The sequence below is a fragment of the Hippoglossus hippoglossus genome, chromosome 24 (assembly GCF_009819705.1).
Source record: "Hippoglossus hippoglossus isolate fHipHip1 chromosome 24, fHipHip1.pri, whole genome shotgun sequence".
Classification (NCBI taxonomy): Eukaryota; Metazoa; Chordata; class Actinopteri; order Pleuronectiformes; family Pleuronectidae; genus Hippoglossus; species Hippoglossus hippoglossus.
In genome coordinates this window covers 21,157,108-21,214,076 of record NC_047174.1, presented here as the reverse complement: position 1 = coordinate 21,214,076, position 56,969 = coordinate 21,157,108, and the positions used below count along the sequence as shown (strand labels likewise).

Genomic DNA, 56,969 nt, shown 5'->3' with positions numbered 1-56,969 from the left:
TAGTAAAGGCAATGAGTCTGTGGTACCTTATTTGAAAGAAATCTATGTATTTTTCTGTTATTTCAGATCATTAGATAAACATATAGTATGCTTGAGTTAATGAAACCCCAACTAATAAAGCTGATAAAAAATTATTTTCGTAAAGCATTGGTTCTGAAACTACATACAAGTAATCGTTCAAATTAAACAGAAGTACTTTCAAAGTTGTACATTGCTTATTTATTGGTTCCAAATACACTTTTTGTGCTCATTAAAACATTTGTAATTTGCATGCCCAAACATAAACTGGACAACAGTGGGCCAAAACATGCAGAGAAAATGGGGCAATCTATAGAACTGAACTACAGCCAAGAAACAAAACCCTAAATGGTCTGTGAGGACACCCCACCCTAAACAAAACCAAAGCCTGTGTCAGTGGAGTTGAGGCAGGCCAGAATGTCAGACACAAAAGCAAGATAGTTAGTTATCATAGTGTAAAGGAAGACGGAGTGTCTCAAAACACATTGAAGACTCGCTGCTGGCCACTATTTGTTGGCAGGGTTAAAAAATGTATGGCCCTCTGCATTAAAGGTTCACTTAAAGGGGACATAGCATGCAAATTCCACTTTGTTAGTGCTTCTACAGGTTAATGTGGGTATCTGGCATGTCTACCAACCCCAAAACTCTGGAAAAAAAACACTTGCGCGTTTTGTTATGGTTCCTCTAAGTCAGAAACGTCATGCTTGAGTGACTGGAATGAGCTTCCTATGTATTGTGTCGTCAGGTCAGGTCTGTGGAGGGCTGTTTTATACAGGGTAAAAAGGGTGCTGTTTTAAATGATCCTTGTGGTATTTTGACCAAAGTATGTTACAGACATTTCATTAAGTTAACTTGTGGTAAAATGGGCATACAATGTCCCCTTTAAAAAAAAAAAGAAGAGGATGTAGATAGAACATATTACCTATATACCTATCATGCAATCCCTATTTTTTTGTGAACTACACTAACTGTAAATATTCATTTGAAATGTTAGACAAAATGTGTGTCTAGTATTTCGGCCCAAAAAATAGTAATACTATGCATTATATATTTCAGAAAAAGACTTAACTATCATTACCATTTTCAATGAAGAGCCGCAGGTATTCTGCCACTATACATTTTTCCTCCAAGGAACATTCCTCCTCATCCTCATCCTCATCCTCTTCCTCCAAGAGTGGCCACACGATCCTTTGTATGACCGACTGCGAAACAAGTCATAAAATGTGTTTAAGAGAACACTCCTGCTGCGTAAAACAGAGGCAATACAGAGAGACGATCCATTTTTTCTATTTTTACGTCACAAGTGTTGATGTCATGTTTTCATGGGAATTGAGAGCTGCCTCAGAATTCCTTGGTAAAAACTTTGGAACAAGGTCTTCTCTCTCCTTCAGGAGGGGCCAAACTAGGGTCCCCTTGAGGCCTTTTCTTAGCTGCTTCACCTGCCGGCTTTTTCGTGAAATGACCTACAATCCCCAAAAAACAGGAAACAGCTAAAAACATTTTTGAGTTATTGTAGGAACAAAAGAAACCAGTTTATAAACAGAAAAAAGTTGTCATCTGAGCTATAGGGACCTTGAACAGCAATCAAACTTTATGAACACAGATGTATACAAAACAATTATTACTAAACATAGTATTAAATCTGCAGCTCCAATAAAGTAGTGTGCACTGTCACTCACAGCATGGAAGAAGAAATGCTCATGCTGCCACTTCCTGTTGGTCTGAGTAAAAGCAGGCAGGTCCCAAGACAAGGCAAGATCAAGAACAGCTGTTTCTTCTTCTCTTGTCAACTCTTTTTCGCCCTCCAGCTAGATGACATATGTGTGTGTGTAAATATGCTTGTCTGACATTTCAGTGAACAAAATGCTTTACTTAATTTTATATTTGGTCATGATCAAATTGATGCATGACATACAAATTACTGTAAAGAGCTTTGAGTGGTCAGCAAAACTAGAATAGCACTATATAAATACAAAACCATTTACCATAACTAAAAAGTGATTAAGGGCATGTATCCACTGAGCACTACTGTATATATGAGAAAACAATATATAAAATAAACACATAATGGCCTATTTTGTGTCTGCTAACAATTCAAGGTCAAAAAGGGGACTGAAGCCAACATATACTTAAGTAAGGAAAAACACTTAAGAGGTAAAAATTGTTGATTTTCACACAAGATCAAAGATGTGCAAATTTCTATGGTGGCTGAGAGCTCAACGCCATGCAACTTAAGAAGACACATGCAGATAAAACATGAGCAAATAAAGAAAACATCTGCATCAATTGGACAACAGGTGCGCTGCAAAAAAACAACAACTCACAACACCAGCAAATAATGAAATACGGGGCAAGCACCCCAAACGACAACGGAAATGTTTCCAGGGACCTTAAAGAATGACGGACCTGTTGGAGCACGCTTGTTGTTTAATGCTTTGTGACTTTTTAAGTTATTGAAGTCTGCTACTCGACAGTGCTGTTGGAAATGAGCTGAAATGTAAGTTGTTTTGTTTTATTTTAACATCCTGGTTGCATTATTCCTTATTTAGCCTTTTGCTTATTATTAGTGTGTCCCAGCCAAGTCCGTCACTGTTTAAGGTCCCTGGAAACATTTCCGTTGTCGTTTGGGGTGCTTGCCCCGTGTTTCATTATTTGCTGGTGTAGTGAGTATGGAGATAGGTGATCTGGCTCGCCCTCAAACACTTGTGTTATGTTTGTGTCCACTGTACAGAACGCAGCCGGGTTTCAAATTTAAAAACAAGTGGACTGCAACCTCTTTAAAATAGGTCACCATTGCTTAACACAAACCAAATACATGTTCAGTTGCAACATACCAAAATTGATGTGACATCCAAACTGGAGAAGGCTCATAGCTTTAGAGAGGAAGAACCTATTCACCCCTTCTCCAACACAGGCACACTGCCTCACAGAGAGACTTCATGAGAGAGACACAGACTCTGAGACTGCCACATATAAATGTACACTACTCTTTTTTCATAATCCGTTTTATCTGCAATAAAAAAAGCAAACTCTCCGTACTTGTCTTACTAATGCTACGATTAGTAAAAAAGTGTCCGTGATTGTTACACTGACCAATATCTGCATATTTTGGGTATATATAGAAATATAAATGACCGTTATATTGACATTAAACCACAAACTGTAGAGGACAGTCCAGACTGAGGAGGTGGTTGGCATCAACTGGGCTGTGAATGGTCAGGAGATGGCAGAGGGAATTGGTGTATCAGGAAGTGAGATGGGAATTGAAGTTGATGGAGGGAGAGGTGATGTTTGGTGCAGTGCCGAAGACCAAAGGTCCAAAAGTAGATGCAAACGTATGTTGTATGTAATGAAATCATCAGTCAAAGGGGAAGTGAATCGAATAATAGTGTAGTAGAAACATCAAGACTGCGAGATGAATATTAAGTGGTTATTAAACTTAATGTCTTAAAGTCTCAAGAGGGAGCATCATTTGGTGAATGGAACCAAATTCAACTAACAAAATCTCTAAATAAACTGCTGAATCAGATTAAAGGTGTCAAGATATTGAGTAATGTTGCATTGCTGATTTCATGTAGAGATAGTATACAACAAGGGAAAGCTATACGATTGACAAAGATAAAAGGCAAAAATGTGCACTGTTCACTGCCTGAAGAAAGAAAGTTTGAAAGAGGAATCATATCGGGGATACCAACAGTACTGCCAGTTGAACCAATTAAAGATAACTTGGAAGGAGCAAAAGTAGCTGATGTGAAACGTCTCAAAACAACTAGGTACTGAGAAAAATGTGATAGCCTGTCCGTTATGATCAAATTTGAGGAGACCAGACTGCCAAACAAAGAGTTTCTGGGTTATGAGGTCAAGACCTATATTCCTCCCCCACTGTGATGTTTTAAGTGCCAAAGATTTGGCCACATAGCAGTAAACTGCAAAGGCAAACCAAGATGTGATAGATGTGCAGGTGATCATGAGTACGGGAATTGTGAGAGAGTAGCAAAGATAAAATGTTGTTACAGCTCAGCCTATCGAAGGTGCAAAGTCAGCAAGAAAGCAGCAGAGGTACAAAGAGTTCAAATGTCGCGGGTGATCTCATATGCTGAGGCAATGAAGAAAGTGTCCAGACAGATACAGTAGATGTCTCTAAAACAGAGGTGACAAGAAACAGCAACGCCAGCTGTGGGGGATGTGAAATGCCTGCTCCAAAAAAAGATACGCTGATTGTGGGCAAAAAGATATTAAATGCAGCAAGAGGACCGGTCCAAGGCAGAGTAGTATGGTGTGGAGATTTGAATTCATACAGTACGTTATGGGGAAGATTTACATACAGGCGCAAATGGGTCAGTGATGGAAGAGTTTATGGATGAAAAGCACTTAGTGTGTATAAATGATGGAAAGGGAACACGATATGACTGTATAAAGAATACAGAAATTACAATAGACCTGACAGTTACATCTACAATAATTGCTGGTGTTAGTGCTTGGGAAGTATTGAACAAGTTGACAATAGGCAGTGATCACTACCCTATATTAACCAAGGAATAGAAACTCATCAAGATAAAGGGGTAAGAATGCAAAGATGGAAATTAGATAAGGCAGACTGGGATGCATTCCAGATAATAAGTAGGAATACAAGCTGGAGGCAATACTTTAATAAAATTGGGAGAGAAACACAACTATCGAACGTATGGGGAATCATTAGGAAAATGAATGAGATAAAGAAAAAATTTGACATATCTAACCAGCCATAACATAAATGCAAAAGATATTGCAGAAATGGCTGAACTTTTGGCAATAACATTGTTAGGATCAGAAAAGGCTAAACAATGCAGAGAAAATACTCTAGCATAAAACCCAGGAATCACACCAAAAAGGGCTGCAACAGGGGATGACTTGGATCTACCGTTCAGTAATTTTGAATTCAAGAGAGCCATTTTTAATGCACAACAAACTTGTCCAGGTAAAGATGAAGTATGTTACAGGATGTTAGATCATATGAATGATAGCACACTTGTTGGGATACAGGCATAATTTCAACAAGTTGGAAGCAATCAGTTATAGTTCCAATACTTAAACCAGGAAAAGATCCATCAAATCCATCAAGTTATAGACCGATAGGACTAACATCACAGGTAGGGAAAACCATGGAATGTATGGTTATGGAGAGGTTGACACATCATCTAGAGAGTTAAAGCTCAATCCCTGGATATCAAAGTGGATTTAGAAAAGGGCGTTGGACAATGGACTCTGTTTTATGTTTAGAATCAGAAATCAAAAAAGCCCAAACCAATAAAAAAATGGCTATTGCTGTGTTCTTTGATATTGAAAAATCATATGAAATGCTATGGAAAGAGGGACTCATTATTAAACTTCATGAATTAGGGATAAAGGGTAAATTGTTCAACTGGGTGTTAAAGATCTTATTTGGGCGAAAATAGGAGTTACAATGGGCACAGAGTATTTGAACAAATATTCAGTAAAAAATGGAACCCCACAGGGTAGTGTGTGTAGTCCAATACTCATATAATGATGAATGACATTTGTAATCAGAGTGAGCAAAGCATAGGAAAATTGCTTTATGCAGATGATGGAGCACTCTGGGTCAGGGGTCGTAAATTGGAGTACATAAAAAATGAAATGCAAACTGCAGTAAATAAAGTGGCGGAATGGTCAAACAAATGAGGCTTTAAAATGTGAATAGAAAAATCACAGGTCCTATGTTTCGCTAAACGCCACAAATCAGTCCAAATTAAATTATATGGACAGCTACTAGAACAGGTGATGTGGTCAGATTTCTTGGAGTTCACTTTGATGAAAAACTTGGAGTGCACATATAAATAAAGTCAAAAATAAATGCAAAAAGATAAATAATATATTACGATGTATGTCAGGAATTGATTGGGGAGCTAGCAGAACGGCACTGTTAAATATTTATCGGGCTCTTATGAGAGCAGCTCTAGATTATGGATGCATAGTTTACATGTCTGCTGCAGAAACCAACTTAAAAAAGCTTTATGTGGAACAAGCTCAGGCTCTCCGGATCTGTAGTGTAGCATTTAAAACATCACCAATTGCAGCAATGCTAATTGAATGGGGGAGTTGCCTATAAGGATCAGAAGAGTCAAGAGTATGTTGACATATTGGGTGAATCTCCAAGGACACAATAATTCACATCTTACAAAAGCTGTCTTACAGGAGTATTGGGAGCATAATAAAACCAGATTTATTTAGTTTTGGGTGGATAGGGGATGCTAAAGCACAAGAGGTGGGATTAGACAACATTAACATCAGTCCCACTGTTCCAATGTCAGTGATACCACCATGGAAATTTGTGATACCTTCCATAGACACCAGTCTGCAGCAAAAACTAAAAGATAAAGACAAGAAGGTACCGAAGTGTGCAATAGTGCAAAACCATATAGAGCAGTATTGGCATACGTTATTTATATTCACAGATGCTTCAAAAGAGCCCGAAAATGGGCGTACAGGTGCTGCATTCTTCATTCCAAAGTTTGACATAGCAGTTAAAAGATGTGTCTCAGGTCAGCTGAAATACTGTGTATTTTGTTTGCATTGCGGTGGGCGGAGGAAAGTGGCCAGGCCAATGAGGTCATTTGTCATTGTATTCAACATTGCAAACAAATGGAAAATGTCATGATGTATTGATAGAGTGTAACAAATATAATAAACAAAGAAGGTAATTAATATCAGGATTAAAAGATGAAAAGCAAAATCTCACATTAAAAAGAAGAATATACATCATCTTTTAATAAACTACTTAAGAGAAACAGGAATATAACAACATTTTAGTTTAGTCTTGTTTTGTTTGCTGCCAATTTGATAAGCCCCTGACTGCAGTGTGCAATTCGGGGTGGTGCTCAATGTGGGCGGAGTCAAATGTTTTAACATGCGCTTCCCGTGTCCTTCCTACCTGAGACTGGACACAACACCTTTCCTGCACAGGCCACCGACAATGAAAGTAGGTGGCACTGACTAAATAATTGAATAATTTACAATTTAATAATCCCATTAGACCAGTGCAGTAATACATTTTAATGTGGATCGGATGGTAGAGAACAAGTTGATTCTATTCTAATGATTTTTATTGACTTTATATGCACGTTTTTTTTATTGCCATGTTTCACTTACTTTATATTTACTTTATTATGTGTCTGTATTCTGCGAGATCCTGAACAGCTGTCTGAAAGTTATTGAGAAAGTACTATGCCATATACAATTTTTTTTTTTTACAATAATAGATTATCAAACTAAACATCTGTTACAGGGAGTAGATGGTGTGTTTGCTGCCAGCAGCCATGTCATTGCCACTTGGTTTCCACCATCTTCCTTAAATCCCATGCCACACCTGCCGGTATTTTTCTTTAATGGACAGCAAAAAGTCTGCAAACTAAAAACACACCTCTTACGACTATACCTTGATTACAAATTTTAAACTAACAATCTAGTTGCACTTAAATGGCACTTACTTATAGCACTTTGTAGTTTGGCTTTTTTTAAGGCTTTCTTGATTCTTGTTGTTCTGGGTTTGTACCCTCATGGTTGAATGCACTTATTGTAAGTCGCTTTGGATAAAAGCATCAGCTAACTGAAAAATGTAAAATGTAATGTAATGATTCATCCATTTGTTGTTGCATTATCTATATTTTAACTATTGTTTTCCTTTCTCAGGAGAATGCAGCAAGTCTGCATTGGATTCTCCTTCAAGAATGTGAACCTGGACATTGGACACTATACGTAAGTACAGTTAGTTCAGCCTTTGTTATTGTTTGTTTACTGTGTGACGACCCCCCTGCTCCTGTTCTGCTTGTCTTGGTTGTGCTCTTTCCCTTTCAGGAAGTGGCAGCAGAGGGGAAGTCGTCAGGAAGATGAGGTTCACCTGGCTGCCTCGGTCTCCTACGCTCTCTCTCTCTCTCAGCTCCCACATGTGCTCCTGGGTTTTGTTTGTTGCGTTTGTTTAAAAGGGTGTATCTTCAACTCATCCATGCACTGCATTACATTACTGATTCTTATTGACTTATTTGCATTTGGGTTTCTTTTTGTAAGTAGTTTGCTTTAATACACCCAGTCTTGTTAGACTTACAACCATTTCTCCCTCTTATTGTATGTCTGAACCGAGAGCCAGTTCGTGACAACTGTAAAATGAAGTTGTCAAATAAATAAATCCCACAACTTTAAAGTCGGTTTGACAATTGTATGTCAAGATATGTCTGTTCATATTTGAAAAAATAACATTAACAGATACTGAGGCCACAAGATAGGGAGATTTTCTTTCTAGATCCCCTCCGTGGCACTCACTGGAGAGATGACTGTTGCACCAAACAATTCACGTTTTCTAGGTGCACAGTTTCAACACATCTGGGCAGTGATAGTTCTGTTTTAGACCACTTGTTTATTTTTTTTTATCTATTGATCTTGTCCCAGAGCCTACCAACGCAAGGTCTGTCAAACAACCTTGGGGTGTTTGTTTTGATGGTAAGATGCTGGGCTTTCAGTATACAATATAGTAGTCCTTTTTTCTGTTTGTAATAATGAAAATGTGTAATGCTGGCAGCATGCTATGCACTCCATTGTTTGCTCAATGATTGCTCATACTTAGCACTACACTTATGGACCTATTTGCAACTGATTTTACACTACATACAAAATTCATACATCAAACTCATGCGGAGTTGATGTGACATGCTGTGAGTTTTATACATCCAAAAGGTATATTCCTGTGGGATTATTTTTCAATAATAATAATTACATTACAACAATCTACAGTATGCTTTGTATATCATAACAAAGGAGCAATGTGATTTCACTGAGGTATGGATGTATAGAAGTATTTGAAATGATATTGTCAATAGTGGATACAAGGCTTTTCAGGATACATGTTTATAATTCTTTTACATTACTTTATGAACATGTCTATTTTCTTTTTAGATAACGCAGAAAAAGCAAGGGGACGTGGGGGACTGGGAGCTTTGTATGTAGTATAATGTCTGTGATGCTGAAGGCTTGTTCCATAGCAAGATATAATTGTTGTGATGACTTGTTGAGTAGTTATAGATATCCCTTAAGTAAAAGGGGCTCTTGTTTATAAGCTTTTAGTGGTATTGTGAAAGTGTGATGAAATTGTTTTGAACATCCAATGAACCACTATTCTTAATCTTTATTTTCCCTTCAAGGACAAAGATTATCTTTTAAGAGACACTCTAAAGGCAGCAGAGTGGACCTTTCCAGGCAGGCTCTCCCTCCCCAGTCTCATTGGGATGGACAGGGAGGATCGCATCACAACGCTCAAACAACTGCGGTCATGTGACCGCCAGGAGGAAGAGGAAACCACTATCCTCATGGAACCTTTCATGTTCACATTTGAGTTCCAAAAGGACTACGAGGTTTTCTGTGTGGAAGTGGTGGACAAACAGAATTTGAGAGTCTTTTCCTTCATTTGAGGAGCAGTTATGAAATAGAGTCTCTGATCTCTTTACTGGAGCTGGTATAAGTCAATGTACAAAGCACATACAGTGAAGGAAATAAATATTTAATCCCTTGCCGATTTTGTAAGTTTGCCCACTGACAAAGAAATGAACAGTCTATAATTGTAATGGTAGGTTAATTTTAACAGTGAGAGACAGAATATCCACAAAAAAATCCAGAAAATCACATCATATAAAAGTTGTAAACTGATTGTGTGAAATAAGTATTTGATCCCCTAGCAAAACATGACTTAGTATTTGGTGGAGAAACTGTTATTGGCAAACACAGAGGTCAGACGTTTCTTGTAGTTGGTCACCAGGTTTGCGCACATCTCAGGAGGGATTTTGGTCCACTCCTCTTTGCAGATCCTCTCCAAATCCTTAAGGTTTCGAGGCTGTTGCTTGGCAATTTGAAGCTTCAGCTCCCTCCACAGATTTTCTATGGGATTAAGATCCGGAGACTGGCTAGGCCACTCCATGACCTTAATGTGCTTCTTCTTGAGCCACTCCCTTATTCCCTTGGCCATATGTTTTGGGTCATTGTCGTGCTGGAAGACCCATCCACGACCCATTTTCAATGTCGTGGCTGAGGGAAGAAGGTTGTCGCCCAAGATTTCACGGTACATGGCCCCATCGATCCTCCTCTCGATGCGGTGAAGTCGTCCTATCCCCTTAGCAGAGAAAACCCCCCAAAGCCTAATGTTTCCACCTCCATGCTTGACGGTGGGGATGGTGTTCTTGGGGTTATAGTCATCATTTCTCTTTCTCCAACATGATCATTGATACCCCATGAGGCGAGATCTTGCGTGGAGCCCCAGACCGAGGGCGATTGATGGTCATTTTTTGTTTCTTCCATTTCCGAATAATCGCACCAAAAGTTGTCTACTTCTCACCAGCTGCTTGCCGATGGTCTTGTAGCCCATTCCAGCCTTGTGCAGGTCTACAATCTTGTCCCTGACATCCTTAGGCAGCTCTTTGGTCTTGCCCATGGTGGAGAGGTTGGAATCTGATTAATTGATTCTGTAGACAGGTGTCTTTTATACAGATAATGAGTTGAGATTCTGAGTACTTTCTTAAAGCGAGAGGACTAATCGAACCAGTCTATAGGAGACAGAATTCTGTCTGGTTTGTAGGGGATCAAATACTTATTTCCCTCAATCAAATGCAAATCAATTTATAACTTTTATATTTTGTGATTTTTATTTGAAATTCTGTCTCTCACTGTTAAAATAAACCTACCATTAAAATTATAGACTGTTCATTTCTTTGTCAGTGGGCAAACTTACAAAATCGGCAAGGGATCAAATACTTATTTCCTTCACTGTATATATTCTTATTCTTGTCACTATCTCTAGGTGAGAAAGTCTGTCCAATTTCTCATGAGGAAAATATTCTGATATAAATAAAATGTTACACAAGCCACAGTATAAATAGCAATGTTTGTATTTTAAATAGACATCAGACTTATGTCAAAAGGCGGTGAATTAGGTTGATAAGGTGAAAACAGGACTTTCTTTTAACTTTTTTTTTATGTATAAGGCAATTGAAGTCACTTTGTTGAAAATGTTTATTATTAGGCCTCTTCACACTTCTCCCATAGTTAGGGCTGATTATAACAATTACAATTTTTGTAAACAAGATTAAAACACCACATTTTTCTGGGGTTATAGACGCTTAATTATTTTTGCTACAAATTAGGGACAAGCTGATACTTAGAAGGCTGATTATGTAAGTATGTACAGTTCTGGTCTGTTCCTCTAAAAAACAGCTTGATATAGTTTATAGGGGACCCTACAATTTTTTATTGTAATTTATTTGAAATCAGCCAATAGTAACATTTTTGTTTCAACCTTATTTCTTTAAACACAGGCAATGATTATTTCACAAATATACTGGTGTTACATGTCTAATTAGGAAGCAGTGTACATGATATGGTTCATGCAGTATGGACGTTTGTTAATGTGCTGCACGGCTTCCGCCACTAGGTGGTGACTTTGAGTCAATCTAACGGGAAGAGCGACTCTCGGCGTCATCTGATGTTGTGCTCAACGTGGGCGTCCACGTTGAGCGTATTGAAGACTGCAGTCAGGGGTACTTACATTACATTTACATTTTTCATTTAGCTGACGCTTTTAGCCAAAGCGACTTACAATAAGTGCATTCAACCATGAGGGTACAAACCCAGAACAACAAGAATCAAGAAAGAACAATTTCTTCAAAAAAGCAAAATTACAAAGTGCTATAAGTAAGTGCCATTTAAGTGAAACTAAATTGTTAGTTTAAAATTGTATTCAAGGTATAGTCGGAAGAGGTGTGTTTTTAGTTTGCGGCGGAAGATGTGTAAACTTTCTGCTGTCCTGATATCAATGAGGAGCTCATTCCACCATTTAGGAGCCATGACAGCAAACAGTCGTGATTTTGATGAGTGTTTAGCTCGCAGTGAGGGAGCAACAAGCCGATTGGCCGAAGCAGAGTTGAGTGAACGGGCTGGGGTGTAACGTTTAACCATGTCCTGGATGTAGACTGGACCCGATCCGTTCGCAGCACGGTACGCAAGTACTAATGTTTTGAAACGGATGCAGGCAGCCACTGGTAACCAGTGAAGGGAGCGGAGGAGCGGAGTAGTGTGAGTGAACTTGGCCAATTTACTGCTCCAAACTTCAGCCCTTGACATGCTGCTGTGATACAATAATTTCCTAAATTGGGATAAATAAAGTACATCAATCTATCTATCTATTCAGTCCAGAGGGTGGCGGTAATGCACCGAAAAGCTGGTTTGCCAACCTCCAATAACCACCAGATGTAGCAGAACAGTAGAGGACAGCAATGCGCCATCGACGCGTCTAGTGTGTCCAATCCAAAGAAGAAGAAGAAGACGTTAACCAATCAAATCCAACTGGCGGGATTTGAAAAACGGCGAAGAAAGCCTCTTCTGGTGTGCGTAACAACAGTTTCATAGGCATATCCGCATATCCGCATATCTAGTTTATTCTAAACTAACTAATGAATGAACATTTTAATGCGGCGACTGAACTTGAAAAATGACAGAAGAGTCCGCTGTTAAAGTTTGTGTTCGCGTGCGTCCGCTTATTGCGAGGTAAGTTTGTCACTACTTAACTTGCTCGTGTTAGTTTACGTGCTAATGCTAACTACTGTTAACGTTACCGAATGATAATGTATACTGCTGTATAATGTAGTTATCTGTCGTTATGACGTTAGGACGCAATGGCGAGTCTTAGCAAATGATACATGTATCTATATTATTGCATACGCCTTGACTGTATTGATGTTAACCAGCTGAAGCTAAGTTACGCCTGGCCCTCGGTGGCTGCTGCTGCTGCTGCTGTTGCGGTTGTCTGTTGTTCACACTGTTGTTCACACTGGCAGCGTGTTTTCTGCGTTTTTTCCTACCGAATATCGAATTTAGTTAAGGCTGATATTTCCCAACTTTTGCTTACAGACACAATTCAAGTCACAGAGGCAACCCAAAACATGGTCTCTTGAAGCTATTGTCAAGGCAGTCTGTTTATGTTTCCATATGTCTTGAAAAATGTCCTTGTTACAGGGAAGAAAGTACAGCATCAGGGAATGCAGAGCCTGTCCAGCTGTTTTGGAAAACTGATAAAAAATCAATTCATCAGATCGATGATGGGAATTCCACCAAGACCTTCAGTTTTGGTATGTACAGCAGCATGTGCAGGATTAAGAAATGGGTTTTCAGGATATCGCGATTCCTTTGAGCCATTTCGTATAAAGTTATGGTAATTTTTCGCAGATCGAGTATTCACAGCTGAAGAAACAACCAATCAGCTGTACCAGGACATTGCAAAGCCCCTGGTTGTTTCCACTGTTGAGGGATACAATGGTAAGTAATGGAAGCTAAGTATTGTCAGACCTATCCTGTGGTACCATGTTGTTCCATCCCGCTTATTGTAGCTGAACTATGTTGTTTATCTGTTACTCGTTTGTTCACAGGAACCATATTTGCTTACGGGCAGACTTCTTCTGGAAAGACCTTTACCATGATGGGGAGTGACCAGATACCTGGTGTGACACCGCTGGCTATGGAAGATGTTTTCCAAACCATTAAAAATGTAAGGATTGTATTGTGCTGCAGTTTGTTGAGTAATTACTGTTTATTCTAACCAGTGCTTTTCTTTTTCTCCGAAGTGTCCAAAAAAGGAGTTCCTCCTCAGGGTGTCTTACATGGAAATCTACAATGAGACTGTGACTGATCTGCTTGTTGACAGCTGGAAGCGAAAACCACTGGAAGTCAGAGAGACAATCAATGTAAGTGGACCATTTACAAGTTTGGGTTTCAATGACATTTTTTAAAATCTGGATTCCTTATAAATCTTTCAAGGTTTGGTTTTCAAACATGTGAACGCAATTGTCAGAGTGAAAGCCTCCGGTCTTTCTGACAGATGCAAAAATGAAAGCAAAAAACAAATCGAAAGAAAACAAAAATCTCTGGATGAAAAAGCAGTTACACATGTAGAAGACACTGAAGATGTCAAGAGAGTTTGTGCTGATAAAAGCCAACAACGGTGCTGTAAACCAAACCCTATGATCTCTGCAGTAGAATCAATGCGTGACATCCTGCAGCACCAACTCCCACCTAAATTCTGTGGCGGATTTGCAGTTGTGAACGCATCTGTGCAGAATGGGTGAAAGGCACAGAAAGTTTCGGACCTAATTCTCCGGAGTTCCTCCCCTGTCGGAAAACAGCTGAAGTTACAGTAATGACAATCACTTTCCACGGAGCAGAGAGCAAAGAATGGTGGGAGGGGGTGTTTTGAGAATACCTTTTTTTGCTGTATATACTGTATGTGCGTTTATTTTTGATTAGGACAGTAGCTGTGGTAATTAGTTTTTTCCTTTTACCTTGTCTTCTTGATGGAAATGTGGAATGTGTTTATGTCCTATCTTCAATAAAACGAATAAATGAAAATTATGCAGGATTACCTTTTCAGTCCACAGACCTAGTTGAATAATCTGCGAGGCCCTCGGATAAATTACAGCAGTGGTCAGCAACTGGGCCAAACCACTCGTAAAAATCGCTGCCAGATAATTTTGATAGTTTGGTTTCTTTTAATTTCACCATATAGAACTGACATTCACATGTATCTTGGGTGCCGAGCTTCGTGATGGCAACAACATTCATAGAATCACTTCCTCCTAGGTTATTTGTCTTCAAAGGAAAAGCACAACAGTCGTTTTGTTGCTACAAATCAAGCTGAATTACAGAGCGACATTGGTTGCATTGGTGCCCCATATTTTTTTCATTTAGTTGCACCAGCACATAATTCAGGTGCACCCAAAAATGTTCACTACTTCTTTTGGCACCACAATAATACACCTATTATACCTTTCTTAACTAGGGCTGGGTATCGCCACTGATTTCCCATTCTTACCTAAGTAATTTTTACAAAAGTAAAATAACAAACTTAACACTCTCATAAATAAATAGATACAAATAGTAGAATAAATATCCATTAAGGTGCTATATGTAGACAATTCAATTGCACTGTTATTGTATTGTATGATTATCATTATTAAATATATGTATTTTCATTTCTTTTCTTCAAAATAATTAACTACCACCACATCGTTTGCAGAGAGAGCCCTGCTGGCACGAAAAATGTCTCCGCTATAGAGATCACTCTCACTCTGGGGACAGAGCTTTATAAAGGCCTGGTGTGACTTGCTGACTGAAATGCGGACGAGAGTTAACTTCGTAACAGGTCTTTATTACTTTCAGTGTGTATTTGAACCCTGCGTTCTCAACAACAGAGAACGGTTGCATGTTCGCTGCTATAAAACCACCTATGTCACTCGTTATTGCTTTGACACAGTCTGAATTATTTACAAGCAGCAGCTTTAATGCCACAGGGAGCTGGGTTTGCACTGAACTAGTGGGACATCACTCTGGTGATGCTGTTTCAAACAAGTCGGCATGTTGAATGTGCTACCAGCTACATGTCCGACAGCAGTTGCGCAACGTCGGCTTTTATACGATCCATTCGTCTGTGCCCGTCGTCATTATAGTGACTGTGAAACTGAAGTGTTCCCACACAGCATACCTAAATGATGAGGGAGGGTCTTCACACTCTTGTTTGTCTGCGGTCGCTATGACCACGAGCCTACAACTAGGGCTGGCCGAAAAAACAATATCAATAAATATTGCAATATAACTTTTCCTCTATAGAAATTTAACACATGTTGATATAACGTCGATAGAACTCATTCCATCCATGTTTTGACAGACAACATGAACAGACAATGAGAATAGCGCCGTGCCAAATGTGGCTGGAATTGAGTTACACTCACATCAGGTTATGTTTTTAGTGACGGAACTTAATCGTGTTTCTGCTACATTCATTGTTTAAGCGAGTTTCCACCACCGAACTATTATAACCAGCGCTGCTTCAGGACAGACGCTCATTAAAGGTCCAGCCGTTCTGTGTCGGAGTCTTTTTGTTGTTGTTTACACGTCCCCTTTTTAATGGAAGTGCAACACGAAATTCCTCCTAAGAGAGAACTTAAAAAATACCGGGCGAAAGCTCTTCTGTAACATACTTCAAAGTGTAGTTACATCCAAAGGCAGACATTTATCCTGTTTTACGTGATCATTGTGCTTTTTTCGTGATAATTTCTGTGTGCAGAAAAACATCTATGTGGCTGACCTGTCTGAGGAGCTGGTTACATCTCCTGCACAAGCCCTAGCCTGGATTTGGAAAGGAGAAAGTAAGTTCTGAGTATATTACTGAACATGAGAATGATGCCCCACATAACCGATGTGTAATATGCATTGTCTTTCCTGCCTTTTTAGAGAACCGCCACTACGGTAAAACAAAAATGAACCAGCGGAGCAGTCGCTCACACACTATTTTCCGAATGGTAAGGAAAACCACAACAAACATGTAGGATTCAGAGGAAATCAGGATTTTCATGGTATTATTTTTCCAAAGATCCTTGAAAGCCGAGAAAGGACTGACCTAGCATCAGGTGAAAATGCGGATGGTGCTATTATTGTGTCTCATTTGGTAAGTTATCTCCTATCTCCTTTTTTTTTCCTGTCTTTTAGGGCTCTAGTCAACCCAAGGAAGTCTGAAATTTGCTTAGATTTCACCGACTGAATAATCTGCATGTACAGTGCACTCTACCTGGTAGCCTTTTTAGCCGGTAGCCTGATTAGCCTAAAATAATTCTAGATAAGGATAGACGCAGAATATTAAATCACTTAACTTGACCATTACACCAAACAATTAGTCAATTTTGATATTTTGACATATAATCATAAAACCTTACAAAAGGTTAAAAAATTAAAAAATGATTCATACTCAACCTAAGATTATTTCAAGTTTTATAGTAACATAATATATATATTGTCAATAAAAATGATGATAGTATTTTCATTATCTATTGCAGGTCGGCAGCTTGTTACGTGTAGGGATGTCACGATATCAAATATTTATTATGTACCGATAACAATGAAATTTCCACGATTTTCGATACCACGGCAAAAAAACTAAACAATAAATCACACACATACAAAAACATTAAAAAACAACAGTGGCTATGTAGTCTTCAAGTAATAAATAAAAAGAAAAGGCTATTAAAGGGAGTGAGAAGATAATGAGTGAATTTTCTTTTTTGGGTGAACTATGCCTTTAACATAAAACAGAACAGTGGCATGTGGGAAAATTATGAGATTTCAGTTATCAGGTATAGCTCAATGACTTAAGTAAACAGCACAGGCTGCACACACAATGTACTAACACACACCCATATATTCAAGTGCAAGGCTGCACCCAATCGAACACAAAGCAAACCTTAAGCACTGCACAGGTCCCAAGAACCTCTGACCAGAACCTCTGACCAGTGACCAGATATTACTCCTGCTATTACAGCCCCCACCTGCCTGCTGCTCTTTCTTCAATGTTTTGCTGGCAGAATGCTGCAATTGCTGCGTCTGCATTTTGATAAATCCATTTAGGAGGGTCATATTTGTTTTTTTTGTAATTTCTGTTAAATGCTCAATGTACGAGAATTAATATACACAAAGAAAGGCAGTTATGGAACTTTATCTATTCAAGATACAATATTCACATTAATATCAATCCATATTTACAGCATGTGTTCACGGCACAATATTTAGCTTCTCAGTTCAACAATATGTTCTGCAGAGGAGCTGCTACTGCAGCACCATATTTTTGCATAGGCTCTGCCTTGAATATGGCCACAGATATAACAATATACAATATTAGTCCAGTGTACTCAAATAAATACCAGTACTTCACAGTATGAAGCCATGCATCTTCCAGTCCTGCAAATATTTCACAATAAAACCTCCTTTTTTTAAAACAAAAGAATGGATTAGGTGAACATAAACGCTTGATTACTTTTATTTTGTGCACAAACAAAATACAAACGCTTTTTTTTTTTTAATGTGTTTAGGTTTCTCAAAACTTTTGAGCAATCCGACGAACAAATGGTTAACTTAACACATGTGTCCGGGACACCGCTCACTATAGTTGATGCTGGACAGTTTTTACCATGAGCTTTACAGTGTGGTAACCAACCGCGGTTTTAATGATAATTTAAATTTCACATGGTAATACTAACTATTTGGAATTTTACCGTGTTTAATCGTGAAAGTGTAAAAGACTGAAGAGTGGGAATCACAAGTTTTCATACAACAACTATACAACCTGTTTCCCTACAGGTTGTATAGTTGTTGTATGAAAACTTGTGATTCCCACTCTTCAGTCTTTTAACAAAATGCAACCACATATAGTTTCGAGCCAACTTCATATAAAGGTGCAGTAAACAACCAACCAGTTGCCTGGGAGTTGAAAGCCTCACCAAATAACTTAACTTTGCCTTCTATCCTGTATCATAGTTTGTGTTGTAATTATTATTTGTTCACTATCAGTTTTGCTTAATCTTCTAGAATTTAGTTGATCTTGCTGGATCTGAGAGAGCAAGTCAAACGGGGGCTGAAGGTAAGGGTTTTGACTGAAGCAGCATGAAAAGTCTGCTTTATTAGGCCTGATGTTACGTTACTTAACACTGTAAATGCAAAGTTATCTTGTGAGTGTACAGTAATCCACCTGTTCTAATCTCTAAGGCACACGTTTCAAAGAAGGTTGCAACATCAATCGCAGTCTGTTTACTCTTGGCCAAGTGATTAAGAAAGTGACAGAAGAAAGCCAGAAGTGAGTAAACAGTGGACATTCAATTCATGTGTTTAATTAGTCACGCACTATTTGTTGTAATGAGTTACACCTTTTGATAATTCTACTGCTCCAGATAAACAGTATTTTTACTGGTCATACAGGTTTCTTATAAATCTTAATCTCTTTTTTTATACTCTTATTTAATTTTTTGAATTTATTTATAAAAAAATTGTCTCCAACATTTTGGGAAATATTCGCATTTGATTCCTTTCTAGATTTTTTTACAATATTTACACAAAGGAAAATGATGGAAGCAAATAGAAACCAACTTTAAACATTGTTATTAAATGCTTCTTTGTCTTAATTATTGAATTCAAGTTGCTGAAATTTGCTATATATTTTTCTCTGTCATCAGGGGTTTCACGAACTACAGAGACAGTAAGCTAACCCGCATCCTGCAAAACTCCTTGGGTGGGAACGCCAAAACGGTCATCATCTGTACCATCACTCCTGTCACTCTAGATGAGACCCTCAGCACTTTACAGGTTGGTAGACTTCTAATACTTCTACCAAGACATTTTAATGTTGAGTTATTATGAACTAATATTAAATGGTGTTATGTAGTGTGTTTTAGAGGGTCTGCTCCTTTCCGCTGTACGTTTTATGACGGTTGAAACATTGCAGCTTTGCCTCAGCTGAGTTTACCTCTAACATCTAGAAAAGTCAGTGTGTTAGTGTTATATGAGAAAATATGAAACATTAGAGCAAACATGGAGCAAAGCAAACAATTCAGAAACTGTTCATTCTTATTAGTTTGCCAGCACTGCAAAGAAAATGAAGAACGACCCCCATGTGACAGAGGTGTCTGATGACGGAGCTCTGCTCAAAAGGTACCGGAATGAAATTGTTGACCTGAAGCGACGACTTCACGAGGCAAGTGTGATAACTCTTTGTTTTTCTTTATTCGTGTTTTGTTGGGCCCATCTGTGTAATTTCCCTTGCTGACCTGAGAATGACATGATACAGGTATCTTCAGAGACACAGACTACAGTGACTGAGAAGGAGGTTCTATCCCAGCTCCTCCAAGAAAAAGATCATCTCCAGAGAGAACAAGAGGACAGAATCCGAAACCTGACCAAACTCCTTGTCACCAGCTCCAACCTGGTTCCTGTTAAAAAGGTATCTTATCACAAAATCAAGCTGTTGTTAGACTTGCGCGTTCTTGTCGTTATCAAGTCATATCAATATTGTTTTGTTTTTAAGATGCCTAAGCGCAGAGTTACATGGGGAGGAAAGATGCTCAGACTTGCAACTTCATCTGCCTGTGGTGGCTCATCTAACCTGAGCTTTGCAGAAGCTTTCACTCGTAAAAGGAAAGCTGATCGCTCCTGTCTGATGGAGCTGACTGAAGGTGAGTAGGAATACATCTATCTTGTAATACCAGAAAACTCTATTTGTAGAAAGTATCTCACACCTGGCATGTATTGGTGTACTGTAACCCTGCACTGTATGTGTGTGTCTGCAGACAAGCGTACACACACACTCTTACAGAAGGAGTAGAGTTCTTCCCACTGTCACTTTTCACACAAAAAAACCATCACATTTATTTAGTTATTTATCAACGGTGTCGTATCGCCAAAATCACTGCCAGATCATTTTGATAAGAGTATTTCTTTTTTTCACCGTATTGGACTGATGCAGATAGTCATGGGTGCAGTTACAGAGCTTTTATTTTGAAAAGTTGTTAACTAGGATCTGAAGATTGTGTCTATGCTTAACAGACCTGATTGACATTTAATATATGACAAAAATAAAAACAATTAAGTCAATCATTCAAACTTTTATACAGCCACTCATTCGAACAATAATAAAGAAAATTCAGCTTCATTTTATGAAAAAATTATGATTCAGGGAGGAGGACTCACTAAATGGTCTGTATTTATATAGTGCTTTTCAAGTCTTGATGACCGCTCAAAGTGCTTTATAGTACAGTTTATTGCCATTCACCCATTCACACACAAATTCATACAGTGCATCTATGGCCAGCACTTTTTTTTCTATGAGGGGCAATTCAAGGTTCAGTATCTTCCCCAAGGACACTTCAGCATGCAGATGGGGTAGCTTGGGATCAAACCACCGACCTTCTGGTTAGAGGATAAGAGTTCTACCCCTCAGCCACAACCGCCTAACTAATGACAAAGAATAATTCTGAAGTAGGCTTCTGAGCATTACCTCAAGTCAAACAGCCCTTTTCAAACGCACTAACTAGTGCAGTGCCTGTTCTAAACCTGTTCTAAACCTGTTCTAAACCTGTTCTAAACCTGTTAATTTTTCTGAAATTCAAATATGTGATTTAAAAAATGCATATATGGTTTATTTTAACAGATGACGAGGAATTTGATGCTCACTGGGAGATTCCTGATGAGCCATCAGATGACATGGAAATGAGTCATAGCTCAGTGACTGTGCAAAGCTTTGGAGACAGGTAAATGTGTTTCTACCAACAGTTAGATTAGTTATCTCAAGACAGCAAATTGAGATAACAATTTGCTGTCTTTCGCAGTATGTTTGGGTCATTGTCCATCTGCACTGTGAAGTGCCGTCCAATCGACTTTGCTGAATGTGAGCAGACAGAATGTTCCTATAGACTTCAGAATTCATGCGGCTGCTTCCGTCTTCTTTCATATCATAAATAAACACTAGTGACCCAGTGCCATTGGAAGCCATTCATGCCCATGCCATCACACTGCCTCCACCATGTTTTACAGATGATGTGCTTCGGACCATGAGCTGTTCCAAGCTTTCTCCATACTTTTCACTTCCCATCATTCTGGTACAGGTTGATCTTAGTTTCATCTGTCCAAAGAATGCTGTTCCAGAACTGGGCTGGCCCTTTTAGATGTGTTTTGGCAAACTCTAATCTGGCCTTTCTATTCTTGAGAGTTGTGAATGGTTTGCACCTTGTGGTGAACCCTCAGTATTTGCTCTCGTGAAGTCTTCTCTTTATGGTACACTTGGATAATGATATGCCTACTTCCTGGAGAGTCTTCACTTCACTAGATGTTGTGAAGGGGTTCTTCTTTACCATGGAAAGGATCCTGTGATCTTCAACCGCTGTTGTCTTCCGTGGACGTCTGGGCCTTATTGTGTTGCCGAGCTCACCAGTGCGTTCCTTTTTTCTCAGAATGTACCAAACTGTTGATTTGGCCACTCCGAATGTTTCTGCTATCTCTGATGAATTTTTTAGTTTTTCACAGCCTAAGGATGGCCTGTTTCACTTTGAGAGTTCCTTTGACCACATGTGGATTCGCAGCAACAGCTTCCAAATGAAAAGGCCACACCTGAAATCTACTCCTGCTCATGAAACAGCTTTTGAGTCAATTGTCCAATAACTTTAGGTCCCTTGAAAGGAGGGGACTATGTATGAAAATTGTTGCAATTCCTAAACCCTTCCTCCAATTTTGATTTAAATACCCTAAAATTAAAGCTGAAAGTCTGCACTTCAATAGCATCTCAATTATTTCATTTCAAACCCTTTGTGGTATCATACAGGGCCAAAATTATGAAAATTGTGTCGCTGTCCAAATATTTGCAGACCTAACTGTAACCCTAACCCTAACTGTAACTGGGGAGGCATATCCTTGCAGGGTCGCACAGACCTCCATGTCATAGTTAGCGGCTGAGAGACTGCTGCTAGCTACCGGGATGAAATCCTCAGGGCGAAAGTCTGTCTCTGGAGGTCGTTTTTTGGGGCTCTGGCAATGCTCCTCCTGTTCCTCTTTGCACAAAGTGAAATGGATTCACAATCACTTGTGTTTCTAAATTGACAGATTGATATCATAACATAATATCATCTGTATGTTCTATCTCTTTACCAGTCCCAAAGACTATACCTCTCCAGACTGGATGCATGCCCTTTCAGGGAAAGTGTCCAACCTGGAGCTGCAGCTGGAAATGGAGAGTCAACAGAAAGAGGAGGCCATGACGAAAGTAGAAAAATTTGAAGGAAGAGTTGCAGAGCTGGAGCTGCAACTACAAACAGAGGCCCAGCAGAAACAGGAAGCCTTGGAGAAAGTACAGACAACCGAAAAGAGGGCAGCAGAGCTAGAGCAGCAGCAACAAAGCAAAGCGCTGGAGGCCACGGAGAAGGTGCTGATGTTGGAATTGAGAGTGGCAGACCTGGAGAGACAGCTTGAAGAACAGAACCACGGTCAGACTGCAAATGAACAGGTGAGAAATACCTTAAAGGTGATAATTCACTCATTATCTACTCACCACTATGCCGATGTAGGGGGTGGGTGAAGTGTTTGAGTCCACAAAACACTGCTGGAGTTTCAGAGGTAAACAGTGTAGCAGCCGAATCCAATACAACTGAGGATATTAGGGGCTTATCTTCAGACGTAAAGAAACAACAGGAAAAAAATGCCTCATACTGCTCCTGTTGTGTCATCCACGTGTCTGCAAGCCCCGAGACTCATAATCGAACCCGAAACGTGGTCATTTCCAACGTGCTTATGCCTAAAAGTCCACCAGAAGTGGCTAAGCTATCGGACGTTAGCATTTCTGATGGTCCCTGAATACACCTCGTCATAAGATATCACTCCAGCAGCATTTTGTGGACTCAAGCACTTCACCCACCCCTCCATCGGCATAGGGGTGAGTAGATAATGAGTGAATTATCATTATTGGGTTAACTATTCTTTTAAAACACAATTTTCTTTAGTGTTCATTAGTTTTTCTCTGGCTGGGCTGTGTTAGCTTGGTTCAGTACTAATTTTCATACCTTGTTTTTCAGATTAGAAAAGAGTTTGCAGAAACCATCCAGCTGTGTGAAACTCTTGCTTCAGAGAAGGTAATGCTTGATGGAGCCCATCTAAAATTAATATAATCTTTCTACTCATTAGCCTGTTTTCCATATGACACAAAAAAAATCTTTTGTATGAATTTGTAGTAGTGTTACCTGGACAAAGTATTGAATTAGCATGTCTTTTATCTAGAATCATTTAGTTGTGGAAAAGGTAACGTTGCCCTAGAAATCAGATCGGTCCGTTCATGATCAGGCTAATGGAGGTTTATCTAGGTCAGTGGTGTCAAACTCAATCACAGAGAGGGCCAAAATTAAAAACTGGGACTACGTCGAGGGCCAAACAGGGTCAACATTTATTAAACAGGACCGACAGGATATTGGAACCTAAAACCAAAATCACCGTCCAGGTGTCCACAGTTTCGGTTTGCGATACGTGAAGAACTGCGACATGTCTTCCTGCCCAACCCCACACACTGACACAGCAGCAGGTGCAACCTCTTGCGTATGCCTGTATGTGTCCAATCACACTCCAATCCAATCACAACCCCGCGTAATCAGAAAAAACACACAGAAGTGACAAGTAGCTTTAGAGCAATGAGTGTGGAGGTCGGAGAGGAGTGTTTGTTATATCTTTACAAAAAAGCGTGTTGTAGCCTTTCAGCTTTTTTTATTGTCTCTAATGGATAGGACCTAGAGTAAGCTGTGAAGGGGGGACAGAGAGAGTGGGGGAGGACATGCATAAATGGCCGCGGGTAGGAATCGAACCAGGGCCTCTGCGGGTTGAGGCCTTGCCTCGTTGGGGCGGCAGCTCTACCAGGTGACCTGTTTGCCGCCCCAGAACGCATTATTTTTGTTGTATGTGTCTTTTATTGTTTGAACTGAACTATGTTGGGCTTGTGGGGTAGACTGAATTGAACTTTGTTGATATACGTATATTGAACTCTGGACGTTGAGACCGAACACACACCCTCACCTCTTTCCTATTCTTTGCTTATTATTGTTTACGTAGTTTTATGTGAAGTCAAGTCCAACATATTTTTTAGTGTTCTTCTCTTTACTGTTCCAAATGTAGGTGTTTTATTAAAACCCAGAACCTGGCATTTGGTTGACTACATAACCCGACTTTTATTCAAGGAAATACAGTCATCATAAGGCAATACAAAACGAGAGCTTCCTTGCAAAACGAAACACAGGATAATAATCGTTGTATGTCCATTGCCTTGGTTTCATAATTGTCGGAAGTTATAAACGCACTTGAAATTCAATCGATCACCACGCTACTACAGGGTTTCCCAGGAAGTGCAGTACTGAACTTGGTTTGATTTGGACTCGCCACACATTGAAGAATAATAGAATTTGGCAAACAGTGGCCTGTAGCAGTCAGTGCGGGCGGAGCCGTGTGCCTTCAGTCTGCGAACCTAGTTGAATCTTTTTCTACTTCGTCAGATAAATTACAGAAGTGGCCTGCAACTGACAGCCTGTGGCCAATAATATCAGTCCTGCCAGACTCCTTTAGCTATCTTCAGCTGCAACAGTGTGGAAAAATCACAAAACCTCCCATTGAAAAGACTGTAAAATAAATGAAAGTGGAAAATAATTGGTAAATTATATAAAATTGTATTTATGATTCTGTATTACTCTCGAAAGATAAAGATGGGCCCAATCCATCCTAGTTTATGTTGGTAGAAATCACACATACATATTTGGTTATGTCCTAAGTGTTTTAGAGAGGGGTGTTATTCTCCCTCGAAGTTTTTCAGTAAGATATCCCACTGGAGCTCACATTGGCTGTACTAGGAGTATTAACTGAGGGCATAGATTAGAGGGCCAAGAAATACCATTTTGAATATATTACTTTCAACAGCCTTAAAGTGCATAACTAAAAAATGGCTGAAACCAGATCCTCCCACCCACAATATATGGATTCAAAAAGTGTGGGACAAATTCATTAAGGCTCCAAAATCTGAATTTATTAAACGCTGGAGTCCCATCATAGCCCTCCTAAAACAATGAGTTGCCCAGTGAGTCTAAAACTCCTCAAACACGCATCACACATACATATTTTTTATATATATATATATATAGCACATGCCTTCTCCCCCTTTGCTTGGAGTGGACAAGCATTTTTTAAATAATCATATTTAGTTTTGCTTTACTTCATTGGGTCCGTTTATATTTTTAAGTGGCTATTTATTGATTAACATCTATGGTCTATCTAAAATGATTTGTGATAATGTTTTATACTCATGGGAATGGAAAAAAGAAAGTGCATATATTGTGTTGTTGAAAACTAAATAAAAAGATTAGAGAAATATGTGTGAAGTGTAAAAGCTTTGTGATGCACACTGATGGACTGTGTGTTTGCAGGACATGGTGGTCGCTGAACGTGACTATCTGAAGGAGGAGCTTGGGATGTTCATCGAGCAGACTGAACATCTGGAGAATGATAAAGCTGCTCTGTCGCAGGAGCTGGAGGAAAAGAGAGAGACGGATGAGTTCAAATCTCTGGAGGAAGAGTTCAAGAAGGAGCAGGAGGTGAAGTCAGACTCTACCTGTTGTTATTGGATCTAATGACAGTCTAGTTAGTTTAGCTTTAGGTTTAGCTTTTTTGCTTATTTGTTCATAAATTAATACAATTATTTTGTTTGTGTCAACTTGCAGCTCGAGGTGCAAAATGAAATATCTAGCTATAAAAAGGTCATAGAATCAACTAAAGTCAAGTGCCAGGAGCTTCAGGTAAGATGACATGTTCTGTCTCAGGTTTTAATTCATCTGGAAACAAATGTGTCCTGTGTGATACAAGTGTAGCTTACAATGTATTTCAGAGCTGGATAATTTTTTCTTCTCAATTACCAGTGGTTTTTTTTGGCTTAGTATCACAGATTGTAATTGTTCCAGTTATCTCAACTTGTTTTAACATCCTTAGTGGCTGACTATTGTTAAGATACTGAAGAAAAAATCTGAAATCCAAAATATTTGATTATGATTATTACAACTTAAATCTGTAAAATGTTTGATCTGTGTTTCTTTTGTTTAGAACAAGGTAGATACTCTGTCTGCGGAGATACAGAAGAAAACTGAATCAGCAGAGCAACTTCAGAGAATGGTGTGTGTGTTCTTTATTTATCACAAGTAAATATAACCGTGCAACAAAATTAGCAGTGGCAGGCGGGTGCTGTTAGAACAAGCCACGATTCCACAGGCAGAATGTGTGCAAGTCAGTCCAGAGTCATTGTTATTATAATAACAAATTAGTCTATTGAAGTGTAAGGGCTAATTATAGCTGGAATCAGTTGAAGTGAACATAAGTTAATAAGGTGACCTCAGTCATTAAGCAGGCTAGTTCTATCACGTTGCCTCCTTTCAGAGCGGAGAGGATCTTGTGCAGGAGTTGGCAAAGCTTCGTCGCTCTCTGGATGATGCGGAGGGAGTCAGCAGAGATACAAAGAAGGAATGGGCTGTCCTGCGCAGCCAAAACATTGCTTTGGAGGAGATGAAAGTAAGTGGAATTCACTTAAATAAATTCAGTAGTTAAAATGTTGGAAAAGGTTTAACATTGGGTTTCCTGTCTGGCACAAGGACACAAACCATAAATAATTTGTTGCATCACTCTCCCTTGTTTAGTGTTGAGTCTGGTCTGACGAAATCAAAGGTATAAAAAGGTAGTTGTAAAAGTGGGATTTATTCACATGTACAATGCAGCAGGAGGTTCTCTGCTCAGACACGTTCGCAAGAACAACAAATCTTCCGCAGGATTCAGGTGAGGGGTGGTGCAGCAGACAAAGGCAGGATGTAACGTAAAGTTTCCGCTGCAGAGATCATGTGTTTTTGTTTACAGCACATTGGCACAGGCGTTGTCACTTATCACCACAAGACTCTTTGTCAGTGTCTTCTACGTCTTCACTCTCACTTATTCACACACAACAAAAACAATATCATCGGACACATGTGTAAACTCAAACTGGGTTAAAACAACAGAATTTGTAAACTTAGATAATGTACGGACTGTAGAGCTGGAGGAGGTGGCAGGGCGTGCACGGTTTGGCTCAATTGTGTCTGTAGTGCGCACTGCAGAGAGGAGCAGTAAATTACTGACAGAGCCAGTAAAAAATATATTTTTTACGGTCCAAAAGTGTATGAAAAGATGAACACTGTAAGCGGACTTAGTGGTGCTGTGCATGACCCCCCCCGATATGTTGGTAGGCAGAGAAATACTGCAGAAACTCCAGATTTCACTCAAACATTTGTATTCAGGCATACATCTCATGTTTAGTTTTGACTACATGGCCAGCTATTTGGAACTATGTGTCTCTGACTTAATCCTATGTATGTTTGTTTTTATAGGTGTATTATTCACACTTGAACAATATTTTATATTTGGTGTTTTTGTTGTGTTCTTCTCAGGTGACCCTGACTTTGAACCTTGAGAAGATGGAAGCTGAGGTTAACAGCCTGCGTTCTCACCTTGAAATTGAGAAGTCGCGCTACAGAAAGATGGAGAGTGATCTCCAAAAAGAGCTTACTGTTACATTTGATGAGAACAACAAGCTCACTGATCTGCTTGATGGCAAAGTCCCAAAAGGTAGGTTTGAAGTCAGGCTCTTTACTTACTGAAGCTCTGCTTGACAAACTTTCATTTGATTGTATAATTTGCGCTCAGTCTGCAATGCACTTAAATTTGAGTTTTAAGATTTTCTGTCTCCAGATCTGATAGACCGTGTGGAATTTGAGAGAAAAGTGGCCACTCTGAGTGAAGAGCTTACAGCATCTCGTAAAGCAGAGGGATCTCTCAGAGCTCAGCTGGAGGAGCTGGCTTCATGTCCAACTCAAGAGCAGGTAAGACCTCTTTGGAGAGTGTCTGATAGAGGGTAGCATATAAGCGTAGTCATGTGACTTCATGTGGGTTGTCTCAGGTTTGTGAGTTGAGGGAGGAGTTGTCTGCCATTCGGAGTCAGAGGGAAAGTCTGCTGTCAGCCCAAGCTCAGTATCAGGAGGAGGCTCAGCAGCTCCAAGGCCTCCTGCAGATATCTCACGATGAGAGTAAAATACCAAGCAGACCTTAGTGCATTGTAGTGTGGTACAGCAGTATAAGCTGTCCATAAGGCCAACCAGTATGCACAAGGCCAACAGTCATAAGGCTGAAGAGGGGAAATAATACAAAAATCATGTGTGAGTGGTGTGGATTGTCCTCATGTGTTGCATAACCTGTGTAAAAGGTTTTACACCAAAATTTTGTACAAATTCCCCTGTTATTTTTTTCTATCAGAATAGACTGGTGATTTTATAAATGCAATTTTTGTTATCATATTGTCATCAATGACAGTGCAGACGTGGCTCTCTCCTCGTTCATTTAACAAGAAGCTTGAGAATTTTCCTAACACACCCACATCAAGATTGCCATATCCAGCCTGGTGGTGTGGATCGGTGCAGGAGAACACTGCTTTTTTCTACCATTAAGCTTGAGAGTATTTCCTTTCTTTTTGGAAACCAGTTATGGCAGTTGATGATACATTTTTTCTTATTTCAGTTGGAGGAGAGTGACCAACAAAGAGCATTACTGGTAGAAAGACTGAATGAGATGCAGCAGTTGATAAAGCATTTGGAGAAGAAGCTTGCTGACAGTGAGGTTTCCAGAACCTCAATGGAGGAAATCGGCAAAGAACTTCAAGAACAAGTATGACACTGATGGTACTTTCTCTGAAACCATCTTTGGTAACACTGATTTAAATATTTTGTGAATCATGTTTTTGACTTTAATTCTTTAGATCTCTAACGTTTCTCTTTTGTTTAATGGGGTTTTCTCTCTCTTTCTCTGATTATTGATCCTGTGATGAAACTGTGACCATGAAATCAGTGAAGTCTTATATACCATAAACACAACTTGTATTTTTCTAGCAGAAGCAGCAGACTAAAGTGCTTCAATATGTGCGAGCTGAGAAAGAAGCTCTCCTGTCTGAGCAGAAAGCTGAAGCTCAGAGCTCTGCAGAAGAGATGGACCAGCTGCTCTCTACACTAACGTCCGTGACTGCAGAGAGAGACCAGCTCAAGATGGACCTGCAGGAAAATGTGGAGATGGTCAGTGATCTTGTGACTGCTTTGCCAGTCCAAATTTGAAAATACATTCACTTGTGTCAGCTGTCGTTTCCTTTTGCTGTTTATTTTTCTCTCTGCATGTTAGAGGCCCAAAGATAATATTTCTTTATCAAACAGACGATTGAAAATCAGGAGGAGCTGAGAACTGCTCTGGAGAAGAACCGAGAACAGAAGGAGCTGCTCAGTCATTTGGAGACTTTACAAACAACCAAAGAGGATGGAGCTCTCTCTGAGATGAGTGCACAGCTGGAGGCGCGTCAAAAACATGTACGAGTTTCCTCATGTACTGTATATGTGGTTGTTTGTCCACCAGTCTCGTTTTCAGGAATGTCTCAAGGGAATTGTTTCCATGTGAAACTGAGATTAACTTGGATGCAAAAATTACATGATTTAATTTTTGGTGGTCAAAGTCTCAAACTTAAGAATGAAAGTGCTAGTTTTTCAGACGAATGTCTAATTGGATAAAATGATAATATTTTATATTTAAGAGGTCAAAGATCAACTTGACTTTGACATCTTCGTATTTCTGTTTTTAACGCCATAATTCAGGAGCAGAGGTAGAGATTGTGAAAATATCATTAATTCTTTTTATTGTCTTTATTTGTTAAATAACGATCCCTTGCAATGGTTATTCCTCCCACCCCATCCTCCCAAAAAAGGGGGAATGAATATTTTTAGTTCCTTTATCTTTTGTTTTCTTTCTTTATAGTGTAGGTTTTGCTCATATTCAATACATTTTATTTTTCCTTGTCCCTCTCTCTTATTAATATAATTAACCAATTTCCTTTTTTCAAAATGAAGCTATATATTTTTAAGCCATGTCTAAAGATGAAAGTCATCAGTGGGGACCAATAAACTCAGCTGAGAGCCACAGGAAGTGTATTGAACTCAGAGAATTGAGAGATGGACAAACTGATGACTTCATTAACTTGCGCCTTTTCATGGAGTTTGTTGATGGGAGCATTAAAGCTCTGGTCGTTGATTTGAAAATACTTGTTGGTGTACTTACTGGTAGTTGATATGTTGCCTTTTAAACATAAAGACTCTTACAGACCAAGTAGAGAATGCTGGAGCAGAAAGGGAAGCCTTGTTGTTTGAGAGGATGGCCAGATTTCCGAGCTCCTCGGACATCACCCTGCACAGCAGCTTCTCCTTCTCCTCTGTCTGTGAGGAGAGGGATCAGCTGCAAAAGACACTGCAGGAACTGAGACAGGAGAAAAAGCAGCTTAGAGCAGAGCTGGGGGACAAGATGGAGGGACTGCAGTGTGAAGTCTGTGAGGGATAACTTTACTGGAAACCAGTTATGACAGTTCGCGGTTGGTGATACATTTTTGATTTCAGTTGGAGGAGAGTGACCAGCAAAGAGCATTACTGGTAGAAAGACTGAATGAGATGCAGCAGCTGATGGCGCATTACGAGAAGAAGCTTGCTGATAGTGAGGTTTCCAGAACCTCAAAGGAGGAAATCGGCAAAGAACTTCAAGAACAAGTATGATTTTGATGGTACTTTCTCTGAAACCATCTTTGGTAACACTGATTTAAATATTTTGTGAATCATGTTTTTGACTGTCTTTAATTCTTTAGATCTCTAACGTTTCTCTTTTGTTTAATGGGGTTTTCTCTCTCTTTCTCTGATTATTGATCCTGTGATGAAACTGTGACCATGAAATCAGTGAAGTCTTATATACCATAAACACAACTTGTATTTTTCTAGCAGAAGCAGCAGACTAAAGTGCTTCAATATGTGCGAGCTGAGAAAGAAGCTCTCCTGTCTGAGCAGAAAGCTGAAGCTCAGAGCTCTGCAGAAGAGATGGACCAGCTGCTCTCTACACTAACGTCCGTGACTGCAGAGAGAGACCAGCTCAAGATGGACCTGCAGGAAAATGTGGAGATGGTCAGTGATCTTGTGACTGCTTTGCCAGTCCAAATTTGAAAATACATTCACTTGTGTCAGCTGTCGTTTCCTTTTGCTGTTTATTTTTCTCTCTGCATGTTAGAGGCCCAAAGATAATATTTCTTTATCAAACAGACGATTGAAAATCAGGAGGAGCTGAGAACTGCTCTGGAGAAGAACCGAGAACAGAAGGAGCTGCTCAGTCATTTGGAGACTTTACAAACAACCAAAGAGGATGGAGCTCTCTCTGAGATGAGTGCACAGCTGGAGGCGCGTCAAAAACATGTACGAGTTTCCTCATGTACTGTATATGTGGTTGTTTGTCCACCAGTCTCGTTTTCAGGAATGTCTCAAGGGAATTGTTTCCATGTGGAACTGAGATTAACTTGGATGCAAAACTTTTGGTGGTCAAAGTCTCAAACTTAAGAATGAATGTGCTAGTTTTTCAGACGAATGTCTAATTGGATAAAATGACAATATTTTATATTTAAGAGGTCAAAGATCAACTTGACTTTGACATCATCTTTCTTCTGTTTTTAGCGCCATAATTCAGGAGCAGATTTAGAGATTGTGAAAATAACATTAATTATTTTTATTGTCTTTATTTGTTAAATAACGATCCCTTGCAATGGTTATTCCACCCACCCCATCCCCCTAAAAAAGTAGAAAAGAAGGGGAATGAATATTTTTAGTTCCTTTATCTTCTGTTTTCTTTCTTTATAGTGTAGGTTTTGCTCATATTTAATAAATGTGATGCTGAGAGCCACAGGAAGTGTAATAAAGTCAGACAATTGAGAGATGGACAAACTGATGACTGGATTCACTTTTGCATTTTCATGGAGTTTGTTAATGGAAGCATTAAAGCTCTGGTGGTTGATTGAAAATACTTGTTGGTGTACTTACTGGTAGTTGATATGTTTCCTTTTAAACAGATAAAGACTCTTACGGAGCAAGTAGAGAATGCTGAAAAAGAAAGGAAAGCCTTGTTGTTTGAGAGGAAGGACAGCTTTCCGAGCTCCTCGGAAGAGAAGGAGAAGCTGCTGTGCAGGGTGATGTCGGTCTCCGAGGAGAGTGATCAGCTGCAGGAGACACTGCAGGAACTGAGACAGGAGAAACAGCAGCTGAGAGCAGAGCTGGGGGACAAGATGGATGCACTTCAGTGTGAGGTCTGTGAGGAATAACTTTACTTCTATAAAACAGCATATTTTGTACACCTGCTTGTATATTGTATCATAATAACAGATGTGATAGGATATTTGGATTATAAAGAGTTTTAAGACAAAGTTAAAGGGACTCTTCTATTAGCCTGATTGCGGCCTTCCCCACAGATAAATACCTTAACAAAGAAACTGGAAAGTACTGAAACAGAGAGAGACAGTCTGCTCTGTGAGAAGGAAGCCAGCTTTCAGAGCTCCTCTGTGGAGAAGGAGAAGCTGATGTGCAGGGTGACCTCTCTCTGTGAGGAGAGGGACCAGCTGAAGGAGACACTGCAGGAGCTGAGGCAGGAGAAGCAGCAGTTCAGAGCAGAGCTGGAGGACAAGATGGAGACACTTCAGTGTGAGGTCAGTGAGGGATAACTTTACTTTTACAAAACAGCATATTATGTACACCTGCTTGTATATTGTATCATAATAACAGATGTGATAGGATATTTGGATTATAAATAGTTTTAAGACAAAGTTAAAGGGACTCTTGAATTAGCCTGATTGCGGCCTTACCCACAGATGAAGACCTTAACAGAGAAACTGGAAAGTACTGAAACAGAGAGAGACAGTCTGCTCTGTGAGAAGGAAGCCAGCTTTCAGAGCTCCTCTGTGGAGAAGGAGAAACTGCTTTGCAGGGTGACATCTCTCTGTGAGGAGAGGGACCAGCTGAAGGAGACACTGCAGGAGCTGAGGCAGCAGAAGCAGCAGCTCAAAGCAGAGCTGGAGGACAAGATGGAGACACTTCAGTGTGAGGTCAGTGAGAGAGAACTTCTATAATACAGCATATTATGTACACCTGCTTGTATATTGTAACATAATAACAGATGTGATAGGATATTTGGATTATAAATAGTTTTAAGACAAAGTTAAAGGGACTCTTGAATTAGCCTGATTGCGGCCTTACCCACAGATGAAGACCTTAACAGAGAAACTGGAAAGTACTGAAACAGAGAGAGACAGTCTGCTCTGTGAGAAGGAAGCCAGCTTTCAGAGCTCCTCTGTGGAGAAGGAGAAGCTGATGTGCAGGGTGACCTCTCTCTGTGAGGAGAGGGACCAGCTGAAGGAGACACTGCAGGAGCTGAGGCAGGAGAAGCAGCAGTTCAGAGCAGAGCTGGAGGACAAGATGGAGACACTTCAGTGTGAGGTCAGTGAGAGAGAACTTCTATAATACAGCATATTATGTACACCTGCTTGTATATTGTAACATAATAACAGATGTGATAGGATATTTGGATTATAAATAGTTTTAAGACAAAGTTAAAGGGACTCTTGAATTAGCCTGATTGCGGCCTTACCCACAGATGAAGACCTTAACAGAGAAACTGGAAAGTACTGAAACAGAAAGAGACAGTCTGCTCTGTGGGAAGGAAGCCAGCTTTCAGAGCTCCTCTTCTGAGGAGAAGGAAAGGCTGCTGTGTAGGGTGATGACTCTCTGCGAGGAGAGGGACCACCTGCAGGAGACACTGCAGGAGCTGAGACAGGAGAAGCAGCAGCTCAGAGCAGAACTGGAGGACAAGATGGAGACCCTGCAGTGTGAGGTCAGTGAGGGATAACTTCTATAAAACAGCATATTATGTACACCTGCTTGTATATTGTTTATATAATAACAGTTGTAATAGGACATTTGGATTAGTTTTTAATCAAAGTTGATGTGACTCTTGAATGAGCCTTGTGACTGCTGCCTTTGTCACAGGTGAAGACTTTAACAGAGAAACTGGAAAGCACTGAAAGAGAGCAAGACAGTCTGCACTGTGAGAAGGAAGCCAGCTTTCAGAGCTCCTCTGAGGAGAAGGAGAAACTGCTTTGCAGGGTGACATCTCTCTGTGAGGAGAGGGACCAGCTGCAGGAGACACTGCAGGAACTGAGGCAGGAGAAGCAGCAGCTCAGAGCAGAGCTGGAGGACAAGATGGAGACACTTCAGTGTGAGGTCAGTGAGGGATAACTTTACTTTTATAAAACAGCATATTATGTACACCTGGTTGTATATTGTATGTAAAAACTCACTTGTAATTGGATATGTGGATTATAATTAGTTTTAAGTCAATGTGTGAGGTCAGTGAGGGATAACTTTACTCCTATAAAATGGAATATTATGTACACCTGCTTGTATATTGTATGTATAATAATAGTTGTGATAGGATATGTGGATTATAATTAGTTTTAAGTCAAAGTTAGAGACTTTTGAATGAGCCTTGTGACTGCGGCTTTCTCACAGGTCAAGACTTTAACAGAGAAAGTGAAAAGCACTGATAAGGAGAGAGACAGTCTGCTCTGTGAGAAGGAAGCCAGCTTTCAGATCTCCTCTGAGGAGAAGGAGAAGCTGATCTGCAGGGTCACGTCTCTCTGTGAGGAGAGGGATCAGCTTCAGGAGACACTGCAGGAACTGAGACAGGAGAAGCAGCAGCTCAGAACAGAGCTGGAGGACAAGATGAAGACACTGCAGTGTGAGGTCAGTGAGAGATAACTTAACTGCTATAAAATGAAATATTATGTACACCCGCTTGTATATTGTATGTGTAATAATAGGTGTGATAGGATATGTGGATTATAATTAGTTTTAAGTCAAAGTTAAAGAGACTTTTGAATGAGCCCTGTGACTGCGGCTTTCTCCCAGCTGAAGACTTTAAAAGGGAAAGTGAAAAGCACCAATCCAGAGAGAGACAGTCTGCTCTGTGAGAGCTTTCTGAGGAGAAGGAGAAGCTGCTGTGCAGGGTGACATCTCTCTGTGAGGAGAGGAATCAGCTGCAGGAGACACTGCAGGAACTGAGACAGGAGAACCAGCAGCTCAGAGCAGAGATGGAGAACAAGATGGAGATAGTACGTTTCTGTTGATAGTCAGTCGAGCAGTCCTCCTCTAACCAGAAGGTTGTCGGTTCGATCCCAGTCTTCCTAATCTGCTAGTCGAAGTGTCCTTGGGCAAGATACTGAACTCCTCATTCAAAAAGGGCAGCTGTCGTGTTCTTTTTTCCTTAGGTAGAGATGGTAGAGTCGGTCTGGTTCAAGAAAGTATTTATTTAGAAGCAATGAACAGCTACTACATAGCTATGGGCACTCAACGTACAACCCGCAAGCCGCCTAATACCGCCAGGGAAGTCAAGAGTCGCCCCGAGCAGACGATGGGTGCAATATTTATAATAATAGGTAGAACTTCAGCAGGAGGGGGAGTCACGTGGCTAGTGCACAGGCTGGTCCCAGCCTCAAGGCACTGGAATTTGTCAATGATGAGAAGCCGCTCCAGTTTCGTCCCTCCTTTGACAGTCGCTGGGTCAAATCTTCACATTCTGACAGTGTTTGGTTTGGTGTTTTAAAACAAGCCTTGAATCGGCTGACAGCTTGTGAGCTTTCAGTATGGCATGCGCATTTTCTAGACAAAACAACGCCTTTCCTATCTGTCCTTCAGACCCTAGTGGCCGCTGCTTGAATTCTTTCTAAGGGTATGTCACCGTTTTTTAAGAAAACAGTGCATTCATCTATGTGTGATTTTTGAAATAAAGCTAATGGAGTTTATGCTGTAATATAGTAAGTTAGGTATGAGAACAAGTTAAAGTACAGTGTATTGTCTGCCACAGATGTACAGTCTTCTCAAACAGGCATTATCAGACAGGTGCAAGACTGAACTGCGATGTGACGCACACACACACACAACAATCAACTTCAAGATTAAAACCAGCCAGCAACGGCTACTATCAGTCACTATGTGAAGGCCACACATTTTCCCACCTATTCAGATTCAGCCCAAACTGCCCCTGCCCCCACCCCTGTCTAACATACTGCACTTGTTTAGTTCAGTTTCATTGCCATCTTCACAGACACATATTCAAAGAAGAACATAGATTTTAGTCTTAACAATATTCAAAGGAAAACATAGATTTTAGTCTTAACAAATCCCTCCTTTCACACCATTTCATGGTGTGAACAACTTACTGGGGATCATCCACGAACTCCCCAACCTCCATCTCATCCAATGCAAACCCCTCATCATCATCATCACCACTCAACAAAAGCAACTGATAGGGTGGGGGAGGGGGCATGGTTTCCTTGGTCAGAGCCGTGGTGATGAGTCGGCTGAGCAAGGTCCTAAAGCAAGGGATGCAGCAGCAGCCACAGGTGACTAGGATAGCTGAAAAGATAGCTAGGGAGAGGAGGCAGGATGCAATTCGCCCTTTCCATTTGCCGAATGCAGTGTTCATCCAGCTATGTAGGGGGTTGTTAATTTCAGAGTCTGCGGCCATGTCCTGTGCCATGGTGCGTAAGGCGGAGAGGGCCCTGGTCACCGAGCCATCAGGGGCGGTATTGTTGGGATAAATGTACAACAAGAACTCCCTATCATAGTGCACACCCCACCCTTTTCTGCCAGTAGGAGGTCTAGGGCCATTCGGTTCTGTGTGACCATAAGGGACGTAGGGGCGAGCTGTTCGGATAGGCCTGTTATGGCGTCTCGAGTAAGGTTGGTGAGGCGTTGGAAATTGAAATGGACGTAGTTAATGCGATCCACGTTTTTGTTGGGAGTTACCCATATCCAGATAGACACAAATCCCGCTGCAACTTGATCCACTAATTTATATTGGTCTGGAACACCCCGAGGAAACCCTATGGTGTCTATGTATGTGGGTGAGTCCCTCTTTAAGTCAAAATGCGTTGTTCTTCGTCGACGGGTGCTAGTGGGTGTTTCTGGGCGGGGAGAGAGGGTAGTCAGGGGCATGGCCAATTGAACAAGTGTGCAGGAAACCTTCCAGTTTGAAGGAAGGCGGTTCCTCAAGCGTTTTCCTCCACAGTACCAGAAGAGGTCACTGCGGGCCCACCCCAGCTGTGTGGCGTTGTGCCAGTTGGTAACATTGATGGTTCTAGAACACCAGGGGGACGGTATCGACCCCATCTCTCTGTGAGTTGAGTTACCTTTTTTAGTCAGACACGTGTAATTTCCCTTTACTGGAGTAAATGTAGGGGGCACCGTGTTGTTTGGCGCCGGGGGAAAGAGATGACTGAGAGTAGAACAGTTGGCGGGACTGGCTTCCATGTGTAAGCCATACATGCAATCAAAACCGGGTCGATCCGAGTCTATCAGTAGGGGGCCGGGGGTGGTGGTTTAAGGTGGGCCGGGGCTGACTGCAGACTATACAATTAGTGAGGTTTTGGGAACGGGCGGTAAAGTGGACCCATTTTAGCCATATGTTTTCATCAGTGTATCCAGTCTCTATTTCTACCACATCTTCAACGGTACTGGCGTCGTAATATTGTACCGCAGGGGAGCTGGGTGGGGATGGTAGTGGTGAGGTGGATTCAGGGGGAGAGCTCGTGGAGTCATCAGACAGGGAAGGGGAAGGCTGAGTTCTAGGGGAGGAGGAACGGACGTTTATCCTAACGATGCCCATTGGGTCAGCTCCTGTCATGTCTACTCCTAAAACAAAATAATAAGGACTTGTTGGTGCGGCTCTTTTAGTCAATTTGCTATAGTGGAGATGTTTAAGAGTCATTAAGAGACTATTGTCGGGGGAACCGGCAGGCGTGATCCTCCAGGTGAGGGTGATGTTTCTTTGGAGCTGTCCTAAGGGGTTTTGTGCATTGTATCTGTGGGTGTAACCCTTGGGGCCTGTGTTCCACAAAACGTGTTATCAAAGGTTTATCATTTTGCATTCATCTCTAAACCATTGTTTTTTATATATGATATCAGGAACCATATGAACATGTGATGTACAATGCCGAAAAGTAATTTTTCATTTCTAAGCATGTGATTGCTTCTAATATCAATGTGTGTGTGTCAGTGACATTTGGTGTGTCACTTTCATGTGTGTGTGGTGTGGGTGCGATACCATGTATCTCAGGCGTCGAATGAATCAGAGTTTCCACCGCTCTCTCCTGGCCCCCCCTCATCAAATCTGCCTGAGCAGCTGCACCTCGTTCCTCCGGACACTCCCTCGCCCAATGTCCCCTCTTTCCACACCTGTAGCAGGTGTCTGCTGTTCTGTTCGTGGAGGAATACAGGGCGGAGGTGAACGGCTGGGGCTGAAGCCACTTCAGGTCTCTGAAGAGGGGCACAGTCGAGATCGTGGTCCACTCTGACACACTGAGGCACTGTAGGATACAAAGAAAACTTTTTCTGTGCAGATTTATCTGTTCGTTCACATTCATTGGCCATTTTATCACATTCATTCCCTTGGGTAGCACACTGCATTTGTAATGACAAAGAAACAGTTGCAGGCGTATGCTTTTTATGTAGATGCAATGAAGAGATGTGTGTGTGTGTGTGTGAAGAGTTGAACTGTGTGAGTGTGTGTGTGTGAACTATGTGTTGTGAGAACTACGTGTGTGGACTGAGGGAATATTAAAATCCCAGGAGATAAGACACAGACACATGCTGAAGGCCTCTTCGAGGTCTTGTTGGGGGAGATGAGCACAGTCTCAGATTTGTGGCTCTGATGTCATTTTGGCAGTTTACACAAGCAGAAATAGTATGCATAAGCAGAGATAATATTTAGTGTGGTATAATGATAAAATGTTTCCATTACATTCCTCCCTTTTGATCATAAAATGATCACAACATCAGATACAAAATTTACTTGCAAAATGTCAGCACATATTATATCTAAGGGTGAAAATCTCAAGTAAAATTCTTAAGTAGTCTTTATCTTCCAATTCTAAAAACAAAGAAAATTAAATAAATAAAGAATTTCTGTGTGGAAATTGCTTCTTCACTCCAAATTCGATCTCTATTCAGTTAAGGATATATCATTTCACAGTACCAATTTTGCTTGGATATGTGTAACAGTGCAAGGAACCCTCTAATTTTGTGCACTATAAAAAATATTATGGTTGGCGGTCTCGATAGCAAATTTAGTTGGATTATATTGTCATAACTCTAAAACCATTTTAGGAAAAATTATATTATAACATAATCATGCAAGTTCACCTTTTCAAAGAGCAATGAACATTATTCAGTCTGACATTTGAATTTGAATTTTAAAATATCCTTGTTTGAATAAAACATAAAGAAAACAAATAAAACAAACATCTAATAAAGACATAAAAAAACATAAAGAAAATAAATAAAACAAACATCTAATAAAACAATAAAAAACATAAAGAAAATAAACAACTCCAACTAAAATACCAGATAAGATGGACTCTCTAGTCCCATTAACGAAAATTGCTCTTGAATACATAAAAACATTTGACACAGGATATATGTTACCAGCTCAGTAAACTGCTTCTCTAATTGAATTGTTAAAATACAAAACATTCATATTGTACAATTACAAATTGTTGGGACAATTACTAACCGAACTTTTTACCTTCACAACCTTGGGATAAGAACAGTTTAATAATCTTATCAAATAGGAGCACTAAAATTGATTAAACAAAAGATGTGCTCAAACATAAAGTTAAACTGGGAATTAAATATCTGAATTCATTACAAAAAAAGTCAACAGTCCTGTCTTAATTATCTATGGAGTTAGAGCAACAGAAACACATTTATTAGAATTATAAGAATTCACTGCCTGATTACTAGAAATCACACTTGTAACCGAAATCATGGAAAGCAGTAGGGATTTGTCTCAGGTAGGAAAAAAACAAAACATTGATGGCCTCACCCACAGGGGTGAAGTCCTGCTATCTCCATCGTCATTTACATTATCTGCGTGTTTCTCTTTGCTCATATGGAACTCAGAGGTGCGTAGCTGAGTTTAAAGTAGAGTATACAAGCTTATATTTGGAAATAATCAAGACAAGACATACAGATAGACCCTCCTTTTGTGGTCAACGTATTACTTTAAGATTTTGAGGAGGAGTCGGCCAAATCAGTGGCTACTTCTCGTAAAGACCGAGAAGGTGGGTCAGTGGGTGCACAATGTGTGAGGTGGTGCCAAATTGCTCCTGTTTTTCCTTTTACTCGGATCGCATGTGAGGTACACTCTGTTACCTCCCAAGGTCCTGTCCACCTAGGGTCGGGCACTTTCTCTTGTGAACTTTGACCCTCACCCAATCACCCGGTCTTACTGGAACAGGAGTCTCCGTGGGGGTCTTGTCAGAACATCCAGCAGCCGCCTGGACCTGGGTCCATAACCAGGGTCTTGAGGAGGCCCTGGCATGGGCCGTCCTGTGAGAAGCTCATGTGGGGATAGATGGGTGACACCATTGGATGAACTTCTTATTGACATGAGCGCCAAGGGCAGTGCTTCAACCCACGACGAGTGAGGTGTTGTGACATGCTAGTGCTGTGACATGTTGCTGTAATGTGTGTGTATCTGTGTGGGTCGGGGTTGGTCGTGTTGGTATGTCAGGGGTGTGTATCTCTAACTGTAAAAAGTTCCCGTCGTCATTTGTCTCTTAGTGGAAAAAATAAAAAATAAAAATAAAAATAAATAAAAAATAAAAACACAAGCCACTCCAATGATGTCAAACCAGTTGTAACCCGAGCTGTAATGTCCCTTGGTCTCCCACAGGTGGCGTCCTTGTTTTAACCCTAGCTGTAATACCCTTTATCAGCCCCAGATGGCAGGCGTACACCGCTAGTTGTACGTTCTTTTATCCACCACCAGATGGCGTCCTCACTCTATTTTTCTTATTTCGTTATTTATTCTGTCTCTGTCAGCCGGGTGACCTTCCTCTTGTTATCTCCTCCTAATTTGGTTCTCACTCGTTTTCCACACACACACTTTCATTCACATTTGTATCAAACTTAGTGCTGTGTCACCATAGTTCCTTTACATGAAGTTCATATTAGGACTACTCGGATCAGTTCCATTACCCACACATATTAGTTACCTTAAGTTCTTTAATCAATCTCCAAATCGCTATTGTTTAGTATTTAATAAATACCCACACATTCAGACCTCTTAAATCTTATATTTTTTATGTTGTCAGTTTTTTGGTCTCTGTCAGTCTTTTTATTCTAGTCAGTTACTTCATCTGTCAGTCCTCGTAACACGTTATGGTCCCAGCATCTTTTAATTTGTGCCCGATTCAAGCAACGGTGTGTCTGGCTAGTTAAGCTCCTCACTCGTCAGTGCCGGTAGCCCCTTCCTCCAGTTCACACCCTAATCCCAGATTAGGTTGCACGGATGCAATCTATTGCATGAATCGTCTGTCTTTTCTCCAATCTGAATTAGTTTTAAGGGTTCGTGCGTCACAGGGTGTGGCGCCCATCCCGCGCAGGTCCTAGACCTCGCTTTTGATCTTGTTTCTTCTGAGCCAAGACAGGGTCCCGGACCCCACACAAGGTCCCTGACCTTTCACAGGGTCCCAGACCTCTGTTTATTTTACATAGCCCCTCATTGCTTCCATAAAACACAGAACGGTATAGTTTACCTCCTTTTCTCCTCTCCGCACACTCACAATCTATATCAATGCCTATATAACTAATGCAGAATTTGTTTTAACAGGTTTCTGCTTACCTTTTAGGTTGGCGCCTTGTGAGTATGTAGAGAATCGATCGGAGCGGCCTCGACTTTGGGTTCTGGCCTTTCTGGTCAAAAGTTCCCTACAGGATCACGTCGGGGTCACCAAAAGTTGTCGTGTTCTTTTTTCCTTAGGTAGAGATGGTAGAGTCGGTCTGGTTCAAGAAAGTATTTATTTAGAAGCAATGAACAGCTACTACATAGCTATGGGCACTCAACGTACAACCCGCAAGCCGCCTAATACCGCCAGGGAAGTCAAGAGTCGCCCCGAGCAGACGGTGGGTGCAATATTTATAATAATAGGTAGAACTTCAGCAGGAGGGGGAGTCACGTGGCTAGTGCACAGGCTGGTCCCAGCCTCAAGGCACTGGAATTTGTCAATGATGAGAAGCCGCTCCAGTTTCGTCCCTCCTTTGACAGTCGCTGGGTCAAATCTTCACATTCTGACAGTGTTTGGTTTGGTGTTTTAAAACAAGCCTTGAATCGGCTGACAGCTTGTGAGCTTTCAGTATGGCATGCGCATTTTCTAGACAAAACAACGCCTTTCCTATCTGTCCTTCAGACCCTAGTGGCCGCTGCTTGAATTCTTTCTAAGGGTATGTCACCGTTTTTTAAGAAAACAGTGCATTCATCTATGTGTGATTTTTGAAATAAAGCTAATGGAGTTTATGCTGTAATATAGTAAGTTAGGTATGAGAACAAGTTAAAGTACAGTGTATTGTCTGCCACAGATGTACAGTCTTCTCAAACAGGCATTATCAGACAGGTGCAAGACTGAACTGCGATGTGACGCACACACACACACAACAATCAACTTCAAGATTAAAACCAGCCAGCAACGGCTACTATCAGTCACTATGTGAAGGCCACACATTTTCCCACCTATTCAGATTCAGCCCAAACTGCCCCTGCCCCCACCCCTGTCTAACATACTGCACTTGTTTAGTTCAGTTTCATTGCCATCTTCACAGACACATATTCAAAGAAGAACATAGATTTTAGTCTTAACAATATTCAAAGGAAAACATAGATTTTAGTCTTAACACAGCCCATAGATGCACTGTATGAAAATGTGTATAGCAATATACTGTACTGTAAAGCCTGACTGTGAAGTCAGTCATACCATGTAATGGTATCTTCAGAAGTTCATGTAGGCAATTGGACTTGCTTGTGTTTTTTGAAGACATTTGACCTCTCATCCATCTTCAGTTCTAACTGATTAATGGGAGGTTTCAGGTATTTCACCTCCGTGGGTCTGTACCTGTGTTGAGAGTCGTTATGTTAAACAGGCAAGTCGTCGACTCCCCCACAGTTGTGGGTCATTAGGGTCCTCTGTGTCAAGGTGTGATTGGCTGTTGATACCTGTAAGTTGTAGACCCACCCTGCTATATTGAGAGTCATTGGTGTCACAGGAGTTGGGGTGTGACTGGATGTTGAGCTGTCTGGGGAGAGAATTTAGGACAGCATTGTAGGTGGCTGAAAGTTGGTGTCCTAAACCACCTCCGGTTGAGTGATGTGTTTTTTTCCAGGTTGAAAAAGATGGCTTCTTTCACTCCTCTTTTAAACCATCTGTCTTCTCTGGCCAAAATACACACATTATCATCCTCAAAAGAATGTCCTTTGCTCTTGAGATAAGATAAGAAGTCCTTTATTTGTCCTACAATGGGGAAAATTTGCAGTATTACAACAGCAAGAGTCAAAAAACATCAGCAAGTTATAAGTAACATGCAATACTTAAAGGTCCAGTGTGTAAGATTTAGGTGAAAGGGATCTATTGACAGAAATTTAAAATAAAATAATCCTAGTTATGTTGTTGTTTGTAAGTGTTTGCTCATCTAAATTATACAAATTGTTTTATTTACCCTAGAATGGGCCCTTTATATTGAAATACTTTATATTTACATCAGGGGGGGTCCTCTCTATGGAGGCAGCCATGTTTCTTGTAGTAGCCCAGACTGGACAAACTAAACACCCTTTGAGTTTTTATGGAAACTGAAGGTTGCCACAGGTTCTCTTTCAGGTTTGGAAGGGGGGAGGGTGAGGTGAGGGGTATTCAGCTGCCACATGCAACCACTTTATGTCACTAAATTCTACCCACTGCAACTTTAAGTGTAAGAAAATATCAAAAAATATTATAATCCCGTATTTTCTCATGTCATTTTGCATCCCCCCTATTTGAAGAAACACGATGCACTTGATTGAACCCACTTATAGCAGCGATGTTACTTAACTGAACTGCTCCTCTAATAACAAAGCATCCTGGCAGGGTTGCATACAGACCACTGCTAGCAGCCTAAAGCTGTGTGCTTTTGATTCATACATGAAATAATGCAGAGCGTCCAAGCTTTTCAATTTCAAGTGTCATTGATTCACCTGCATTAGCATAGATGTTATTTGGATATTATAGGTTTGTCACTTAAGTAACTGCAAGCAATGGCATTGGTTTATTCAAGATCTCAACAATGTTTTTACAATGACATCTCCGGCAAAACTGTCTCGTCTGTTTTAGCGACAACTACTGATGATGTAACAGCTTCTTGAAGGGCTTTCCCAATTTGTAGGGCAAGATTTAAACCACTACCCCTTCTTGTTCCGTTTCAAGGGGCAAGATAACCCTCAGAAACAAGGGGCAGGGGTAGGGCCAAGTGGTGAAATGGGATTGGGCCAAAAACAGTGAGCCGATTTAGGAGGGATAAAAGAATGTACGCGTCAAATATTTCTTAGTAGCAGCGTACATTCTTTCATCAATCACTATTTGTTGGTCAGTGTTGAAAGTGTGACTGTGGCTATAAACAAAATCAAGTTATGGTCACTGAAAAGATTAAAAATAAGTTTAACCTGAAGACATCAGCTAAGCAGGCGGCCCTTCATATGTGGCCCAGGACGGATTTGCCTTCAGTCACACATTGAAAAGAATGTAGCCCCTTGAATCCCAGACAACCTCCTAATGTGTTTTTGTGATCATATTGGGGTGCGTTCAGACCTGTACTTAGCACTGACCACTTGTGATATGATCACTTAGTACAGATTTTAGTATCAGGTCTGAACAGGGTGAAGGTGTCTGGGCAGTGCTATAGCAATGGGTCACTACTCAATACGCATAAGGAGGTATTAGTGGGGGTGGGGTAGGGACCCAGTAGGTCCTAGGTCCTTTATGCATGAATGAGAAAATATGGCGTAGTGTTTTGGATAGTTAGAGGAAAAACACAACTGGATGCACAGAGCTTGGAGCTTTTATGTACTGGTGCGCCGGATGAAGGATGACTAAATCAAACCTATAGGTCATATGCACAGACAAAGACAAGCAACCAGCCGAGCAGCCATAACGGATCGGTCCAGAATATGATGATCCATTTTAACAAGATGTTTATTTATTTATAACCCACATCATCAATATGACCTCATATCCTGTTGCAGGTCAAAGTGCAAACCAGTTTCATTCATGCAAAACTTGATATGACTGCATTTAATTTTGAAATTTTCTTTGGAAAGCAAATGGATCTGATGATTGATACATTTTGGGTTAGGTTACTGGAGAACGACATGCAGACAAGACATGCAAACCGTTTATAGTAAACATGCAAACATTTTTGAAATGTTTTTCTATTGTATTTACCTTTTTAGATATGTGGTTTGTCTGTTGTGAGTGATTTGTTCGAAGTGCAACAATCAAAGGGATGAGGATGAGAAGTTCTCTAAAAATGATGATGATAATAATAATAGCTGCGTATGGTAACATTTAATACCGTTACTGATACCTTGACTTTAATATTGGTTTCCTAAACCAACTTAGAAAAAAGCATCAACATTTCAAGATCTTAAGTTTTACTTTTCAGCTCCTTGACATTTTCACACACTTACAGTTCTCTTATATGCAAAATAGAAACCTGTTAACCATGATGATGTTGAAGTGAAGTTTGTTTCAACTCTTCAGCTTCATGATTTCCTTCAATCCTTCAGATTCAATTTACTCAGCAACTATTAACAAGTTGAATTTTAATTTAGCTAAACATTACCTATGCAACTGGAACACTAAGAGGACGACATCTGAGGAGTCAAAAACAGAGCAACTTTCTTTTCTGAAGTTTATTCCATTCATGTTTAAGTGTGTACATACTACATACTCTACACCTGTTATTACAGACCACCAATCACCAACATTATTAGATCCTGGCCCAACCATGCTGCATACTCATTGGCTTACTGATGCTGATGAGGTTTATTCCTTGGGTATTGACATTTGGAGTTGAGGCATTTTCTGAGCTTGTTAGTGTCTAACCCATTTGGTCAGTGCCATAAAGGTATGGAGGTTCAGCACCCAGCCCGGAACAAAGCCCCTTGTTTACACAATCAAAAACCATTTAGATATGTTTTTGTCTCTGAAATTGTCCCAGTCACTCTGACATGACAGTGTACTGTGATACTACTTCTTGTTGATCTGTCTCCATCCATCCATCCATCCCTCCCCGCCCCTCCCAGATTTACTCTGAAGCAGCATTGAATTAGAAACACAATTGTTATGGATGTTTTCTGGAAGCTGGTCAAAGGAGAACTCTAGATTTTAATGTAGACTTGATGCATCGAGGAGACCAGAAGGTGGAAAAATATACAAACGCTAACAGAGTAACATAAGCAATTGTCAACCCCAAGTCTGAAGATGTCTCCCACAGCATCCCCATATATCTTCCTCTACTTGCGTCACCCATTCTAACAGCACATCCAGCGGCTGTGGCTGAGTGGTAGAGCTTTCGTCCTCCAACCAGAAGGTCGGCAGTTTGATCCCCAGTCTTGCCCATCTGCATGCCGAAGTGTCCTTGGGCAAGATGCTGAACCCAGAATTGCCCTTCATAGAACAAAAAAAGTGCTTGTTGGTGAGACTTGAAGTTGATGCTTCTCTGTCTGAGTTATGAAAGTCTCTCAACGTAGACACATCAATGCACTGTTGGTTGGCCCTTAATCTATAACCTGACCTTTGGTACTGCTTAGAGAGAGAAGGGAGTATCTGTGGAATTAGACAGACACTATTCTCCTCTACAGATAGTGTAATATACAATATACATAATATACAGTGGCATATACAGTAATGTGTGAGGATGGTCAAAAATTCCTCAACAATAATGAAGCAGCTTTAGTAAGAGACATTTATACACAGAGTGAATGGTGTGTCGTTCTCATTTTGTTGCTAGTGAGGACCGGCCTACTTACAAGCCTTTTTTTTTTCTTTCAGTTGCTCAGTGAAGATCGAGGCTCCACTGGAGTCGACGTGACGGTGTCATCAAGGTTGAACGACTCCACCAGGCAGCTTCAGGTAATGTTACCTCTAAATGTGCATTCATCAGCAGGTGAAAGGCAGACAAATAATTGAATAATTCTACCTCTACTTGTTGCAGGAGACCTTCAGAGGATTCCAGCACTTTATAGACACGTGTTCCAAATACATCTCCACACCCATGGACAAGGTTTTGAGGGTGCAGAGTGCCTTGAACCATGATTATCTGACCTCTCTTCCAAAAGCCACCATGAGCGCCTACACTGCTATATGTCAGCTAGGACTTGAAACGGTTCAGACTCTGGGAAACATTGTAGTAAATATCAACATTTGTCCACTTGAAATTTGATGTAGGCCTTACTCTTGATAAAGTAGTAACCAGTAAATCATTTCCTCAGGTGTGCCTACAGGTGAAGGCCCAGGATTGCCGGAATCGGTTTGAGGAGTTGGTGAAGAAAGACTTGTCTGTTTTTGAGGAAAGGCGGCTGCAGGATGTGCTGATGTGCAGAGTGCAGGCACCCATTCTCTCTGTCAAAGACGAGGACTTCCATACTGTGTGGGAACACAGACTGGCTGATCTACTGGACAAGCGGCAGCTCTACCAGCAGGTGAGAATGTGTCCCAGCCTTTGCAAAATGCTTGCTTTCCAATTCAGTCATTACCTCTACAAAGGAGCATATGTTTTCACCCCTGTCCATTTGTGTGTTGGTTGGTGTGTTTGTAAGCAAGATTATGCAAAAACTACTGGACTGATTTACACAAAACTTCAAGTCAGGGAAGAACCCACAAAATCTTGGTGCGGATCTGGATCAAGAGATGGATCCAGAAAATCATTTGAATTGCTCTAACATGGCAAGATAAGGGGTTTACTTGATTTTGATGGATTACTTTAATTTAGTGTAAATAATGTGGTTTCATGAGGGCCTTTGCAGAGGTAAACACTCTACTGAGTGACATTATAGTTTAGTAAATGGTTTTATCCAGAGCAATTTGAAGTATAAATTCCAGCAGGTGGAGGATTCAATGACACATTACTCACTAAGGTTATGTTTATATCCATCTCTCCAACATTAATGTACTGAAATCTCATAACAACTCTGCTGGCTTTGTAGAAAATGTCCATCATTTTGGAGAAGTTCTTGGACAATGTGGCTTCTCATCCCAATGAGTTGTCAGCGGAGATCACAGAGAGGGAGAGGTTCAAGGAGCAGCTACAGGGCGCAATAAGCGCCCAGCCAATCAGCTTCAGTGAGCTCGACAGCATCCTTAGCTGTGAGCTGAACCGCAGAGCTGCCCTGGCCCACAGCAAGAAGATGATCCTGCAGGTAGTGTTCAATATTCACCTCTTTGATTACTTCCACAGGCAGGAGGGGCGATCTGTTGTCTGTTAGTGAGCAGGATGTCTACAGTTTTGAAGACATGTTATGGAAAGTTGCTGAAAATATCTGTACACATATGGTAAACACGCACTCAGATCGGATACAGATCCGATCTGAGTCCGATCCTACTGTATGTCCTCTATGTAAGGCAATGCAAGTATACTATTTGTATAGCAGATTTCAACAACACAGCAATTCAAAGTTCACTGTGACAAAAGTGTGACACACCTGGCATTAAAATGTGACCCCACGATCTCGGATCGGATCTCACTTCCCCACCCTATATGTAAATATACACGTACATCACATCAGCTCGCTAAGATGCACTGCATGGCGGGAAGAAGCAAGGAGAAAAAGAAGATATAAAAATAACACAAACGCCACAAGGTATAGCAAATCGCTTCTGTTGTTGTTACCGGTTTCTTCACTTTAAATGAAGCCTACAGCAGGGGTATGTGTACGTATTTCCAGTTTCATTATGACCCATCGAGACCCCTCAGGTTGTCTGGAACAGGTCTGCTTTCTGTCGCCATAGTCGAAACTAAACTTGGAGAAGCAGTGTTCAGTTTCTATGCTCCACATTCATGGAACAAGCTCCCAGAGAACTGCAGGTCAGCTGCAAATCTTAGTTCCTTTAAATCTATGCTGAAGACTTTCCTGTTTGCCACGGCATTTTATTCAATCAAATATTTACAAATTTCTTATACTACACGGTTTGTACTCTTTATATCTTATTCTATTTATTGATTCTATTTTGTATTTAAGTCTTCATTTATCTTTAAATGCTTTCTTGTATTGTTGCGTTTACAACTTGTCATGATGCCTTTTGTATTTTATGTAAATCACTTTGGCACTTAGAGCTGTCCTTTTGTGATCAGATCACGAAAACCACATGTTAATACGGGGTGTGTATGGGACTATAGACACAAATGGCAATTTGTGGGCTCTAGCATTTAGTGTTAAAAGAAGGAAACATCTCCATACCCAATTAGCTCAATCCCAAATTAAAGCCATGAGCAGCTGAGAGCCGGTTTCAGGCCTGACAAAGCCTAGCACAGTCACTGCAGATCATTTCATTCTGTTTCGAGAATGATTGTCATCAGTTGTGAAGGAAACTTGACGTGTCTGTTCAGGAGATGTCCAGCATTTCTCCAGGAACTATTAGGATTTATCGGCAAATAGGATCCATTCATTCAGTTCAGTTATTGAAAACCTGTGATATGGTTGCTCACAACTACTGCTATTTTAAATTGTATAGTAAAGATCTTAATCCATTAATTTTCCTGTGTTTTTAAATGTGGTGTAGCTAATAACAAAGTGTAACAGTTTTCCATCAAATGTTCACTACAATGCTATTTCTTGTCTTCCTAATGTCATTGTCAATGGACTTCCTACAGGGCATCACTGCTGAACAGAGTGTTCTGAGTGAAGAGCTGAAGCTGCTGGAGGCTCAGGCTCGTTTTCAGCTCAGAGAGGAGAAAAGCAAAAGTTCCACTCTGCTGCAGGCGATTGAGGGAGCTCCTCTGAAATCAGAGATCTCCTTGCTGAAGGACAACCAGAACCTTCTTACTCAACTCATGCAAACTGAAGAAAAAGTCAAAGTATGTCTGTTTGATGTCTGATATTGACACCTTTAGCACAGTGATTCTCAACTGGTGGTACTTTGCCTGGGCAAAAAAGAATTTTAAGAAAACAATCCTGTGCTTTTATTTTGAAGGGGATTTTTTTATGCAGTGGAGTGCCATCTATTCTCTCCTATACACTCCTTAACAGTATTTGGCGTTAATGCCTTGTAATGCTAATAGACACTCGCCATTTCACAGCATAGAAGAACACCCGCAAAGTTGGTTCTCATAGGCTAATTGAGCATGAATCTTTTTGAATTGCACTTTTTGTTTAATTTATTTTGAGTTTGTGGATAAAAGCTGCTACTCAAGACACTGAATTTTTTCCATAGTGCACTGTTGGTTGTCATAGATTCAGTGAGTGAGTATTCTCAGCTAAAGCTACATAATTTGAGTCTATTTGAAACTACTTCTCAGTAGTTTGACTTTTTTATTTCATGTTTGTGCACGAAAGCACTGTTGAGTCTGTTTAAAAAAGGCTGAAGTTACTGAATTGTTATGTATTTTGTATTACCTTGTGTCCTTAAGATGCACTTTTTGGTTTTTAATTCAAATGCGGCTAATTGAGTGTAAAAGGGAATATTTCCCTCTCTAGCATCGCCACCTGCTGATCGTTTTGGTTTATCATTAAACTTGTTTTTTTGTGTTGGCATACTGATATTCTGTACTATCTCAGGTTCAAACTGCACCATCTTTTCATCAAATAAATTTGAGAAGTTGAAAATGTTCCTCAATTTGGGTCGCGGCTTGTCATTATGGGGTGATGGTGGGTCCCGAAGCCAGACCAGTTGAGAACCACTGCTTTAGTAGGAACTAGTGAGCTTGGGTCTGAGAAGCACAGATACCGAAGGGAATCAGAACACCCTGTGAGGACAATTGCGTTGTTGTTTTTAGCTGCTATCATGGGACATAGTAGCTTAGCTCGTACAGATCTCTTAATTTCTTATATCCCTTTCCTGTCTCTTCTTACAGTGTCCATCTCAGAGGGAAACCTGTCCAACAGTTAGTGACATCTTTTTCTGTGTTCCAGGCTCTGCATGTACAAAATGAGCAGCTGGAGGAGGCTCAGATCAAGGCCAAAAACGGGCTGTCCAGCCATAAGCAGGCCACTCAGCTTCTGCAGACAGAGCTGCAGGACAGCTGTGCGCAAACCGATGAGAAAGAGAAGACGATCCAAACGCTCAGGGGCAAACTGCAAGAGTCTGAGGTTTGTGTTGTCTGTAGGGACTAAATAGCAGCCTTTCTATGGCTGAAGAGGTTTGTTTACCTTTATATCAGACTCTGAGCTCAGTTATTGCAGTCGTTTTTGTTTACATGTTTAAATGTTGGTTCTTTGACTCACATGAAGCAGCTCATATTGTATTTGTCTTTTCCTTATCAGAAAAGAGCGTCACCCAGTGCTGCTGAGCTGGAAAATCTCCAGACTAAACTGTTCAAAATGGAGGTGGAGTTGAGTTCAGCATCTGATAAACACCAACAAGAGTAAGAGCCTTTTGTTACCTACACCAAGGAGGTATTTAAACGCTCTCTCAAGTACCATTCTATTTTTCTTCTTATTCTGTTCGGTCTTATTTATTGGCTGAACCTAATGTGTTATTGTAATATTCTTTAGTTATTTTCTTCATATAGTGGAGGGACTATCCCTTTATTTTAAAAAGGCTGATTTTGCCTGTTGACAGTCGACACATTTAGGTCAAATGAAATTCTCAGCTGTGATCCTTCCTCAATTACGACACATAAGAGCGTTATTTGTACTTTGCTCTTTGTTCTGTGGCTGAATGTTGTGACCAGAGTGTTTCCTTCTCAGGATCCAGAGAATGAGTACAGTGCTGAACGTGAAGGAAGAATCATTAAGGAATCTGAAGGAGGCGTTGAGGAGGATACAACAGCAGGGAGAGGAGTCATGTAAGTCAGAAGTGTGAAAATGTATTTAGACCTCAACTGTAGCTCTCAGCTTCAGGTAGTGACAGTGTTCTTTTTTAAGTTGAATGTTTTTTCTGTTCATGACTTCATGTGTACACGGTGGTTCTAAAACAGAGATTCTCACAAATGGACAGAGTTTAACTTTTACAATTTTTTTTTATCTGCAACACATTTTCATAATAGTTTGTTCATCAAAGAAAAAACTACTACTCAGTAATGACCTTAATATAATTCCTCTGCAAAATTTTACCTTAAACTTTATGCTTTAAAGATTTACATTTATATCTACTGTTTTTTTTTCTTATGTGATAACATTTCACTTGAAAGTCTCTTTTGAATGTTGCTATTACAGATTCTACTGGCAGATTTTATTGTTTCTTCTCATTTTATATTGAGAACTTTATTTATTGTTCATACAATGTTGCTCAAAATTAACAACTTCACCTCTGTCACATGAAAGCACTCGTAGCAGGGTTAACTGAGACAGTTGATAACCAGCTTCGTAGCACAGATTATCTAAGATGGCCGATGTTAGGTGAAGTGGAGCAGGATAACAAAAACGCATCGTAGAAATGACACTCGCTTTTTTTCTAGTACAGGCCCCTGGTGAGCTTATTAGTAAAAAAAAACATTTACAGAGCAATGCAATCTTTGGATTCACTAGCTGCAGAAATCAGCACGTTATGGACAGAGGATGTTTTCAGCTGTTTCTTTGAAACGACACAGTGAGATTAAAGTAAAACGAACTGATGAGCAACGAGCTAAAAGTCACCGTGAAGCACATTCAGCTGATACTTCTCTCCACACACTCCTTTCACACAAGCACTGTATTAATGTATGTGTGAATGCGACATGTGCTTGCAGTGGTTAAGACTGGACAAGTGTTACATTAATTCAGTCCTTTTACTATGTTTCTGTTATATGTGGATTTGAGTGTATGAGGTTTACTGACAGACACACCATGAGTCCTCTTATAACCCTTTTACAACAAATAGGACTCTACACTCTTACTCTGTGTCTGCTGGATGTGTAAACACATGTGCAGCCCAGACATGCAGGCTCCAATAAGACCTATGAAGAGGACATTGAAAAAGGTTGACAAATATAAATTTGTGCTGTCAGTACACAGTGGTGTGCAGCCATCTGCCCAATATCTGGGCTACACTGTAGCATCACCTGAGTTAAAACTACATGTTGACAAAACAAATATCATGAAGGTGTGAATAGAGTAATTGTACCAAGTCCTCTTTTCTACCATTTGACACAACAGCTTGTAAAATTAATTCCTTGTGCCACAGTAATTTGACACAAAAGTTAAAGTGCACATGACGAAAAATGAAGCCTCTTGAATCGTTTAATGTTGCAGGTGATAAATGCAGCACTAAAGTGATTTTTTTTTTTGTACCTATTTAAAGAGGAAGACTGGTTAAATGGAAAATGTGAAAAATTTAGTCTTGCAGGGTGAGGACCTTCACACTAAACTGACCAACCCCAGAGGTTTGGTGATCAAGAGCAGCATTCTGCTGGACAAGGCCAAACTTGAGAAGGAAGTCAAACAGCTTTGCCTTAAAATAACGGAGCTGGAATGGTAAGTACAACCAGTCTGACAGTGGAACTGCTCAGATAGTTTCGATGACTCTTAAATCCATATTGACATCTGCCCCTGTCTCACTACAGCTTGGTGTCCACTCAGCAGACAGAGATTAGCAAGTGGAAGAGCCGAGCCATCAATCTGAAGGCAAAGAGCAAAGTTGAAGTGGACAAGCCTTCATCGCCCTGCACTACTACCAAGAGGGGCCCACAAGAGACCTCAGACTCCTCCAGCTTCCTCAGCTCACCTAAGAAGTTTCTGGTTACTTCTAGGAAGATCCTAGACTCTCCTAGGAAGGTGATGGACTTTCCAAAGGTCTATCAGCTCGACTCCCCTAAAAGCAGATTCTTTGATGTGGGTGGGAGCTCGGACCTGCTGTCCAGAACCTGTCCCAAGCAATTCTTTGATAACTCCAGCCTTGGCACCATTCCAGGTAGAAAACTTATGTCAACTACATTTTTGTGTAGCTTGTCTGCCACACTCCTTTTTAAAGGGATAGTTTACCGAAAAATGAAAATTCACTCATTATCTACTCACCACTATGCCAATGGAGGGGTGGGTGAAGTGTTTGAGTCCACAAAACAAGAGTCTCAGGGGTAAACAGTGTTGCAGCCAAATCCAATACAATTGAAGTAACTGGTGACTCCTTCTTCAGACATAATAACACAAAGAAAAGAACATAACATGCCTCCATACTGCTCGTGTGGTGTCATAAAGTGTCGACTCAGCTTCATTTACACCAAGTTTTAAGCCTAAAAGTCCACTACTGGAAGTAGTGATACTAGCGGATGCAGCTTGTCTTCAGTGTGTGCGTACGAATGTGAACGTGGCTCCGAGGAGGATATCTGTGGTCTGTGGATGCTGTTTCGAGTCGAATTTGAATGTCGCGGCATCCAGACACGTGGATGACGCCACACAAGTAGTATGGAGGCATGTTATTATTATTTATTTTGGTTCTTTAGAAGGAGTAACCAGTTACTTCAATTGTATTGGATTTGGCTGTTTACCCCTGAAACTCCAAAAGTTTATTCACTAAAACACTTCACCCACCCCTCCATCAGCATAGTGGTGAGTAGATGGAGTGCCATATTTTGGGGCGAACTATCCCTTTAAGAGTTTTTGTACATCATGAACACTCAAGCTGTTTGTTTTGCCAGAGGTTTCCCATGTTCCTGATACTCCAGACGCAGAGAGGGGTAACTGCTGCAATATCACACTGTGTTGAGGGTAACTGGGGTTGCACTGACAAGCTTGGGGTGATGGATTTTATCAGTTTTCCATTAGAACATGAATCAGCACCATCCTCAACTGTTGAACTCTATTTTTTTATGAGCCTGAGCAAACTGGTGATGTTCATTCAAACTGTGCCTGTCAGCTGAGCAGGATCATCATTTAACTAAATGATAATATCATAAGCCAAAACTGAGCCAATCGCTCATGTATCAGTAGCTAAAAGCAAAGCAGTCTAATGCAACAGTCCTGAAATGAATCCTCTTCCATAAACGTTCCAATATACAGTTTGAAATGAAAATGTTTGAGAGGTGCTGCTTCATCTGTGTGATAATTTTAAACACTCTTGTGCTCTTGTGGTGCTTTGAACACTCTTGTCTTTCTGATATTTGCTGATATAAAAAGGATGGACAAATTAAATACAACAAATACATAATCATGACACCAGTCAGAAGTATGACATTAAACGAACTTTACAAGATAATAAGTCAAAATATACTAAGATTTGAACCATCTCAACTTGTGAGTTGGATACTAGTAATTTAGAATAAGTGGATATAACATTGCTTTTGAATGCTCATCAGTTCTCTTTTGATATTTCTGATCAATTTGTCTTTCCTAACAATATTGTATATTGCATTTCCTGTTTGATTGGTTTCCATATTACAGTCGCTGCATCTAAAATCCCTATCTTTTTCCAGCACATCCAAACCTAGGGCTTATAAAATGTTCAGCCACTTTTTGTTTCAAAGGCAGAATGTTGACCATTTTTATTACCATTTTTTTTTATTTTACACTATTATTAAAGTGTCAGTTCATAGTAGGGCAATGCTAATGTCTGCAGTGAGGCTACAAAACGCAGTGAACATTCAGGATGTTTCACTTTACAGTGGATTATTTAGTCCTTTATTCAGATGTCCAACAAGTGGAAAATAAAATTGATGGAGAGGCAGCTTTATGTTGCAGTATGAGCTGTAAGTGCGGTACTTAGTCTTTTGATATCATAATAAATGTAATATATTGATTTTGTATCAACATTATTAACTGGTAATGAACAACAAACACTGCAGTCAGATAAAACACACTCTGATGGCTGTTTGCTACATTAATAGCTGGTTTGACGCTCAGGTGTGAAACAGGGTTAATTTAAGACCATCATGATCATCATAGCCACTAAAAAACTTTTATTATCTACTGTTACTTGATCTTCATTGGTTTGATAAAAGTCTGGTGTGTTGCAGATGCAGCTGCAGGTCTCGATGCAGCCAGAAAGGACGAGTGGTGGCCTCAGTCTCCAAAACAAGAGGACATGTGTAAAACACAGTAAAATCACTTGTAATATTTTAAAAGCCTACGTGTTAGTCATAATTTCTGTTTTGTGTATTGCTTTTGTTTTTGTCTTTTTTCAATTTAGATAATAAAGGTTAGTAATACATAATAACCAACATCTGTTGTCTCCTTCACATATTTAACCCAGTGAATTTGTTTCCAATAAACCCAAATAGAAATGGAAACACTGGGAAAGACTGAGCCTTTAAAATATCACGAAGACTGAAAAAGTAATTCATTTCCATGTGTGTACATAATGAAGTAGTTTCCAATGATTAATATGCCTGATTATGTTGATTTGTGTGACATATTCATGACAGTATGATTTTAAACATAAACAATAATTAGGAAAAGTAATGTGATCATGTCTTTAGCAAACATACACTGTACATTTTTATGGGCCGACTGAACCAGAGGTACAGTGCATCCGGAAAGTATTCACAGCGCTTCACTTTTTCCACATTTTGTTATGTTACAGCCTTATTCCAAAATGGATTAAATACATTTTTTTCCTCAAAAATTACAAGATAATAAGTCAAAATATACTAAGA

At 40.3% G+C, this 56,969-nt stretch overlaps 1 protein-coding gene across 1 annotated transcript; it reads left to right on the top strand.

Moving 5' to 3' along the window:
* Positions 1 to 12,389: 12,389 nt before the first annotated feature.
* On the top strand, positions 12,390 to 56,526 carry cenpe (centromere protein E). The gene is given in 51 exon segments (XM_034580803.1): positions 12,390 to 12,594; positions 13,063 to 13,175; positions 13,273 to 13,362; positions 13,473 to 13,591; positions 13,668 to 13,787; positions 16,163 to 16,244; positions 16,330 to 16,397; positions 16,469 to 16,543; positions 18,454 to 18,505; positions 18,631 to 18,718; positions 19,095 to 19,224; positions 19,493 to 19,612; positions 19,706 to 19,858; positions 19,943 to 20,090; positions 21,065 to 21,164; positions 22,558 to 22,909; positions 23,475 to 23,531; positions 25,854 to 26,021; positions 26,148 to 26,222; positions 26,524 to 26,592; positions 26,854 to 26,985; positions 27,891 to 28,068; positions 28,192 to 28,322; positions 29,014 to 29,160; positions 29,382 to 29,561; positions 29,697 to 29,846; positions 30,921 to 31,067; positions 31,293 to 31,472; positions 31,608 to 31,757; positions 32,405 to 32,638; positions 32,801 to 33,034; positions 33,197 to 33,430; positions 33,588 to 33,821; positions 33,979 to 34,215; positions 34,371 to 34,604; positions 34,893 to 35,126; positions 35,292 to 35,355; positions 35,358 to 35,494; positions 38,870 to 38,875; positions 47,294 to 47,380; positions 47,463 to 47,657; positions 47,740 to 47,949; positions 48,454 to 48,666; positions 50,118 to 50,321; positions 51,376 to 51,552; positions 51,727 to 51,827; positions 52,153 to 52,250; positions 53,721 to 53,856; positions 53,946 to 54,292; positions 55,017 to 55,055; positions 56,331 to 56,526. Coding segments are annotated over 51 exon segments (7,371 nt in total). The 5' UTR covers positions 12,390 to 12,538; the 3' UTR covers positions 56,417 to 56,526.
* The last annotated feature ends 443 nt before the right edge of the window (positions 56,527 to 56,969 follow it).